This window comes from Porites lutea, chromosome 10 (assembly GCF_958299795.1).
Source record: "Porites lutea chromosome 10, jaPorLute2.1, whole genome shotgun sequence".
NCBI lineage: Eukaryota > Metazoa > Cnidaria > Anthozoa > Scleractinia > Poritidae > Porites > Porites lutea.
The window spans coordinates 15277080-15348157 of record NC_133210.1 but is presented as its reverse complement, the minus strand read 5'-3'; the positions used below and the strand labels follow the sequence as shown (position 1 = coordinate 15348157).

At 42.1% G+C, this 71078-nt stretch overlaps 6 protein-coding genes across 6 annotated transcripts in view; 5 read left to right on the top strand and 1 right to left on the bottom strand.

The window, feature by feature from the left end:
* Positions 1-423, top strand: part of LOC140950640 (renin receptor-like) — a 21875-nt gene extending 21452 nt beyond the window's left edge. Inside the window, exon 17 of the mRNA XM_073399882.1 lies at positions 1-423. This exon is cut by the window's left edge and continues 803 nt beyond it. The gene's annotated coding sequence lies outside the window, so the exon portion shown is untranslated.
* A 10006-nt stretch (positions 424-10429) lies between these two features.
* Positions 10430-23852, top strand: LOC140949776 (dual serine/threonine and tyrosine protein kinase-like). Its single transcript, XM_073398913.1, has 4 exons — positions 10430-11129; positions 18336-19879; positions 20403-20646; positions 21400-23852. The coding sequence occupies exons 1-4, from the start codon at positions 10479-10481 to the stop codon at positions 21802-21804; spliced, it is 2844 nt and encodes a 947-aa protein (XP_073255014.1). The 5' UTR covers positions 10430-10478; the 3' UTR covers positions 21805-23852.
* A 799-nt stretch (positions 23853-24651) lies between these two features.
* LOC140949778 (dual serine/threonine and tyrosine protein kinase-like) lies at positions 24652-46465 on the bottom strand. Its single transcript, XM_073398914.1, has 6 exons — positions 45941-46465; positions 39389-39732; positions 38513-38809; positions 34699-36125; positions 26017-26248; positions 24652-25479 (listed from the first exon to the last, which is right to left on the bottom strand). Exons 1-6 carry the CDS (start codon positions 45960-45962, stop codon positions 25018-25020), a joined length of 2784 nt encoding a protein of 927 aa, XP_073255015.1. The 5' UTR covers positions 45963-46465; the 3' UTR covers positions 24652-25017.
* LOC140950724 (uncharacterized) lies at positions 28359-29139 on the top strand. Its single transcript, XM_073399963.1, has one exon. The coding sequence runs from the start codon at positions 28453-28455 to the stop codon at positions 29137-29139; it is 687 nt and encodes a 228-aa protein (XP_073256064.1). The 5' UTR covers positions 28359-28452.
* A 319-nt stretch (positions 46466-46784) lies between the features above and the next one.
* LOC140950489 (dual serine/threonine and tyrosine protein kinase-like) lies at positions 46785-55139 on the top strand. Its single transcript, XM_073399725.1, has 5 exons — positions 46785-47372; positions 47919-48179; positions 50868-52372; positions 52788-53025; positions 53500-55139. The coding sequence occupies exons 1-5, from the start codon at positions 46848-46850 to the stop codon at positions 53893-53895; spliced, it is 2925 nt and encodes a 974-aa protein (XP_073255826.1). The 5' UTR covers positions 46785-46847; the 3' UTR covers positions 53896-55139.
* A 14997-nt stretch (positions 55140-70136) lies between these two features.
* Positions 70137-71078, top strand: part of LOC140949990 (dual serine/threonine and tyrosine protein kinase-like) — a 13865-nt gene continuing 12923 nt past the window's right edge. The window contains exon 1 of the mRNA XM_073399145.1: positions 70137-70847. Coding sequence (XP_073255246.1) covers positions 70161-70847 — 687 coding nt within the window. The 5' untranslated portion in view covers positions 70137-70160. The remainder of the gene's footprint in view (positions 70848-71078) is intronic.

Below are 71078 nucleotides of genomic sequence, written 5' to 3'. Positions count from 1 at the left end.
ACAGTCTGATCCAGTCTCCTCCCTCGCAGCCGTTTTTGTCTCGTCAACAGGAGCGTTGCGTGACGAGAGAAACACGGCTGGGAGGAAGACTACCTGAAACGCAGCTGGCGATAGAAAAACAGTTCTTAACTATAAGTTTGATCAATGGTTTTACCTTAATGGCCGTCTGTTAAAATTAATTTAACAGTAGAGCAGTTAAAAATGGAAACAATTCAATAGCGATTTCTTGTAAACATTCCTACCCTTATGTGGTGTGTGTTGTAGCTTGCGAACGCGGACATATTTCAGGTTCCGCTTCTCCGGCTTTTCGGAAAGAGACGAGCGAAACCCGGAACTGAAATAAGTCAGCGCTCGTAGGCTCTCTGGTTCCAGTATTGAAATTGTAAACAAACTCAACGGAATTAAAATCATTTTTTTGTTTGATATTTTGAAATATTAGCATTTTTTTAGTCTTAATTGTAAACATTTCCTTTCCCTGCAACACAGCATTCAGTGAGAGTCGAGATGCAGAAGAAGGTCCCGTCTCGCGCCTTCAGTCACGCGCGTGGTCATTTGCGTGTCTCGGGCGTTTTGCTCGACGGAACAAGAAAAAAGAGAGACTGCTCTTAGTCTACAAGAAAGGGTGAACTAGTTCGTTATCTCTTGCTTAACAACAATAAAATTTTGGGCTGTATGTCACTTTTTTAGATATAACGGCACTTTTAACATTGAATATCACTCTGAACTCAAAAGGAAAGGGTTAATTTTGACTCCACTACACAACATCAACAGACAAAACGTAATGGCATATAAGTTTATTTTGGGACGGCTTGGCGAGAACCAACCCTACAAAGTACGTAGAGTGACAAAGTATTGGGCGAAATGACAAATGAAAGCTCCTAGAGCCCAAGAAACTGAAAGCCTTTTTTCTAGGTCATCATCGGTACACGTCCTTGGCTAGAACGGACTTCCAGCGGCCGAGCCACTGAAGCACACTGTCACCAACCGCATTAAAAGCAGCGGAAGTGGCCCCTCTCGAACGCAAGGAATAAAAAACCAAAAGTGGAAGGGTCAACCCCGAAACTTCTCAGGTCCTTGCGAAAAACCTCCCTTATTGTGGTATAGCTGATAGGCTCGTGCTGGGAAACTAACTTAAAGGAGCTGTTCCCGCGAGACATGGGCCTAAAAATGAGATCCCTGGAGCTAAAGGGATAAAAAAATGGGCAAGGTACAAGCAGGGCCAAACATTTCCGAAAAAATCACTCCGATTCATCGCCCTTACAAAGTTGGTCGTTCTTGCTTTTGAGAACCTTAATGATCATGAAACCCTCATGAAAATATAATTCCCCCTAATTATGGAGACCTCATCAAACCAAAAATCCTTTTGGAAGCACACCTGACCCCTTCAATAATCGGGTTATCCGTGGGAGAGGGGATACCCGCCATGGTATGAGCCCATTTACTACCGTAAACAGCCGAGTCTAAGACGCACGGGGAGTGTGACTCTTCAATGAGGTGTTGCAAATACAAGGCAACATGACAGGGATTGGCAGGACAGGCCCAGGAATGAAGCTTACTGGCAGCAAAACATTTTTACTTGCGAGAAGCACGAAGGTACACCACTGTCGTACTAACGGCCTTTGAGGAGAGAACCGTTGATTGCATTGTAGACTGTCTGTCAGCCTCAGTATTCAACCCTCTGGTGGGAAATTCTGGGGCCCGCGCTAGAAACCAGAGCGGAACATATCTGAAAAGTAATCGAGAATACAAGAAGAAAATGTGAGGAGCACGAAATAAAAAAGAATTTTTAAAAAAGCGAGCTTAAAACACCGGGAAAGGGAAGTGAGAGGAGAGAGGGCGGAAGTGGGGGGAGGGGGGGTCAAAAACCTAATGGGTCCAAACCTAAAGGTACGCATAACACGCGTGTAGAGGCACAGGTAATACTTTCCGTCAGGCGGCGTAGACCAGAAGCCCGCCAGGGACGAGGGAGGTCTGGGGCGCCGAAAATAAACTCGAAGCGCTATGACGCCAAAAAATAAAGGCCTGGATCTGAAAACGGAATTACGGGCCTTCCCTGGAACAAATAACTCCTGGAACTTAGGCAATGAAACCCAGTCGGCAACAAAACTATTCCAATGCAATCCATCTCTAGTAGAAACATTCCAGAAAATAGCTGACTTCCATAGGGGAGGAACAAGGGTTCCTGTGAGCGCGGCAGAGCCCAATGTGTCTGATGACTCTGACAATGAGGCAAACCTGTGGGCCAAGCCAGTTGTCGTCCTAACTCCAATTTAGAGCGAAGGCATAAACAGCTTAACAGCCTGGCTGAAAAAATCGAGAGTTAAGCCTAGGCAACTCGCCGTTGTAGCTACAGGCGAACCTATAAATAGTGTAAGGACCTAAGAGGTGATTTAGCCCTTGAAAAACGGAATCGTTGAGGCCGTAACCATCGAAGTCAACGAGTTTGCAGATACAGTCCGCACTGGCGTTCAGGTCCCAAGGGATCCACTTGACCTCGAACGAAATACAATGATGGGAGCAAATTTGAACAACAACTAGGGCTAAATCCCGGAGATCGCGTTTACTGCTGCCGTCGCGAAGAATGGATTAGACTTTATGGTTGTCAGAATACCAAAAAACCTTGGACTGATTATGTAAAGGGCCCCCGAAGGCTAGTAAGGCAAGAAAAACCGCTTTGAGTTCTCTCCAAGTCGATCTACGAACACTTTCCGACTAATTCTGATGAAAAATCAGCTCAGGTTCCGACTCCTCTTAAGCGCCGCAGGCTGAATAGGAAGCATCGGTGAAGCCGGAGCTTACTCTCACTGGAAGCGAACTGGAACCCCTCAATAAATTTTGCCGTTAAGAGGCTAACATTGTTCGACCAAAATTCAATTTCGTACAAAGAATCAACGGACAGGAAAACCTAGCTATCCCAGGAAACAGCTGAGTAAACAACTGAGAAAAGAAATCGGGCCATGATACACGAGACGGATCCCACGCAACTCGAGAGGGAAATACTTTGGCCGGCTACACACGGGACGCGTAGAACATGAACTATGGTGGAAGACTAATATGAAGACAAAGCCACCAGATCGTGAGACAATTGGGCAATGCGTTCATCCGTGGCTCTAATACTTCCATCGAGAGTGTTATGAACACGAAGCCACGAGAAAATTTGAACGGGCTCCCACAGGGACTTTTCCTTATTAGGAATTCGAACAAAGCGAGACTAAGGCAAATCGGCATGGACAGCCCGCAAACTGTAAATTTTGGCCTGAACGCGATAGGCTCCTCCTCCTATAGCTAGACCATAGTAAAGAAAAATGGCAATAGGGATACCTTGGCTTCTTTTTTTTTTTAATTTCTGAAGCGGTTTGAGGGAGGCTGACAAGAACCCAAAGGGAAGCGCGCAAAGTAGAAAATACCTAAAAATCCAGGTGCCGAGATCCCAGGTGAACGCAAGGAAATACCGGTGATCAGGGAAAATTACGATAACCGCACTAGAGATAAAATATAAATAAATAAAAACCCATCTCAAAAATTTAAGTGGCCATGGACAAGTCTTCGCACTTGAATTTCTGTTTGTAGAAAAAAGTGCAAACGTGCCTAAAATCCAGGATTAACCTTTGTTAGACGGAGCGGCGGGTCAAACAGAAAGCGGGTAAATGATATTGGAATGCAAAAAATTTCTGAAAGGAGGTTGAGACTGGGAAGCTCATTAACAGCTACGGACAAAAAGAACTGTAAACACGTGCAGAGGCATTGTAGGATTAGTAAAAAAAACATAAAAAGCTGGAAGAAGGGAATTTTGTAACTAAGACCAATAACATTCAAAATGAACAGAGAAACTAGCAAAGTATGCCAGAAACAGATCACTATGAAAAATATTCCCGAAACTGAAGGTAGAATAGAAATATCAACGGTACACTCAGAGCTCTAAACCGCGCCTAAAACTAGCGAGGTGAACGTCAAAAGAAACTGGTATAACATCGAGACAATCCTGATCCATATTACGCCTTGCCGCTTAAAAAATTCAGTACTAAATTAGAATAGACTGCACCTGATTGTTGTCCTTCATGAAGCCGTTTGGGATGTTTGGCTTGTCCATCGTCGGGTAACAGGAACGCTTTCCACAGGCAAAACAGGTCCCGACACTGGGTCGACGAGAAGGCGAAAAACAGGAACGTTTGACATAAGAAGCTGGGGTTGTATCTGTGACCTTGAAGTGGACGCCGGCGTTCCCACTGGCGAGGATCTGTTGTTGAGAGTTGAAAGAGTGGTCTTCTTTTTCTTACCGGCCTAGTACGCTACATGGCCCCAAAATTCTGCACTGTGGATCCTTTGAAACTGGTCTTCGTTGGCCTTCTTCTTGAACTTACGTGGTTCGTTATACTTTAGTTTCTTAATTTCTTTCATCTGCTGCTCGGCAAAATATTCGTTAGCGCGCTCGATTCGACCAACGGTTTCTGTTAACAAATCTTTAAACGAGTCCATTAACTGTTTGTTATTCTCCTATATGAGATCGGACAGTTCGTCTTTGCTGACGGACATAACGCAAGAAAGAGCCGATAAGAACGTTAAGAAAAACCAAAGAGAGGGTGGTTCGTAAGCCTAGATGACGTACACGTGATATACGCAGCCTTATATACCCCCGATATGGCTACCCATGGTGCACCCGGCCTAGTACTCAGGCCCTGTTGTATCTCGTGCCGTCAAAATATTTATTTCTGTCTTCTTCGCGGGCTCATTCGTCAGAAATAACATTGTTATGACATTGATCAGTAACTCCCAACTCTCTAGTCGTTTGGGTTTTCATGCAGCGCTGTTACAGTGATATGGGCATCCACGTTTCGGGCAGCCCCATTCAAAAACCCTAGTGATATGGGCATCCCCTTCTCATATTACTCTAGCGATTTGGATTAGGGTTAGGGTTACTAGGGATGCCCATATCACCATGCAGGGTTTAGCGAATCGGGATGCCCAAAACGCGGGGATGCCAATGTCACTATGACAGCGTCATGTCGCGTGCATTGAGGCTTGGCCCAATACACATGTGGCAGAAGTGAATTAACGTTCCCTTGTGTAACTTGCGGTTTTGATAGCGCCAGCGAGCGGCCAAGCCGCAAAGAGAATGGGACTTGGGTGTGCTTTTCGCTAAACGGTTCAAGATGATCTATGTATCTGGAACAAAGCTACCAAGAAATACCGGACAAACTCGGCTTTTCATATGAAAGATATGCAGATCTGTGAGGTTGACGGAATTTTTCGTTGGACAGTGATTTATCCGGTGCATAGCGTGAACATGTTCAACGTTTGGAAAATTGGAGCCAGAAGTTCTTAAAATAATCATGCTACTGTAAGATGATAAAAACTGACAGCGTTTGATATAGGGGATCAAACTACAACAGGTCAGCCAGTAAGAGAGTAAATTAAATAAGATGTTTTACGGATCATTTACGAGTTAATAATCATTATAGCGTGATATTGATTGAATTATTTCCTCGTATCCTGTGAAACCGGAGGTATGTCATCGATGGTGGTCTTATGTTCAGCAATTATTAGCTGAGGCTGGGTAAGTGATATGAAGAATAATACAGGTCTAAGGAGGTTTACCCCCTCCCTGAGGAAGCCCACCCCATGATCCACTGCACTGACTGATTGTCTTTGTCCAGTTGACAGCGAAGCGTTATCTACCTTTTAAACAACTGGTGCCAGGTCTTGGGCGGTCTGCTTAGACTACGAGTAGTCCCCATTTTTCCTCAGGGATAGTAGAGCGAGCGAAACGCGGGCGCGCGTGCATTTTTCTCTCTCCTCGCCGCGTGTCGCCTTTTCTCGCGTGGGGTGATTTTTACGCCCGCTCGCGTTTCGCTCACTCTACTATCCCTGAGGAAAAATGGGGGACTACTCGTAGTCTACGGTCTGCTAGTCTCAAACTATATTATGACCTATTATCAGCTTGACTGGCTGTGAATTGCTAATCTGGAATCTCCCTTTGTAGACAATCTACATAAAAGAAAAACACTGATCTCGAAAATTGCTTAGAGGATGAGGTGATAAGGACCACTTCACACATTCACACTCAACGTTTCTTAAAAGCAGCCATTATAAATTCGCTTATAATCTTGGTTTCATCAAAGACGGTCAAAATATTAAAAACCAATAATATCTGTCTTATGATCAGATTGTTATTACAAATTTGAATTTTTTTTCTTCACAGAAACAACCAGATTTGTGCAAATACGAAAACACAAACAAACATTAGTCATCGCTTTAATTTGCAATTCAATTTCTGTTCGATTCTGTTTTAGCTTGGGTCCTTGCGGGCATCTCTTAATTTACAAAGACGTTACGGTTCACGGTAGCATTCTTCAGATTCTTCATGGGCAATATATCACTGAGCGGACTACATATACTGTTATTCTTCTCAAGTGTGGCAGCAGGTAATGCCTTGAATTTACTTGTACAGAAATATCTGCGTAGAATCGGATATGTTTCGCGAATAAATCAATGCGAGCGGGCGAAGAATGATTCAGACAAATAGAAATTCAACTGAAGGTCATATAAATCAACAAGATTTAAGGTTCAAATTTAATAAGTTAATAAGCTCAAATCAGTACAACTGAGTCAAGTACTGTAAGTTGGTTATCTAGTGGTTTTAGAGAAGATATAGTTAACTCGTTTTATAAGGACGTGCCGAACGGCTAAACCGTAAGCGGAAAGTTTTCGCCTAGCTATAGAGCTATAGAGGGCGTCATGTGGGCACTCACTCTGTACAGGGGTCAGTGGAACAGTGAAACGGGTACGTGAATTGCTCTTTGAAAACCTTGGTCAAACCTCTTAAAACACGGAGCTAAAAGTTTCGTCCGTCTGTTTACCGGTAACCTTGAAATTCATTAGCCATTCAAAGACTGCAAAAATCCGACAAATATTACCATAATAGATACAGCAAACAACAGTAGAGTGACATGGTAGGCAAACTTGATTCACTATGAGGGAAACAGAAAAACGCCAGAAAAAAAGGCGGTAGTTTATCCAATAGAGGTTACCACTGAAGGTAGTCGCAATCGGAAAAAGTTAAAGCCGGGGAGTCTTGTGTTGGTAAAAACATATGGCTCTATGTTAATTCTTTTCTGATAGATCCTCGATTAAAAAATTCCTCTGGTGACGTACGGTCTTGCATGTTTTGAAATCCTGGCTCATTTTTTATGGATGTTGTCTTACCGGAGGATCCAGACTTTTCTCGGAGAAAAGTCTGGATCTTGGCTTGGATCATGGGTGAGAAACAACAACAAACTTAAATCCTTTGTTGCGATCCCTTGCGGGATTCGAGCGCGGCACCACCACTCGGTTGGAGACGAGTGCAACGGGCCGGCTTTTGACAATAATACTGCCCATAGTTACCCTCTTCTAACTACAGTGAAACCTCTATTAAGTGGACCCCAATTAAGCGGACACCCTCTATTAAGTGGACACTAAGCCTGGTCCCGAAACGAACGTCTGATATTTTCCTTTATAACGAACCCCTATTCAGCCGACACCTCTATTAAGCGGACGCGGACACTAAAATAAGGTGTACAGTATTTGGCTAATTTCTATCGTTAAAAACCCCTATTAAGCGGACACCGGACTGAATTGACAATAGTAGTATTGGATTACGTCCTTGAAATACGGACTGAAGTCAGTTAATACTTTTGCATTTACAAACAAATTAAAGTTGGTAATGAAAGGTAATGAATATTCTGGATAGCTTCTTTAACAACATGCAACTTTGTCACAGTACAGGGTAACCGTTGAATGTTGACCGTTAACAGACATTGCGCAACTTTTACAACCTCTATTAAGCGCACACCCAGGAAGGTCCCGAAGGTGTCCGCCTAAAAGAGGTTTCACTGTATGTACTACCAAAACAATAAGTGGACCGCGAATTTAGAGATAAGCGTAACTGTTGACTTCGGCGCCAGACGTTCAAGACTCGGGTTACGTGGCTTTGTTTGTCAAACCAAAAAGGTGAACTCGCGTGGTCACATTCTGAGGGTTTGATAGGTCAAAAGAAGGCCAAATCGGATAATGGTGTTCTCTAGCCTGTGTAGCTGGCGGGATTAGCAGGCGAGTGCAGTAGTATTTTGGCGGCCAGAGCCGCGTGAAGATTGGGAGCAAGTCAAATTGAAATCCCGCCAGCCCTAATTCTTGGGTAATTTGAATAGTCCGAAAACCAGGCGTACGGGAGTTTCTGATTGGCTGAGAGGTGGTAACACGTCAATCAAATGTAATGGTTATCCGGCTAGTTTCTCCCAATGGAAAGCTCGGAAATGAAATGAAATTGAGCAAACTAACAGGTTCCTGGACTTTCTAAAAGTCCTTTTAATTCAACAATTCAACAAAATAACCAGTTAAAGAATTAAATTAACTAGTAAATAAATGTTGTTTTTGTATCGTTTGCAGTTTATTCACTGCAATGCTATAGTTGTACCCTCGAGGATAACCCCGACGCACTCAAACACTGCCAGTTACCGAAATCTGGGCTTGGCAATAACACAGTCGTCAGCTGTTCATCGGGCGAAGATCGTTGCATTATCGTAAAAACATTTCGCAAGGACGGAACTGTGACCACCTTTAGGCGAAGTTGTTCTGCAGTTGGATCATGTTCAAACAAGTGTGCGTCCCCTGATCCAGAAGGAAAAGCTGTGTGCGACTCTTGCTGCGAAGACGACTTGTGTAACAAGGGAGAGGGACCAAAGGCGTCTGAAGTGTCAGGGACATCGAGGATCACAATAACCAGGGGCTTGTTCATGTCTGGGGGTTTCCTTGTGTGGTTCTTGTTGTAACGTAACCCTATGGCCATTAACGAATTTATATGCACCTATAGATTACAAATAGTCATTCTGCAATGTGATTCATTCACGTAAATTTCTAGGGAGGGACATGTCAATGATGCCAGCTAAAATTTATGTTGTAGCATAAATCTTATAGTCTACGAGTAGTCTTTTAAATCTGAAGAATCCCCGACAAATCTTACAAGAGACTTTACTTTCTCATGTAGTATGACCAAGGAGTTAAAATGACATGGATATTGGGTGGTCGCGTGCGGCATTTTTCTGCACGATTACTCTTATTCCAGCCTATTCCCTGGGCGTTCTCGGCTCGGTCAATCTTGGATTCTACCGTGAGCTGTGACGTCACCGAGAGATGCACGCTCGCTCTTTCTCAGACTTCGCGCGGATAACGGGGCAGGAGAGAACGCCTAGGGACTAAGCTGCTCTTACTCAGTTCCAGTCCAGAATTTGTAAACGCTGCGTCTTCTTAAACCCTTGCACAATTCTAGACCACTACAACGATTCAAACTTTTTATCGGGCCTTAAGCAAGTGCTATAACTGATAAGCCGGAGCAAGCAACTCCCTTGTGTCCATTCAATGGCGTTTTCAAAGCCCAGTTTATTAGTTTTAGAACGCCGTTTTCCCGCGAGTTTTGATTGTTATTCTTACAAATCGTGCAGGCATAGAAACGTAAAGTATTTCTGACTGCATGTACTTCTTCTTTTGGTGATTAATTTACTATGGATGCGAACGCATATGAAACGGTGTTTCCATTTTCGCGTGAAAAAGTGCTAAAAAATGATGCGAGAAATAACTTGATCTGTGAAAAAGCCGTTGCATAGGCTAAGTATGAGAATTGCACTCTCCGGGTTATGGGCTCCTGACTTCTGCAAGTTGCCTAATAACAGATCGACATATTTTACAAGCTTTAAAAGCTTTTATTTTATGTTAATTATATGATTTTCTCTTTTAGGTCTCAAATGCGATTTGTTTCATTTGTTTCATGTCATTTTGTCTGAAGCAGTTGCGCATTTGTAACGCAAAAATTAACCAGCTTAGAAAACCAGTCACTGATTATTAAAATTTCTTTTTACGGGTAAAATGATGTATCTGGTTACTTTGTCTGTCGTGTTGAGATTAAAGATAACCCTGACAGTTTTCCCTTACTGGCAACCGCCAAATTTCACCCGGCCAAAAAGTAAGCTGTCTGACAACGTGACCCGATGAAAACACTGCATGCGACCAAGCATCTCATGCTTTCTATAGAAGGAAATTGTAGCATTCGGTATCAGTTATTGAAGACAATTTGTTTGTTCTGTATTTGGATCCAGACAGCAACAAACTTGTACTTTCCTTGAACTTGTCACGACTAGATTGCGTGACGTGCCCAGAAGTAAATCACTTTATGACAATAGTAATACGCAATATACATTCAGACAATTGGCTACTCATTAAATATAAGTTAAATTATATTGTACTTCCCGACAAAAATGAAATTCGGGTGATAAGAAGGCAGATAAGGTTGCTTGAAGTAATTATACTTGCTCCATTCTTTCTTTTAATTGAAGTCCAGCCCCTGGTGCAGCATTTAATCGAAAGGGAAATTTCCCAGAAATCACGAGAAAACTGTTGATCGCAGGGGACGAAAGCACAGCTTCTTTGAACTTGAATGGTAGTCTGCGATGGCTGATCATCGCCTGCAGAAATCTCTTGAAGACGCCATCAATGAATTTAAGTGCTACAATGTTCGTACGAAATCGCTATTTAAGCGGACCTCGACTTGTTTTCAAGAGATCTTGGAAAATATGGACATCGGTTCGACTGAAGCAGAAGACTCAAACACATTGATTCCCTTTTCTCAACTGGACGAAGTAGAAAGAGAGCTAAGCAAAAGCCCTTCCGTATTTTTCATTGGCGAAAGAAACTGTGGAAAGAGCTCCATCATTAATGAGCTCCTTCAACAGAGTTCTTTACCCGTGCACGAAAATCCATGCACGGCAAGAATCGTTAGGATCAAATACTCCGATGAGCCATATGCCATTCTTTTCGGATCGGATGGCGTAGAAGTCGGCAGAAAGGCGCCAACAAGGGGAAGAATTCCTGAGGAACTTATAGTAGTCACTGATCAGGACCGAGAGAATGAAAATGCATTGGACGCGACCGTGGAGGTGGGACTGAAGCACGAACTCCTCCGAAGTGGAATCGAGCTGATTGACTCGCCTGGCAAGGGTGAGTCGGACGTGTTGGACACAGTTTTGAATGAATACCTGGAGAAAGGCAGTGTGCCCTTGTTTGTCTACGTTATTGACGGAAACGTACACCTGAGAAATTCGGTAAGTCTGAGCTGAATCTTCAAACATTACTCACAATATAAAGTAATATTCCTGTACTCAGCGGTACACTAAACTCTTCAAAGTACTCATTACAGTAAAAAGCTACGTACGTTTATATAGAGCAATAGAGTTTTGACTGCACCGCAAGAAAGGCCAACATGCATGCGTCAGTTTTAAATGGCCTCATGATGTATTGAATTTGGATAGGATTTGTGGTAATTTATTATCATAGATGCGTTTGGAAAGTGATATCTATCCCGGAAGTACCACCAGATCATCTTCAGAATGTACTTCCTTTTTGCTTGAAACCCGTTGTTTGTTTAGTTCACTTGACAACAACCAGCTAAGAAACAGACTTGTAAGGGAAAAAAAGAGGAAATTTATCAACATCTGTCGGGCGAGAGCTGATGCGTGTACAATGCGAAAAGCGTAAGGCCTGTTTCAAACGTCGTGCTCCTGCCGTGCTAAGCTGGCTCGACTGTAGTTCGACTGCAGCACGACACTAGCACGACGTGGTTTCATACGTCGAATTTAATTCAGTCGAATAGAACGGCTGTTGCCGAAAACAAAACACAAAAATAAAGAAAGGGTTTAGCAAACTTTTAAATGTATCAGTTCTAATGTATTTATAATTTATGAATGAGTTTGGCAGGGCAGTAGCGCGACGTTTGAAACCAAGTCGAGGTACTGCCGTGTAGCACGGCAAAGTTTCACGCTGAAGCTTACCGTGCTACACGGCAGTAGCACGACTTGGTTTCAAACGGCAGCACTAAAACACGGAATCCGGAATCCGGAAACGGAAACGGAATACGGAATCTGTGAAAGAAGGTTCCAAGCGATCGATTTGAAAAAAATAATATTAGCAATGACAATGAAATAAATAAACAGATAAAAAAAAGGCACAAATGAATAAATTAGCTGAGTACAGGAGAGGAGACTGCTGTGTCACTAGAGGAGTCGATTCCGGTGAAAAGACGCTTGATACCACTGTCGGCAATGAATGCAAATTTTCATGGGACAGTAAAGCGAGGAGAAAAACGTGACTGACAAAAACTAGTGCCTTAACAAAAGGGTAAGTTATATGGAGACAGATTTCGTTTGAATCGTCTGAGGCGTCGTTTACATAACTGAAAGGCGTCGCCGTCAAGTTTTTCTCAGTGTCTTTTCTGGGTTGTCTTCAACAGTGTTCAGTTTTATTTATCAAGAAAACTTACTCAAGAGAACCATGGCATTGTGGAGTCCACAGAGAAGAGAGAATTGTGCATGCATTTGCTTGATTCCGCAACCGATTACATCAAAATAATGCGCCATGTTTAATAAGCCTCTTCAACAAAAATACGGACGTCCACGTAAACTCAATTACCGGTACACCAGTATTCCATCAGTATTCAGCTTGGCGAAAAAGTTGAACTTATTGCTAAAACACCGGAACTGTGGTCACGTCACCGGTCGGTCATGTGTGGAGTATTCAGTTTGGGGACAATCACGTGGTGTGGTCTGAGGCTAACTTCGACTATTCTTGACAATTAGCTACAAAAGTAATATTTAACTGTATTATTCAACCCATGAACTCGTGAATAAAAATTACTCGTAAAATTACTTTCATCGGCCTTGCAGCGCAGTAACCCACACTACGGCAAACCTTATCAAGACACAATAACAAGAATATATTTAAGGGAACTGCCAAGAAAACTAAGACAAATTCTCTTTGGATTGTACTAAATTGTGTATTGTGAAATTCTTTAATTTTCTATCATCGATATTTGATTCCGTATTCTGTTTCCGTTTCCGTTTCCGTGATTCCGTTTCCGTTTCCGGATTCCGGATTCCATGTTTTAGTGCTGCCCGTTTCAAACGTCACGCTACTAACGTGCTAAAGTCGAATTTAATTCGATCAATTTAGTTCGGCACGGCAGTAGCACGACGTTTGAAACGGGCCTAACCTGTATAAATTTGTTGTTTTTGTCTTGCACTATTGCACATTCAAAAGCGTTATGCGTGAAAAAACATAATACGTATATTTAGCCAGGGCTAAAAGCGTAGCTTCAGTTAATAAATTTATAATTTAAATCAAACAATATATAGGCTTGTAATCCACAAATCAGTTAACTGGGGAGGTCCATATGACTTTTAACGGTGGGGCTGGGTGATTTTAGAGAAAAAATAACTTGCAAACTGGGCAAGAATAAACCAACCTCTAAAATCTTTCATCGAGTTAATAGTCTTATAAGTACACCCAATAAGAAGCAATCACCTTTGATCACAGTGGATTAGGCGAAGAAAACAAATTCAAATTCTTCCCAAGCAAAATGACCTATTTGCCCACCTACACCACCTTTATTTTTTAAGGGTATTTATGGGAAAGGGCCGAAATATACTTTTATGCTATATAAGCCGTTAAGACACGATAGTCCTCGGTGGCAGCCAATTTACACCTTATAACTTATAAAGAAAAGGCCAAAATGAAAAACCAGGCCGAATTTTTTTGTGTGGCTCGCTACAAGTTTACTTTGCAAATCTGGTGGCGCGTAAACCAGCTTTTTTACATCACCTCTGAGGTAATTCTAAACAGAACTATCAGGCGTTGTTTGGTTTATCACTCAGACATCGAATTCGAACAGAATTTATGATATTTCAGTTTGCCCTATTTCACTCATAATTCTGCAGTTTTGTACAGAATAATCTTACAAGACAAATTGCACTCATTCAATATTATTTAAGGACGATCGAAGCACGCGCTTCCCTTCCACAACAAATTATAAAATGACAACAACATATAGAGACTTCACCATTACGGACGGGACTGTTCAGTCAGGTCATTCTGCTGTTGTGTAGTATGCAGGGTAATGCTGGGCTTTGAGCGAAAACTTTCAAAAAAAATCTTATTTTAATTAAATTTCCAAAATCACCCGTCCACCCTTCCACTTCTGAATTTTGCCAAGCGCCAAACTTGTATTTTCCTTTGCATTTTACTTCTAAAACACCATATAAATGTTCATTTGATACGCGCAGCAGTTGAGTACTCCTGCATGCGATGTTTATGCTACAACTGAAACTGAACAACAACTGGCAAAGCGATAAGAAAGAGATCTTGACAAACAATCAAGACACAGAAATATAATTCAATGATACACTTCAAAGGACATTTTTATTCACGAAGACATGAATTGAGAGTGAAGTGTCTTTGAAAATCCGGTCATGAAATAAAGCCTTAAGCTCATTAAGTTTCAGTTTTAATCCGGCTTCGCAGTGTTTGCTATTTTTCAAGATGAACTCGAGGCAGGAATATCGCTCAAAGCTTTCTTTTACAACCAAAAGGATGACTAAACTTCAGAACGTTTTCTTTCACTGACTCGCGGTCAGAAAATGTCTAGACTTTTTAAGTTCTGTACTATGTCAGATCCCCGTCTCAAATCTTACAAATGTGCGTAAAGTGACGGCCGTATAAACAATGCTCGACTTCACGAAACCAGAAAAAAATAAACATCAAATGCAATATAATTACTCAAGCTTACCGGTCGAGATGCAGCTCGTGAAAGCCATCAAGTAAGGCCAGAATCGCTTAAGACTTTTTAACCCTCTTACGCATCCAGCAAGACGAAGTACTAAGAGAAGCTTATTTTTGAAAACGATGATTTCCGATTACTTTTTGGAAAGTGGCGCATTTCTCAACCAAAAACCAAAAAAACACCTGATTCTCTTCCCTCCCCACCCCCAGCCCCCCTCAAAGAGGGTACGGTACGGGCAGGCGTACGCTGATGTCACGACCAATATTTTCCGGATTAAATTTTCTTAGCTATGGCCATTTTAGCGGAGTTCCACGCTCACGCTCCCATCGCGCGGAGCCCCATAGCTAAGTAAATCTACCTGTCCTTCCACACCACAGGCATACCAATGTAAAACTAGTAATAGTTGACACTACAGCTGCCCCCGTTCTGTATATTGTCAGTCAATAGCATTCTTGCTGGTTGTGTAGCTCTTTGAAATATACCGATTCATAATGAAGATTTTGACACATATTCCATACAATAGGTGAGATAAATACAGGAAACGCAAGGTTCCATGCACAGTTTCAGCTCGATTTACACAGCTTTGATCAAAACATTCTCAGTTTCGAGAATAGTTTATTCTAAACCATAAGAAAAGATTTAATTAGAAGTTGAATTTTTCGCTATTTCTCTTTCCCTTTTTACATTCAGTTCATTTTATTTGCCGGAAAGTAAGCCTTAGAAATTAAAAGGACGTTTGATCGATTCACGCTAGCGCATTCTAGTCTTATTTGAAACTTTATAACGGAAGGACATCTGTGAGCAGGGAATAAGTCACAACAGAATTTGATTGTCGGCGAATTTCTGTAAATGTCCATCAATCTGCTAGTGATAAGCTAGCCCTTGTTCACTCGTCTTGCTTGTTTGGGGCTGAGTCTTATTCCGGTCAAAGAGAGAGAAAGAGTCTGGCAAGGTTTCCAATGTAAATCAAAGATTTGTGAACTCGTGTCTGACAAACTCTCCAAGTGTTTATATATACACAGTTAAACGCACCTTATAACCTCCCCTGCGCTTAACGAGTGTCTTTTGGTCCATAACTTTCAAAACAACTGCTCCACAGAATGTCACTGCGTAACGCAAAAGAGTATCGAAGTATGACTGCATGATAAATGTCACAAAATCTACCTGAGCGGTCCCTTCGGGATTTTCTGTCTTTACGTCATCCTAACCATTTCGTACTTGCGGGCGCAAACAATAGAAACGTCATCATTACCTACCGATTCCTCGCGGCCCCAGTTCGAGCAAATCGAGATTTTTTCTAGTATAATGACTGTATATTTGAACTGTAAGTACTGTCCTTAATATACGCGCGAGTTACTAGGGTACCTCCTCGGGATTTCGCCTCTGGGCGAAATGCCTGCGGGGGCAATAATTCCGGATCAGGTATGGGAACCCAAATGCAACTTGAGGTTATTTTGGCGGGAAATCGCATAGCCACCCGAGTCTTGTAAAGCAGAGACAACTATAGGGTCACACTAAAGGCGAAAACGGAAAGCGGAAATTGTTTCTGTATCCGTGTTGTCTGAAGTATTAAGCTTAGATTAATTGTCATGTCCACAAATTTGGAAATAGAGCAAGAGAAAGACAGAGAAAAAGAGAAAGTAGGTGGCAGGCCAGCGCAGCTAAACGAGAAAAAGGGTGACAGAGGTCTAGAGGGAGAGATGAATAACAAAGGAGACATTTTTTTGTTGGAAGAACAACATGATAATTATGTAGCGGCGGTGATAAGCAGCCACCAATGCAAAGTGAAAATGAGCGGCAGTGAAAAAAAAGTGAAAAAAAAAAGTACGACATTTCCTCCATAAAACGTGTAACTAAGACCCTGTTTACATGGAGTGGGGGACCCCGGTCTAGTGGGGTAAGTTTCTAGACCGGGGTCCCCCACTGCATGTAAACAGGCCCTAAGCAGTTTCATCTGGAAGTTTCACGTTGTGGTCGTGCAAAACGACGGCCTGGAAATGTACCAAAAAAGTGTGCTGCACGTGGAAAGTTGCTTTTTTGCTAATTAGACATATTGTTGTTTTTCACAGTATTCCGGCGTTGCCTTCGCCGCTTAGCATTACACGAGTTTATATTTGTTTTGAACAAACTATAGATATTATCGAGAGTTTCGCTTTTAGCCCTGGCTAAATCTATATATTATTGCAATATAAACTATGCGTTTAATTTCAAAAGCAATTTGGGTTACACTTACCCTATCATAGAGCAGTCTACGCAAAAACCTCGGCTGAGCAAATACAAATTGTCCAAAAACTTCGATTCGTCAGTTCTCTTAAAAGTGCGAAGCCACATGACGCTCCGTAATGGAGAAAACGGAGAAAAAGTACTCGAAGCAAAGAAGAGCATGCGGTGTGAGGTCTGTACCACCAGATGTTTGGCTTTGCGTCAGTGATGCGTACACAGGCTTCCCGCAGCTTACTCCCGGACATTCCCGAGTATGACACTTGTAATTTGGAGGCCAGAGCACTGGGATCGAGAATGGGAAACTCTACGATCTGGCTGCCTGGTCCTCACAGCGCATGTTATTCTATCCAAAACCCAAAATTTGTCTTCGAGGTCAAGCGTTTTCTACGGTGAATCAACTTTTCCGTCTTATCGGTCCCTAGCCTAAGACACTTTTAACCGAATTTATGAAAGACCAAAGCAAGGGAAACAATTTAAACCGTCCCGTGGCTCGCACCTATACGTACCCTGCGTCATTTATGGCACAGGCGCTCTTCTGGCGGTATCTCGCCCCATGTAAAAGAAAGCGGGTAAATTTTGCTTGTGGAACAGCTCGTGGAATCCGGAGTTCCACTTACCATTGGAATCCAGAATCCAAGTTCTACTGACAAAGACTGGAATACAGTAGCTAGAATCCGGAATCCACTGCGTGGAATTCAGAATCCAAAACCGCTTGGATTCCCTTACATGGGACGAGGTATCGAATACGAACTTTTAAATAAACTAAACGAGTTAGCTCAACTGTCCATAAAACACGGTGTCGAGGTCATCAAGTCCGTTGTTTTTTGTTTGGTTGTTAATTTGTCTTGTTTCTTTTCGTTGCTTATGTAAGGTAATCCAAGGCAGTCTTGGATTCTGGAATCCAGGCCGTTAATTCTGGATTCCAGATACTAAATTTTGGAATCTTTGTCAGTGCAAGGTGGATTCTGGATTCCGATTAATAGCGGGATATCCGGAATCCCGATAACCTTATATAGGGCGACTTTTCGGTTTAGTTTTACCCAATACATACCACAGAAAACCAAGAAAAAGATAGGATCCCGACTCGAATCCTGGTCGGCCACGGTGTTCTAAAGAAATTCCCTTTTGCCCGGCAAACGGCTTGGTCTTTGTGTGGCTCGGATGACCACCAAGTAATGGCGGTCCTTTTTCCAGTAGGAAACGCAAAAACAGTGGTCACAATTTGAAGGAAGAACTGCGATGGGTTGCTAACAAAATGGAGACACTTCCGTCTATGCTTTCGAATTCGTCGCTGATAATCTGTCCACAAACCGTAACTCAAAAAATTAATTAAAAATTATAGCTTTATGTATATTTTGTTTGAGTGAGTGGTGGAAGGAAGGAACGTTTTAAGGTGGATCAGAGAGGCCGCAGAAAAAGCCGCATGAAAGCGCTTTAAGTAATAACATTTTGTTTTTCATTTTTTTTATTTAAGGATAAAAAAACCCTCAGCTTCTTGAAAAACAAATTTCCTCAGTGTCTCATCATATTTGTATGCAACAAGGTAGACATCACTAAAGAAGCGCAAGAGTCTGACGAAGATTCCGATGACAGCGACGACAGCGATGACGAAGATTCCGATGACAGCGACGACAGCGATGACGAAGAAAGCAGACTTGACAAAGGAGAGGTAGTTTTCAGTCAGTTGAAAGAAGGTAACTTTCTCACGGAAAATTCATCGAAAACATGCTCTTTATATCACGCGATTTCCGCAAAGGCAGTGAGAAATGAAAGATTGAGTTCTCAAAAGTCAGAGGTAACCGAAAGGTTTAACCGATTTGCGTCGTGTTTGCAGCATCTTCTTGGGAACGTCATGAAGACACAGACCAGGCAGGTTGTTCAAAAACTTCTTGTTCTTCAAGAAAGCTTTGTAAACATAGTCCAGGTGCAGAGAACTGTCATCACAGAGAAAGCGTCTCTTTTGCCGCAAGTTGTTAAGAAAGGCAATGACATAGAAACGAAAATTTTCAAATCACTTTCACGGCTTACTTTCGCCTCAGATGCTGCCAAAGAAAGACTCGTGGATAGTATAGGACTTCTAAAAGCAGAATGTGTAAAAGACGCGGAAGTCTACAAACCAGTCAACGTCCGACATCTTAGAAATGACGCCCAAACGATGGTTAAAACAGACCTTCCTGATCTCTCGGCTGAACTCACTACACTACTCAGTACAAACGACATCGGTTTTCAGCGATTCCTGAGTGATATGAGAGGAGGCATTCTGGAAAAGATGTGTAATTCACTTGGGCGTTTTGTCGAAGCGACAATGAATGAAATGGTTAGTGACCTGACCGAGGATATAATTGCATTCAATGAAGAACTGGCCCATCCCATGGTCTCCCGCATTCTAGAAGAGAGCTATGACATTCAGTTCCTGGCAGTCAAAGCAGAAGCTGATGAACTCATTCAAAATGTTTTAAACGGACTGCTTGATTCCATTAAAGAGGCCGTTAGCATTGCTCTGAGACGAGAAATTTCTGAACCCCTCAGTGCAATAGATACGTCAAGTTACACCAACGAAGACGTTAACAAAAAGGAGACTCGTAAGGTCATCGTGTCATCTTTTCTTCAGACAATTGACGAGGAGCGAGTGGCAAAAGCAGTCCACGAGGCCTGTTGCAATCGTCTCACGAAAATGCACGAGCTGTTTAGCACAGCCGTGTCCTCGCTTTCCTCCTTGCAGAGAAATTTTGCGCACTGCCCGGTGGCATCTCGGCTTGAACGGTTTCGTGTCCGTTATACACCTGAGATACGCACTCTGGCTGTTGAAGGAATGGCTCTGCAGAACATGCATCATAGAGGGCCTGTAGAACTGGGCTCAATTATTGCCAAGACACGGAAGGGAGTCATTTATGATTGCATAAGTGAGCGCTGGTGCAAGGTTTCACCAAGTGGACAATGCGCAGTAAAGGTGCTAGAAAAACGAAGCTTGGACGAGGTTGTCTGGAAACAGACTGCTGTGGATTTAGTCAATATGATGTAAGTTATGCCTTTAAAGTGCGTTGTTACTCTGCATTGTCCTAGAGCTGGAAAGATTTACAAAGAGTTTGGTAATTTGATGTTATTGTGAAGGGGTAATTACTGTTAATTCAGTGGACGTTTGCGATTGTTGACAATCAATTGTCACGACCCGTAAATTACTCTCCTAGAATGATTAGAGTGTAATCCTCTCATTGCCATTTACTTTTACAAATTGCCACGTGATGCTCTAATTAAAATACATTATGTTGAGCACCTGAAAGGGGCTGTCCTAATGAGACACCAAAGTCTTATCAATAGCACAGTAGATACATAAAAAATTGTTAAATAACATAAGCTCGTTTAATGCCGAGGTCTGAGCTTAGAGTTGGTTCTACATGTACATATTCACCAGGCCCCGGTGAAAAGCTGGATAGCCCTATCCAGTACCAATCTATTGTATAGCGCTATCCACCTTTTGAACGACTGGGGGCAGATATTTTTGTTCTTTGGAAATCTTCCATTTCGTTCCTTGTTCCTGTAGGGACATGATTCAGAAACGCCACGGATCTCATCCAAACCTGTTACGCCTCTTTGGCTGGGTCTTCCCTCAGCCTGATGTGCTGCACGTGGTTATGGAGAAGGCAGAAAGAGGTCTGCTGTCCGCTCTCCAGAACGGATTACCACTCCCCATTAGGATGAACATTGCGGTGGATGTAGCTAAAGGTCTAAACGCCATCCATGAGATCAATTACATTTACGAGGACTTAAAGCCTGAAAACGTCTTGGTAAGATTAGAAGCTCTTGATCCCTAATAATGGTCAAAGTTCAAGGAAAACGTTTTGTTTTGTAAAATCCTCGATAGCAAAATAATAAGTTCCATGCAAAAGTTTTGCCACAATGGGTTTGAGTTAAATTAATAACACCATAGAAATTCGTCGGTAGACTCAAAAGCCAGAATAACGGAATATCTCGACTTAAGTCATTTTAGCTCGATTTTAGCAGAGAAATGAATAAGCTTTTCTTTGAGCTTGCATTAGGAGACGCATTCATAATAAGGTTTTAGTAGATATAGGACCAGACAGGAGCCTTTGAGAAGTCGTTCAGACGTGTTTGTGCGTTTCTGGATCGATTTGGAATTCGAAATATTGGTTTCTAAAGGGAGAGGGGCATCGGCGTACTGGGAGAAAAATCTCTCAGAACTAAAAAGAAGTTGCAATCTGGTCCAAAACGGTAGGACGGGAGCTGCTCTAACCACGTATAGCGCCACCCTTGGGACCCAAACGAGTCGGAGCGGACAGAGATGGGGAAGGGAAAAGGGCAGGAGGTGGGAGTTCTCATTGGGTGGGAAGCGGAAGGAATAGGGGGAAATTACTCAACGTTATGCTAAATATTTCATAATCAAAAAGGGGCTGAAGGGAGGAAGCCAAGGAAAAAGGAGTGAGAGGTTTGGACACCCTGTCCCTCCCCTACCCCGCCCCTCCAATCGACTGATGTTAGTGGTAATTAACGTATAACTTAAGGTTCTTTTATCTTTTTAGTTGATGTCTGATGGAACAGCCAAGATCAACCTCACCAAACCCGAATTCCCGTACGAGATGACTTCACTTGGCGCGCCATTCCATATCTCACCAGAAATGTACCAGCACCATGGTACAGGCCAGCTGAGTTACCCGTCGTACGACGTCTATGCTTTTGGAATGCTGTTATGGGTGCTTTGTGAGGGATCGGGAAAGACACGGCCACGCGTGTACCGGCACCTGGAAACTATCGAGGAGATGAAGGAAACAGTGGAGAAGGAAATCTTTCCAGAGAGGTTCCCAGGGATTACCGATGCATGCTGGGATTTGATGTGGAGTTGTTGGGATCAAAGAGAAACTATTCATATGGACAGTGTTGTCGAAATTATGGAAGGAATAAAGAGGAGATGTTGGGCAGAATCTTAGAAATTGCTTTAGAGCATTCAGACAGTCCATGCTTGAAACAAGGAAATGACGCCTGAAGTGTTCTCCGGTAAGATTCTCAGATGGTCTGACGTCGCATGCTGGAAGTGTAAGCCAGGGACTTCTGACCATTTGAGAATCGCTGGCCAGTTCTACACTCACGTGTAGATCACGTGTGATCCCTTTGTAAGAGTTCGGAACATAATCTACTTGTACTTCACTTTTTTGCTTTGATACCGTCAAACACCACTTTTTATTGTGGTGTCAGCATGGTGCGCCCTTGACACGTAAAAATTCGTGAGAAAAGATTTAGAATAATAGGCTAACGTCAGTTGCAGAGTGATAGACACAAATTTATTATCATCAACTAAGTCATCATAAAAGAAAGGGGCAGAAACTGACGAATCGAGCGCTAGCCCTTCATCACAGCAAATTAGCGGATTGCGGGTTGACTGTGATACATAAATCTAACGGCGCAGCTACAGTTCTCATGGTGGAACAGAAAACAAGCCTTTCATTTATTGTTAACTTTTCATTAGAAGCTTCGGTAATAATTCCACCGAGTTGAATACACTGCATAAAAATTCACAAATGTTTGGTTTGCTTTAACGAAGGCTAAGCGCTCGAAGGGTCTGTCAGGGTCCCCTTACGTACCCTGGAAATATGTGGCAAAATTGTTTCTTGTTTCTGTGATACTAAACGCTCGTAGGTTAATGTCATAATAGTTTTTACATTTTGAAGGATCGCGCTTTAGAAGCATTTTATTACTTTGCCTTTGTAGATGTGCTGAAAGCAACCATAGTTAGCTAAGAGTGTATACGCAAATGTTATAAACAAAATTTCCCAATGGGTCGGTTTCAAAACAGACGGCTTCGTTTAGTCTAGGCTTGCGCAATTTTTTAAAATTTTAGTGTGGGAAGAAAGAATTTATTCAATGAAGAGCTAATAACTGCAATTTAGTTCTTTTGTGGGCGCGTTTGGAAGCTTTAAACCAGAATTATAGCTATAATTGTTTGTATATATTTGAAACATTTAATTAATGTGCAACACTTACATACTTTATGCTTTTCAGAGACGTAACGGTTGTAATTTTGCTTAATCAATAGAAGCGCGCGAGATTGAGGGTTTTTTATTTTACCCCGTCTATTGTTTGTTTGTTTTCTTAATATTTGAAAACTGGTATCATTTACGTTTACAACTAGTTAAAAAATAGACTAATTTTGTAAACTAGAAAGAGAGATCATTTCTTTCATTTTTTTCTAGCGAGTTGATAAACAAATCTAGAAATGTGTCTTTATCAACCACAGCCTTTTTTTACAGTATTAAAAACGTAATTATTATATTTGTTCTATAAGAAGCAGATCCGCAATTGACAATATTTTGTGCCCGAGTGAGGCAAACATCCTCCAGCCAAAAGAGAAGATAATGGGACCATTATCCTATCTTACCAACCGGCCGTTACTAACAGTGGTTCGTGGTTTGTCATTGGCGAGCATGTCAAGGTAACGTTGCGATCTCCAGACCAATCAACTGTAGAAAAAAAGTGTGAATGACAATCCACTCAGGGGTAATGGCAGCCTCAATTGCTTCAGCTAAATCATTAAAGTGTATTACTGTATTAAATTGCAATGTGTTTACCCAAGGAGCACTTAAGAGTTCATAAGAACTCGTTGAATTGTGTCCGTGCGTTCCAGATCGAATTGGAATTTGGAAGTGTTGGTTTTTAAGGAGGGGGAAAACCGGAGTACCCGGAGAGAAACCTCTCGGAGCACGGGAAATAACCAACGACAAACTTAAACCACGCATGGCGTCGAGGCCAGGATTCGAACCCGGGCCACATTGGTGGGAGACGAGTGCTCTTACCACTGCGCCACCCTTGCTCCCCAAAGAATTTATCTTTGTTTTTTTAGTTCACCGTTTCGATGATCGTTGGTAGTTCGTTTGTCTAACACCCAAAGCTAATTTTATCATGACCAGTTTAATGTATTTCTTCGTTATGTTGTATAGTAATGTACTATTATAGTGTACTGAAATAAACATTCTAACATTGGGATTTTTTTGTCTCGGTATCACATGGCCTAGTCACTATCTTGCTCTTTAAAATTACTGTTTCATTCTAGTATATATATATATACATATATTTTTTCCTTTCCTTATAAAAAATGATGAACTTAATTTACAAATAGCATACCAGAAGGTATAGGGTGGATAATTAAAACGGAGTTTAGCCATTTTCAATTTTGCCCACTCTGATGATTAAAACTGTTTACTTTGAGAAATATCCAGAGTAGCTCAGGTTAAAAGTACACTTCTATCCTCTAACTCATATATATTCATGAGTCTGCAGGTTGCCTTAAACTGCAGCCCAAGCGATACTATATCGTTGAGATAATCGGTCTTTTATCTCTAGGAGTAGGTCTAAGTTGCTAGATAATACATGCATTTTATCATACATCACGATCCACCGCGGCCAAACATCTCAATACACTCAAATAAGTTCAAACACTGACACAGGTTCAAGAAAATTGGCAAGACAATCCACAAGTAAAGTAATAAACTTTGAAATATCTCCTGGTGAAACGATGTCTATCGACACGCGCTTGGCGTTCTACTTTAGTATCCAGTCTTTTTTGCCCACCTCTTAAATATTAGTGAGTTTACGCAACAGGACGGCACGAAGAAGAGGACGGCAAAACGCTTGTGTGTGACAAACGTGACATTGCTATTACTTGCGAGTTTTGTCGTGATCTTTACTTAACATTAATGTTTTCTGGTCTTGACAAAAAGACCAGTTTAATGGAAAATGAAGTTTGGCGAAATGTTATTTCAAACGAAATTATTGTCACGCTTGTCACACAAGGGTTGCCGTCTTCAATCCCCTCCCGTCCTGTTGCGTAAGTTCACTATTGACTGCGTACAACTCCAGCAACGAAAAATTTTAGCATGAAAAACAACTCTTATTTCTTTTAAACTACTGCACATTTCCGATTTACAAGTTAGATATGGGATATTGAACTGCATACCGTAAGAAATTCTATTGCATCACTTTTGCAGCGTTCTTTAGGTTATTTGTTTAAAAATGCGACAGCCAGGTTTTTCCTCTAATCGATCTCAGTAACAAAAGAGACAATTCTGGGAAAGGGTAACTGTTTCACAGCAGTTTGACTGCAAAACCAAATTCGTTTTCTTCCACCACCATGTTGGTTCAAAACCTTCTTAAAGTGTCGTCTCCATAGTTTCATAAGAAGAAAGCACGGAAGTGACCTTTACTTTGAAGTTTTCTAGCCATAAGGAAAGAGACTCGTCTTTCGGTAAATTAAACGTTGACTCTACAATGTGTAGCCCCTCGATCCTTCCTCCTGACTTCAAATCACCCTTTTCCAGCCTTCTTAAAATGTTCTTAGAGTCCCTTCCCTGTGCGATTGCTGCGTACACTTGTTTCACGTCACTCGTCTCAGCGTAGTCAGGCCTGCAGTATTTCTCCTCCAACAGTAGCCAGAGCAGCACTGCAAGACTGTACACACAGTGGTTTTCAAGGATGCACACTACCGCCGGATCAAACGTACGAAAACCAGGGTTGATGTCGGGCACGTGAAACGGAGCTTTTTCGTCTGGATACAAAATGGAATCGTCTCTCGGTTTGGAGACGTTTAGCTTGGCATTCAAGTTTTCGTCCAGCTGCCGTAAAACAAAAAGAAAGTTATGAAGCAGCCGCGCTTAACGCAGAGGTTGTACCAACGTATCTAACGTTGAGTTGTGTTAGATTTTTGGTCGTTAATATCGTCGCCGTCAAATATAAAGCTTTCTTACATCTACAGATAGTTTTGCACATTACGTCACGGCGGCCATATTGGTTTACCTTAAGAATGAAACGGCAGCCATGTTGACGCTCAAACAAAGAAAAATTAAAATTGGACACCTGACAATACTTGAAAAAGATGTAATAAAGACCAGTTTTAAAGACGCGCCAACAAGACTGTTCAGAGTCCGCGATTTTTCCGTGTAGATGTGGTCTCGGTCGCCGAATATCTACCTGATGGTGCCGAGCCAAAACTGGAAAACTCGAAAGAGTACAAATTTCCTTCCCCAGCCCTAGTCCTCATGGGCTAATTGGATTCTTCTCATATTGAGATCACCATAAAAAATCTTAGCGATAAGGAATAGCTAGGGAAAGAAAATAAGAAAGAAATCATTAGGATTTCAAAAAATATCTACCAGGATATTTGAAATCCTCAAATCCACGTGGTGAAGGCCTCTGTTCCAGCAATTTTCAAAAGCATCCGTTATCTGTTGAACCATTCTGAGACCGTCCTTAAATTGAAGGTGACCTCTGTTCAGACGATCATACAGGTCTATGCGCATTCGTGGTAGCAGCACGGTGATCCGCTTGTGTTTATCCAATAGCAACGAAACGGGCTTCAAAACTGTGCACAGGTCGTTTTCAATCCTAAGGATCAAAAGCAAGTATTGAAGATACCGTTAAAAAGTAAACCCCTCCGTTTATAATCCTTGTAAGAGACAGAAAATAAACGTTATATGGTGTGGCCTTCGGTGACCGCACACAAAATATCGCGGGCGCTCTTTCCCACGAAAAGCACATGTTTTGTTATGGAGTTATACTGTCGTTTCGTTAGGACAAGTTTTCCTTTCCATTAAGAAGGCCCAATAACTTGTAAGTATGCAGTATTTTCGGTTATTCGGTCAATATCATCTTTGTAATAGTCGCGTTGTTGTTATTTCAGCGAATCTTGCTCTTTCACGTGCAATTTGTGAATGGAATGAATACAAGTTATGTGCAGATTAGAAACGAACTAGCAAGTGAACAACTGATTAAAGTACAGTTTCAAGTAGCTATGAGTGGACGCTACATCATTCGAAGTTATTGATTTCAAGCAGTACTGTGGTTAAAGGAACGGAATGACTGGCAAGAATTCGAAGGGCAAGAAATCGAAAAGTGGTGCTAAGAAAGGTGGACACGAGCAAGCAGCGACTCACGTGACTCCACAGAAGGAAAATGTTCCCGATTCGGCGCCAACAGAGAAATCGCCTCAGCGCATGTTCCAAGGTGATGAGAATGGTGGATTAGAGCAAGTAGGGCCATCATTAACAAGTGGAAACGTGGAATTTGGTTTCTATGGCGAGGATCCGGTAGAACAAGGCAGTAGTTCCAGGCCTGTTAGATTAAGGGAGCCGAACAAAAGAATAGATGAATTGGAAGTTCGAGTCGAGAAAGCGGTTCATGCGAAGCGTCAGCGAAACTGGTATCTTGGAGAACTGCGGAAACGGCGAAATTGTGTACAAGAATTGATTTTAAGCCCTAGCACACAGATAAGTGGAGTGGAAGCCGAGATTTACAGGTATGAAGAAGCATTTCGTAACTTTGTTGTCAGTCATGATAATTACTTCAGCTTTGAAGATGATGAAGAGAAAAAACAATTTATTATTGACAGTTATCAGAATGAACGAGAAATGAAATTACAGTTAGAAATCCTCATAAATCAGTGGAGGAAAAAGGGAGTAGGTACCCCTCCTTCTGAATCTGGATTGAGCCATGGGTCTGACAAGAGCGAGAGAAGTTGTGTGTCAAATAGAAGCAGTGTTAAAGAGAAGAGAAGGGTGGCAGTAGAAGCTAAATTGGAAGTGCACACCCTAAAGGAAAAGCAGGAACTAGAACGCAAATTAGAAGAAGTAGAAAAAAGTAAAGCAGAGTTAAACAGGAAATTAGAGCTGTTGAGTGCTGAAACTAAGATGGAGCAGGGGGAAATTGACTTATTGCTGGAGCGCGGCAAAGAGAATGAAGCGAAGGATGGGATGAATGATTACTTAAAAGAGCATAGTGCCAATTATCCTCCTGCGAAGGGGCATTTGTCACAGCCTGTTACGGGTGGTGCCACACCCTCTTCAGAATCCCAGCCAGTTGTTGACAATGGAAAAATGCAAACATCTTCAGCACAAGATATTGCCCAAACTTCACTTTCATCATTGGTGACTGCGAGTTACGTAACATCAGGGTCAGTGGTCACGACTTCTGGTCCAAACGTAGGAAGAGTTGCAATTCACAAGACGAGTTCTAGTAGTTTAACTACCCAGGCTCCAATTAATTGTACTAAGTTCAGCACGCCTATCAGTTATGTACCTCGTTTTAATTTGCCAAGGGCAACATCCACAGCTGTTGCGGCATCACCAATGTCGATGCACCAATCACCAGGAATGCCTACATTGTCTTTTAGTCCACGAACTGTAGGTTTAGATGCATCAGCAACCGAGTTCTATCCTGCCGACACTCCTCAGCAATCCACATCAACGTACATTTATTCAGCCCCTCCTTTTGAGCAGCGAGCTAGTCCGCAGTCACGCATGCAACCTGATCCTTGAGTGGCAGTTGCCGAAGCAATCAAGCAAGGGCCATCCTTACCGAAAGTAGAGTTGATGAAATTCAGTGGAGACCCTTTGGAGTATGTGGAGTTCGTTACGAACTTAAGAGACAATATTGAGAACCAGGTGTCTGATGAGTCTCAAAGACTGACACGCCTTTAAGCTCAGTGCTCAGGCAAAGCTAAAGAAGCAATTAGGAGTTGTGTTAATTTGACAGTGGGTGAAAGGTACACAGAAGCCTGGAGAACTCTTAGCGAGAACTTTGGCCAGCCTCACATGATAGTAGAAGCCCACATGAAGAAACTGAGAGAAATTCAAGTGCGGAAAGCAGATGCGACGACTCTCATGGAGTTTGTAAGGCGACTGGAAGATGCTAGGAGGGTCCTGACCAGTATGGGTCACAACTACGTGAGTCGGTTAGACAACGAAGATGTCATAATCTCGTTGATGCGAAAGCTCCCTGATGAGGGCCTGAAAAGGAAGTGGGTGGATAAAGCAGGAGATCTCATCAACCGAAAAGGTCGAGCGGACTTTGCGGACTTTGTTGAATTTGTTCGAAGAGTTGCAGATCGTATAAACAATAGATACGGGCAAGAATTAGGGTCCTCTTCTCATGGTAACCGAGAAAAAAAGGAACCAAACAAGATAAAGGATCCGCCTCCCAACTTTACTACCCTTGCGACTCAAACTGACCAGAACTGCCTAAGCCAGAAAACATCACCAAGGCCCCCTTGGAAGTGTGCTCAGTGTTCCGGACCTCACAATGTTTGGAGGTGCCGAAAGTTCAGAAGTGCCTCATTGAATGACCATTTAAAGACTGTTCGTCAACGTGGACTGTGTAAGCTTTGTCTTGACCAAGGACATACTGCGAAACAATGTGGTAGGGGATTCACCTGCCGAATATCAGGTTGCGGCAAGGATCACCACTACCTGCTACATTTCCCGTCGGAGAGCGTTTATTAAAAAGAACCCTAGAAATCCCAGCAGTAATGCGGTGGAAGGTTCAGCGAACAGTAGCAATGTGCAAGCGCCCAACACGAAGGATAGCAGCCCTTCGATGGCAAGTGCAAGGGAACAGGATCTGGTGACGGTTGCTGCGCTCGAAGCGGGCAGACCCAGAGTATGCTTTAAGGTAGTTCCAGTCAAGATTAGATGTCCGGGAGGCACTAGAGAGATCATAACACACGCTTTCGTAGACAGCGGTTCAGACGCCTCGCTCTGTCTAGATAGTTTGGCGCGTGAAATAGGTGTAACGGATATGAAGCCAATCAGCTATACTATGACCACCACCAACTGTGCGGACGGGGAGCTAAGACATGGTCATGAAGTCCAGTTAGAAATTGAATCGTTAGAAGGAGATGCAAAGTTCCGACTCGAAAACGTCTTGACTACAAGCAATCTTCCCGTTTCAGCACGACAAATGGCCACAAACGAAGATATTAAGCGTTGGCCTCATCTTTGTGACGTTAGCTTACCCGAAACAGGAGATAAGAAAGTGACAATTTTGATAGGAAACGATCGCCCAGACCTGATTGACAAGCAGTTAGATCGGAAAGAAGGAGACCAAGGCGAACCTGTTGCGGTGAGGACGCCCCTTGGGTGGACAGTCCACGGCCCGATTGGAGAAACCGTTAAGGACCGTGTTCACATAAACTTTACTCGCACCGGCCAAGATAGCTTAAGCGTTCAGCTAGAGCGCATGTATGATGAGGAATTTGTTGAAGCTGATGCCAATGCTGAGGAAGGCATGTCTGTTGAGGACCGTAAAGCACAGGAACTTATGGATCAGTCAGCGACCTTAGTGAACGGACACTATCAGCTTGAGCTTCCTTTTCGCCAAGAGAAGCCTGACCTTCCTGAGAGTCTGTCGACGGCCACAAGCAGGTTAAGTTGGCTAGAGAGAAAGATGCGGAAGGATCCAGTTTTCCACCGAAAGTACAGTAGCGTAATGGACAAGTACCTGACCGAGGGAGCATCACGACGGGTACCTGATGACAGAGTCCCAAAGCCGCTATGGTACCTTCCTCATCACGCGGTGTGGCATCCTAGAAAACCCGAAGAACCGCGGGTAGTGTTTGATTGTGCCTCAAGGAGTGGTGGAACGTCTTTGAATGAGCAACTTTTGAGAGGCCCTGAAAACACCAGCACCCTGATAGGAGTGATCCTGAGATTCCGGGTAGTTGACGTTGCAGTTACGGCAGATATTAAGAGAATGTTTCACCAGGTCTTCGTAGCACCAGAAGATCGTGGAGCGTTGTGTTATTTATGGTGGCCGAATGGTGACCTGTCAAAGGGACCGAAGACTTACCAAATGCTCGTGCACATTTTTGGAGCAAAGTCCTCGCCGAGCGTAGCAGGATACGTCCTGAGAAAGACGGCCAAGGATAATGAGAAAGACTTCTCCCAAGAGGCAGTTGACGCCGTGCTTAAGGATTTCTACGTAGATGACTTGCTTAAATCCTTTGCTGATTCAGAACGCGCAGTACAAGTCAGTAAGCAGCTCCAGGAGTTACTTGCGAGAGGAGGCTTTGAATTGACAAAATGGATTTCCAATTCTCGCAGCGTGTTGTCAGCGTTCCCGGTGGAGGAAAGAGCACCCACCATTAAGAGTTTAGATTTGAAATCAGAAAGTTTGCCTATAGATAGAGCACTAGGAATCCACTGGAATGTTGAACATGACACCATTGACTTTGTTGTGAATGACAAGGAGCGTCCAGAGAATCGGAAAGGTGTCTTATCATCTATTGCAACGGTGTATGACCCGCTCGGATTCGCTAGCCCCCTACTCTTACCTGGAAGAGAAATGAATCAGGAATTGTGCAAACTAAAGTTGGATTGGAATGAGAAGCTCCCAAGAGAATTGTGTGAACGTTGGAAGAGTTGGAGAGAAGGGCTTATGAGCTTGCAAGGATTCAGTATTCCTCGATGTTTTAAGCCAAAGGACTTCGGTGAAGTGAAACATGTAGAGCTTCATCATTTCGCCGACGCATCCCAAGAGCATGGTTATGGGACAGCCTCTTATTTACGTCTTGTTAACAGTCAGGGGCAAATTCATTGCTGTTTCGTAAAGGGGAAGTCTCGCGTGAAACCCTTGAAAAGTGCTGTAACAGTACCAAAGCTGGAGTTGACAGCGGCTACTCTAGCAACGAAAGTCAACAAGGTCATAACGAGAGAGTTAGAAGGAAGACTGAAGATTAACAGTGTGACTTACTGGACTGACTCTATGATAGTTCTCAAGTACATTGCCAATGAAGTACGAAGATTTGTAACCTTCGTCGCAAACCGGGTAGCTGTCATACGTCAACAATCAGATCCACGGCAGTGGCGGCATGTACGATCAGAGCTCAATCCCGCGGATTATGCTTCCCGAGGGATCAAGGCCTCAGAGACTGGAAAACTGGAAAGGTGGCGCCGTGGTCCAGAATTCTTGTGGAGAGAAGTTGAAGATTGGCCCCCGCAGCCTCCAGAGGAATTGGGAGACCTCCTAGATACAGACGAAGGAGTGAAAAAGGAGAAAGTCACTGTTGGAGCACCCACAGTTCATGCGGATTTCTGGAGCATTTTGTTCTAACGATATTCGTCGTGGGATCGACTGAGAAGAATAGTTGGGTGGTTATGTAGAGCCTTCAACAGACCGATGCAGTCCCAGTGCCAGAACGACAAAGATAGAAGTGTGAAGTATAGTCCTAAAACCTTATCGATCCATGACGTGGACAAAGCGGAGAAGAAAATTGTGAAGTTCGTCCAGGAACAGTTATTTGCTGATGAGAAAAGTGAAACAGTAATCAAAGGCAGACTAGCCAGACTTAAGCCATTCGAAGATGAAGGAATCATACGTGTCGGCGGAAGATTGAATCACTCGAGTTTGCCATATGATGCCAAGCACCCGATGATACTGCCAGCAAAGCACCCCGTGTCTGAGTTGATAATTCGCCACTATCATCACTTGAATGGACACGTAGGAACCTATCAAGTTCTGGCCGAAATTAGGCAGCGCTATTGGATCGTGAGTGCAGTTTCCACGATAAAGCAAGTTCTTGGCAAGTGCCATGTGTGCAAACGTTAGAACGCCAAGTTAGGAGAACAAGTGACAGCACCACTTCCAGTTGTTAGAGTGTCTTCGGACAGTCACAGGCTCGTATATCCATTTGCTGCAGTTGGGTTGGATTACTTCGGGCCCCTCTACGTGAAGATAGGACCTAACACAAGATCAAGGAGAGACCCTTCTCTGAACAAACGTTACGGCTGCATCTTCACTTGCTTAAGATATCGAGCAGTTCACATAGAGTTAGTTAACAACCTCTCCACCGACAGTTTTATCAATGCCGTTTTGCGCTTCGTTGGTAGAAGAGGCTCCCCAGGTATTATCTATAGTGACAACGGTACTAATTTTAGAGGGGCTGAATTGGACGTCGTCAACACTTTAAAGGTGTGGGATCAGGAGAAGATTCAGTTGAAGTTGACCAGGAGAGGAATTGAGTGGAAATTTAACCCACCCGCGGCCAGTCACCAAGGCGGCGTATGGGAGAGACTTATACGGTCTATCAGAAGGATCCTTCATTCTATGGTGGGAGAACGCCTCGTAGACGAAGAAACCCTGAGAACATTCCTCATTGAAGTAGAGAAGATTTTGAATGACAGGCCAATCACGCCGGTCTCTGATGATCCAAAGGATTTGGAAGCACTGACGCCGAACCATATCCTTCTGTTGCGCCGAAACCCGTCTTCGTCCCCAGATTTATTCGAGGAGTCAGATTGATTCAAAGCCAGATGGAAGCACGTTCATCTTCTCGCAAATGAATTTTGGCAGAGGTGGACAAGGGAATATCTGCCAACGCTCCAAGAACGCCAGAAGTGGTTACAACCTAAGCCAAACTTTATAGTAGGAGATTTAGTGTTGCTTGCAGACAAGAATTTGCCCCGGGGTCAGTGGCCAAAGGGCTTGGTCGAGCAAACCTTTCCTGATAGCGAAGGCATGGTACGCCAAGTTGTCGTCAGAACAGCGGACGGAGCGTACCGCAGAGATGTCCGGAAGCTCTGTCTATTGGAAGAACAGTTATTAGGTGGCTTGGAACAGCAGCCAAAACCTCTTTGAAGCTACCAGTTCATGTGTGTAGGAAGGGCACCGAGAAGTGTCTGAACTGTTCCGAAAGGTTAAGATAACTGAGGGACCTTTTGAGGAACTTTGTACTGATCGGATAGTTTCGACTAGTTTTTTGTACGCTCAGTACTAGTTTGTGCTAAAGTAGAAAGACTCCTCAGTCGTCTTTCGGGGGGGAGCGTGTAAGAGACAGAAAATAAACGTTATATGGTGTGGCCTTCGGTGACCGCACACAAAATATCGTGGGCGCTCTTTCCCACGAAAAGCACATGTTTTGTTATGGAGTTATACTGTCGTTTCGTTAGGACAAGTTTTCCTTTCCATTAAGAAGGCCTAATAACTTGTAAGTATGCAGTATTTTTGGTTATTCGGTCAATATCATCTTTGTAATAGCCGCGTTGTTGTTATTTCAGCGAATCTTTCTCTTTCACGTGCAATTTGTGAATGGAATGAATACAAGTTATGTGCAGATTAGAAACGAACTAGCAAGTGAACAACTGATTAAAGTACAGTTTCAAGTAGCTATGAGTGGACGCTACAATCCTCTTCAAATGAATGCTAGGTAATCTAACCCGCCAGGTTAGTGACGTCTGCGAAACAGCGCTGTTATCCTTGTTCTGGGCCCCAACGGACGAATTAGCGGAAATGTGTTTCGAATTACTCCCCCAAAATGACTGGCAAATCAACAATGGCATTTTTTTTAAAAAATTCCATTGTTAAAACATACCAATCGTGGTGCGTACTCAAATCCGAGTACACAGGTCGGGGACCAGAGCAAGGATTTCAGCGTCTGTTTCTCAGACGGACTTGACCAGAAGTTTAGTCCATCTGTGGCGCAGCAGGCTAAATCAATGCCTCCCAAATTCTAAAAGCAAAATAGAAAAATCTTCCGCAGTATAAGCACCCACCGAATGAAAGCCCGCCCGGGCCTTTGAGAAAGAAGACCCGAAGGCTTATTTTCGGAATTTTACATTATTTTACACCAGCAGGAAATGCTGTGAAAGCCCATGTATGTTTGATGTTGGATTAATTGAACAAATCTTCGCGCTCTTTTTTTGAGGGGAGTCACCTCATAATTCGTCTGATTTGCATATAGAGTTCACCCTAGGTGGCCACTTGACTTTTCTGAGTATCCATCCACCTTAGGCTCACTAAGAGTGACCAAGATTAAGAACTCAAAAGTTTGATTTCATCCACTGGGTTAACTGCCCACTATATAGAACTGACGTTTTGAGCGCTACTGGGCCTTAGTATAACCAGAATTCTGTCTTTCTCTCTTTCCCTCTCTCCTCCCGCCCCCACTCTCTCTCTCTTTCTCTCTCTTATTGGCGCTACATCACAATCTAAGAAACTAACTTTCTTTCCCAAGATGAAGGACTAACTGATTAGTGATTAACTAAATGATTCAATGCAATTCTGACCTTCTAGAAGAACGTGTCAAGCCAAACAAATACTCTTCTTTCGTTGACTTTTTGTGGCAGGTAAGCTGTTTGGCCACAAGACGCTCGTTGGACTGTACTTCATAGACGTTGCCTCTGTGTCCTTTCCTTCCCAGTTGATTACTCAAGGCTACTCTCTGGGGAACTGGTGATAACAGGGTTTGATAGAGTGCTGCTGTGCTACTCATTAAGCTTGCAAAATGTGGTGCCCTTGCTATCGCAAACTTCTTCTGAACATCAGTCTGCTCGGCTGCAGCCGCGCACATTATTTCCATGTGGTGAAGATTTACTTGAAAAAGTTTGTGACCATTTTCGAGATCACCTGATATTTTACAGCATATTCTGTTAGCTATTGCATCGGTATCAACGCTATCTAACACTTCCTTAGCGACGCTTCGCTTCCATTCTTGGTCTAGTTTTGTCCTCCTTCCTGTGAAAGCTGACCACACATCGCTTACTACCTTGAAGGCTTCATCCCTTATTCTGATTCCTGTTCTCATCAAAGCATAATCAAAATGCTGTATCATGTCTTCTTGATGGAAATGCTGAAGAAAGCTGTATTCAAGCTGTCTCTTTACCAAATTAGCAAGACGGTCATCCTGTTTTACCACTTCGCAGAAAGATTCTTCCAGAGACGTACGAATTTTTTTCGTGATTGCATTTACTGTCTCTCTCACTTTAGTCATGGAAATGTCCATGACTTTAAACAGCACCAGGTCTTTGATTTGTCTTCGACACTGTTCGACAACTTCATTTCGACGGACAACATCCCCTATTTTAATAGGGTCAAACTGCATGTCATATGCGTCTGTTTCGATTTTGCTTCTTTTCACACTGATAGCCGTACTGATAATATTGGCAAAATGAGATTTGTTCTTTCTTATGTACGACCGAATTTTCTCTACATACTCTTGCTCCCTAAATTCCAAGAAATGGAACAACTCCTTTTGGACGGGTTTTTGGAAATCGCAAGTCAGGAACAAATCGAAAACTCTGTCTTGGATCTGGGAGAGAAGCTCTGTGGCAGACTTCAAATGCGAATTTACTCCAACGGCAGCGAACTTAAGCAGTTTGGATTTGAGAATTTCAAACTGTTCGGTGAATTGGTTTGTTTCTTTCTTAAGACGAGCACTCCTTACTTCCTTAGACGACAACCCGTGAAAAAACGCACAGTCCTCCCAAGCTACGTCTTCAGGAACCATTTGGCACTTGGCTAGAGCTTGAAAAACAACATCCTCTTTTCCTTTTTCTTTCACACTTGGCTTATCGTCTTCTGAGTCGGATTCGCCTTCTGATTCGGAGCCCCGGTCAAATTCTAGTGCTCTTTGGTCTTTCTCCACCTTGTTGCAAACGAAGAATATGGGCAAGTTGCCAACTTTTTCCTTCAAGTGGAGCAGAAAGCCTCTTTCCTTCAGCACAAAGGAAAAAATGGATTGGTCAATTCACCAGCCATTTTGTGTTATGTTCATTCCCGTGGGAGAAGAGGTAGTTAGAAAATTTGGGTGGGTGGGTTTCTACTGGGACCCAGGACCAAAAAAAACATTTAATTTGCTACCTCATCTCAGGTTTAAGAGATATATTGCATACTCCGTTTTAGACCAGAACTTGAGTGAAGAGGACCTGTCGATCAGCGAGTTTTCCTCACTTTACTACAATAGGGCCTTTTAAACGAGCAAAAATGAGACGCATCTTACATAGGACGCGACCTAAATAAGACTCAAACTATCCCGAATAAACGGCACATTTCGTTTGAAATTTAGCTAAGGCGCGTCTTATCTGAGAACAGCCCCAAACACCCATTCTTCGATAAGATGCGTCTTTGCTAAGTCGCCTCTTAATGTGCCGTTTATAGTTTGCGTCTTATTTAGGACGCGTCGAATGAAAGATGCGTCTTATTTTCCCTCGTATAAATGGCCCTAATGTCTGTTATACTTTGGCACATAGTTATACTGACCTGGCCCCGGTTGTTCAAACTTTGTATAGCGCTATTCGCCGGATAAAAGAGATACGCCCCATTCAGTGACCCCATCTCACAGGAAAAAGGTGCAAAATATACAGAAGGTAAAAAATGCCAACCATCCCACAGCAAATAGACTGTGTCATTGGAGGGTCCAGGCCTCCAGCCGCCCGGCGCTAAGTGAGAACTGTAAAGCGTGACGAAGGAGAGATTAGGGAGCTTAAGCAAAGACGGCGGCGACGTTAAAGAGAACGTAAAAAAATCAGAAGGTTTAGATTGACAAAACAACAACGTTGCACGTTCATCATTCTTTTATGTACATTTCTTTGCCGTCGCTGCACGACTTTGAGGTGAAAATGCCTAATTTCACGTTTTGTGGAGGACTTGAACACAAGACAACGACTTTGTTTTCGTTTCCTGCACTTCGAGACAGTCTTTAAGGATTCAACTCTAGAAAAAAAATTGCAACATTTGACGCACTAAACCAAATGGAATAAGCGCGATAAAGATTGAGGCAGCGCGAATTCACTTTTTAAGTGACGTTTTCGTAGCCGTCGCCGTTGTTGTTGGTTAAGCTCCCTATTATGGAACTGCTGCACTGATGGATCCTGATGCTGATGAGTTGTTTGTTCCCATGATCACAGTTGCTCTGACAGTTGCCAAAACCCTCTCCCTTGATCGATAAAGAGGATAGATAAGCGGCTAAGCATTAGGTGCGGTCAAACTAGCGATTTTACCCATGAGCAAATTGCTGTTGCCCATGGGGAAGCAATTCGGTGTCTAACCGATTTCCCGAAGGTGAAATTACCTCCGGGAAATTTCCATGGAGACGGCAAAAAGAACAAAAGAATTACCCATGACAGTTCCTGAGGTAAGTTCTATGGGTTAAATAAAACCCAAAGCGGCTCAACCTTACAAATCACGAGAAAGTGAAATGTATCAGGTGGTAAAATCATGTGTTGTTTACGTGCTATGTTCGTCTTGACGCAAAATCCTACGCAAAGTTCGAACATTCAGCAGGATTTTGAGCACTGCCGTGAATGTTTTTCAGGATTTTACGTTAAACATATTCAAAAGTATCTTGAAACACTCGCGAGTTTTCTTTATAAAATCAATGTTTTTTTTATAAGAATTCCTTTCTTAAAGTCGTTGCAACACTTTAGTAAACCCGTACTTTACTTCTGAGCGAGAATTTAGCGAAGAATTAGCTTTTCTTTTTCTTCCTTTTCAGTCTCAAAATCAAGGGCTGAACCGCTCGTGTGATCAAGCGTAATTGATGTGGCAGTTTTATTAAAAGGGTAAAAATGGTCGAAACCGTTTACGATTTATGTCAGCCTTTCAATGTTTACAACGGCGTTTCCCACGAAACCGGGTCCAAGTTTTTTCTTCCCCTTGGGCAATTTGTCGCTGTGTGGCCTCAAACATGACAGTGATCAAAATGCAGAGCCCAACCCAAGCTATTTCCCCATGGGGAGCCTTAGGGAAGACGACTAGTGTGACCGCACCTATAAAGGCAGGAGGTAAGGTAAGGGTAAAGGCTCTCCCGAGCCAAATTCCTAAACAGAACTTATCCCGGTTGCCTTTGCATGAAGCATACCTAGGAGTTTTGCTATTCCCCCCCCCCCCCCCCTTGATTCTAGTCCATCGCAGGGTTACCCTCCAGCAGTATGTCGCCGGTGGAGGCGTCTACGGCCTAGCGTTTAACACCGGATTTAGAGGTCCGGAGTTTAAGCCTCGCCCGTCGCGTTTTTTTTTTTTTCTTAGCAAGGAACCTTATTCCACTTTGTCTCTTCAACCAGGTGTAAAATCCCTGGGAGGCTCTCCTTATTTCACACTAACCTGTAATCTTAAAGATGAGTTGCCATCTATAACATAAATGATGACCTGCAAGACTCCCTGAATGCACTCGTTAACGATTTTGTCCAAAGACTCGTTTTCACTCATTCCGGGTGCATCAATAACTTCCAGATGGCCGCTCTGTAGGAGCGGGTTGTTTAGCCCCACTTCTACCACAGAGTTGATCCATGATGGGTCGCCTCTCTTGATCTCGTCCAGCTCAATCGCCTCTTTAGGGAGCTTCTTCTTACTGAAGGGAGTCTTCTGGATTCCTTCCGAAGGTTGAGAGCTATTCAACACCTGAGGTATCAAACGGTAAATACAAGGGAGAAAACCGAACGTAAAACAGGCGAACAAAGACAATAAACATATATATAGATTTAGCCACGGCTAAAAGCGAAGCTCTCGAGGGAACTTAAACGAAATGTCTTTCTGAAGTAAAGTTTCTGAGCCTGCGATCAATTGAATGTCATGACTGGTCAGCGGAGAACTAAAAAAACACGCCACCTCAGTGAGTTGTACACCTGAGCCCGCAATACAGTCATGTGACATTAGTCAGCGGATAGCCTATGTTTACAGCTGTCAATTGATCATAACATGGACAGATGTCGAATATCAAGTTAAAATTTTTTTACACCCGCTAACGGCGGAAGATTTTGTCAAAATTAAAAATTCTTGGATGCATAGTTAACCACATTGTCTTACCCATGGTGCGCCGCTGCGAGATACAAATACTAATTATAAATTAAGGGTGTTTCTGGGTGTTGCAGAAACTATTGCTGGTTCCCTTTTGTTTTAAGGTTTGGGTGTTCAAAGAAATGGAATTAAAAACTTTCAGCCGGCTACCGTGCTTTGCTTCAAGAATTTTGTTAACTGTACCTGGTAGTAATTCTCCTCACTATACTTTAGACGAACTATGCGAGACGTACAGGGAACTTCAGAAGTTGGCATGAACGAACCACCAAGAAGTTCATTCACAAAAGAACTCTTGCCACTGTTGGTTTGACCCACCACTAACAGAGTGGATTTCTTGGCGGAATACGACGACAGACGCTGTTTTTCTGCGTCAGTAATCAGGTCTGTTTTTATGCTCTCACTAAGTTGCTGCCTCATCAGGTCAATAAAACCTTGTGTGCCCTGCGAGCACTGCTCAAAGAAGGTTATAAGCGAGGTCAAGTCCCTGAACTGGTCTTCAAACGAAGACGATGTGTCCAGGCTGGAGACTGCAATGAAAAAAATTCACCCTTTTTTACTACCCTTTCAGTTAGATACGAAATGAGTGGATTAAAAGACTGAAAAGACGTTTGAATTAACCCAGGAAGGCTTCACCCGAACGCACTCAAACCTTTGTGATCTAAATCAAAGCTAGAATGGCTTGCCATCCAGCGAGCCGATGCAGGTTCTGCAAAGGGCTGAGATGAAGTTTTCAGATACAAACATTATTTCCTGATTGGTAGCCTGAGAAAACAACTGACATTTTGCGAGGCCACCAGGGCTTTTCCCGAGAAATGATGTCTGAGAAACGAGCGCAGATATTCCATTCTGATGACGCGTCACTACACAGATCTGGGTAGTGATACAGATGGGATTAAAATTAGCTTCAACCAATCAGAAGCACTACCCAGATCTGGCAAGTACTTTTGATTGAATGAAGCAAATTTCCCATGCAGCACGACCAATCAGTGGCACTACACAGTGTCTAGGTAGTGACCTCATCAGTATGGAATCTCAGACGTCATTTCGCGGAGAAACCAGTGGTGGCTTTGCGAAATGTCGGCTGTTTTCGCAGGCTACCCCATTGGTCTTAACCCTTTAAGCCCTAAGAGTGATTAGCATCAAATTTCTCCTTGTAATATCAATGCTTTGTAAAACAGAGTGGTCATGAGAATTACTGACATGATCACACAAGATGAATTTGCTTGATATTTTATCAACTTCTCCCCACTACTTCTGTAGGAAATGAATAGGGGCAACAATCGAGAATTCAATTTCTGATCTTAGGGTTTAAAGGGTTAAAGAATGTGGCGGTAGTAAAAATGAAGATGTGGTTAGGCAGAGTCTCACTGTGTCCAGGAGCTACAAACAGAGACATTCAGCCACGAATGTTCTCTCCTTTCCTTCTTTTTGCACGTTATATGAGGGGGACGTAAGGGGGGGGGGGGGGGGATACGAATACCGCAATACCGCATCAAAATTTAACCAAATACCGAAACCGCAGTTACAAATGGGAAAAAGTTGACGTTGTCAATACTACAAATCCTCCTTTCAAAAAGAAATAATACTTTTATGTCAGTGTTTCCAAATCAAGGTGCGTCGATGTCAAGCGTACGATAAACATAAGATCATCGCACTCATTTATCTTTGTTCATTGCATGTATACGTTTTCTCAAATGATATAACAGGAGCTTTCTAGTATTACTTTCACACTGTACTTTATATAATACTGACCTGGATCATAAACGGACGGAAAACAGTTGACTCTTATGAGGTTGTTTCAGATTCACAATTAACTCGGTTCTGTGTTGAGGGTTTCAAAACGTCGACCCGGGCTGCCTTTTGGATTCGAAGGGCACACAGTACACACTAGCCTGCGTAGCATGGCGGTTTTGGTTGGGCGCGCTAAATAATAAAGGGGGCGCGGGCGAGGAGATTGGGGCAGGAGCTGCTTCGCCGCTCACAGTGGTGCTGCCGACAAAACCGTGTAAAACTGCCATGCCCGGGGTGGGGGCGGGGGGGTACTTGGGTTAATATTTGGTTGGTATGTGCCGCTGGCATCTCAGAGCCCCTACCCCATTACGGTCTATTCTGAGGCCAATTATAGACCCCATCTTAGTCACTTTTGAACAAATATTTAATTTTCGCGATCCCAACTTCGTTACTTTCTATTTTTATGAATTGACTTTGTTTTAGATTGAATGAAGAACACTTTACTTTTCATCTACAATACAAACATTCTGGTACCTTTGCTAACCGTAAATATGAAGAACTGTCTTACCCAAAAAAAGCAGAAAATGTGTGACCCCATTCTAGTAACTCTCTGAAAATGCGACCCCATTATAGTCAATCCAGTCGTGAAAATGCGACCCCATCCAGCGGCACATCCTCATTAGCCTCTTATCAGGAAGTACCCCCCCCCCCCCCACCATCCCCGGGCCGCTATGCTACGTAGGGTAAGCACACACGAATACTAGTACATTCTATATTCCTGCATGCACAACAAGAAGGACAAGTACTAGTTTTTAGACCACACTATCTTCATAGATTATCTTTTGACACTACGCAATTTATAACGATCTCACTGACCTCGCTATGTGCTGGAATATCTGACTGATCACTTAGTTGACCCTCTGGATCGCTCTCTATTGTTTGGCGACTGGCACGAAAGTGGTTATAAGATTGGTATAAAGGAGGTTAACAAGCTGACTATTCCCACAAGGTCCATGAAGTCATAAATAATGCGACATGTTTACGTATCATTGGATAAAAAAGTTTTAACTGAAATTAGAAGCCATACGATTTGTCTGCACTGTTTGCGCAATACAATCCCCGACTGTGCACACAGGTCACGCAGGCTAGCCAGGGAGACCTCTTAGGATTTGTATCCTCTTGTCATGAAAAAGAAGCAGATCACTGCGACTCAACGATTTTTTCACCGACTACCGCGACGTAAAAATTAAACTTACCGCAAACCGCTTGGACTCTGAAAACCGCAATACCGTACTTTGAAATAAAAATTACCGCAACACCGCACCAAAAATAACCCAATACCGCAATACCGCAAACCATTCGTCTAAAGTTGTCTTTTCCCACTGCACTATTAGCCTCCAAATTTAACATTTCGATTTGCTTAACTCGGCACTAACTTCAAAGAATGGTGTTCTGGGCACAAAATTTCCTTCAGTAGGGATATCACCCCTAATATCAAAAAAACTTACATGATTATATAATATTAATTTTTCGTAGCCTGACCAACATTGTAGATTTAAAAATAACGGACAAACTACTCATGTAGAGAGCTTTTTTGCCCAAAAACCCACACATCTATAGAGATGAGAAACTGTGTTGTAAAACCCACGTTCCTAGAGTGCTTCCTGAATTGCTAGCCTACTATTAAAGTGATCTCTCTTATCTTGTTGCTTGCACAAAGTCTGGGGAATGATGATATCACAGCTCACAGTAGAGTCCAGGTTTGACTGGGGGGAAACAGCGGAGAATGCCTAGGGATTGCTTTCAAAGGTAACTCAGCAATGCTACAATAGACACCACACTAAAGTTTTCATTCAAATGCCTTCCTAAGTAAGAGTTAAAGAAGGATGAAGGGCAGCCTTGTCTACAGATCTCACCACAGGGTTACCAGGCTTCCTTCAAGACCAGTCAAGTAGAAATCTGAGACATTTTTTTTGTTCAGCCACTGACCAAATAATCAATAAATGACGCAATTACACAAATCCTATGGTTTTTCTAAATATGAACCTGAGTACCCTATGATCCTGAATAAAATCTACCACAGTTGCTCATTGCACATAGCTTTACTAGTGAGTTTAAACGCTTGGAGAGAAAATAAATTACTTTTATTCTAAGAGAGCCTGACCATTTTGTACATTCAGTGGCATGGCCAGGATTTTTCGAGAGGTACACACAATTTTCACAATCCACCTGCCCACCTCCCTGGAAAGTCCCTGATGTTGAAAATTTTTCACTTTTTTTTGTTCTTATAGATTTGCATAACTGCTGCCCATGAGAGTAAGGGGCCTAACGGGGCTTAACACAAAATAATAATCTAATAATAATAATAAAATAATAATAAATAATAATAAAATAATCATCTTATATTTATTTGCTTTTCTTACTATTCAATTTTTTAAACCAGCCTAGACCTTTTCAGGTATGCACATGCATACCGTGCATACAGGTAGCTATGCCCCTAGGGTTCTGTCATATTAAAATAATATCATATGGGAGATTACAAAGGTTAACCACAAAGGACTTTACGAGGTATTTATATAGATCCTACATTCTTCAGCATATTCGTTTGTGGTCCTTTGCAGTCCTTTGTGGTTAATGTTTGTACTTCATGTATTTGGGGCTGTAGATCTATCATAGATCCTGATATGCTGCAATTTTTGCACAGTTCTGGCCATGTTTTTGAGGTTGGTTTTGGTCAATTCCTTATTTTTCTTTGCAAGACATCGACTTGCCCTGCAGAAGACACGTGATATGGCATGATTGTGTGGGTGTTAGGAGTTCTGGGTTAGCAATAGCGAGGCCCTGCCAGGGGGGGGGGGGGGGGGGGTCCCATGTCGCCCGTCTGAATTTTAAAACGCCTTGTGTTGGTGTTTATAAATGCTTGTTGCTTATTGTTGGCTTTGCCGTCACTGTTGCAGTTTGGCCGAGGGAGGTTGTCTCTTGTCGCGATTTCATTTTACACGCTGTTGCTACTGTTTGGGCCATGCCACTTGTCGAAATTTACCCTGGCAGGGCCTCAGTAGCAGATCCATGGAGAGGGTCTGGGGGGTCCAGATGCACCCCTATCAGACCTGACGCTTGTTTGAGACTAAAATTCTTAAATCGACAGGATCGTATATCACTTTTTAACTGGCTGTTTTTTTTTAATGAAATGTGTGTTGCATTTTGCCACTAAACTAAATTCCAGGGATAGTGAAACCCTCCAGAAAAGTTCACAGATTGAGAAACTCATAGTCATCTCTGCCTTCTCAGCGACTGGTGGAATGGGGTGTGGGGAAAAAGTAATTTGGCACAAAAAAGTTGAACAGTCCTTTCCGAACCAAAGTTTGGACCCCCCAATCAAAAATTCCTGGATCCGCCCCTGGTTAGGGCTAAAATCAGAGTGTGTGAATATTTTTCAACAGAACTTTCTCTGGTTGTTACGCCATACTGATAAGCTACAATAGTAGCAAAACAGCTGTCTATGGTTACAATCCTGCTCTGCTTTGAGTTCTTTCGGTGTCGTGTTGATGTCTTGTAAAGTAAATTCTCATGTAGTACAGTCAGCATTGCAGTATTCTGCTTGCAGAATTTAAAATGTCTATCAGGGAGATTAGGCATGATTTCCAAGAATAAGGTAAAATAATCAACAACTGGACAACAATTGTCCAGTGCTAGGAAAAATTATTATTATTCATTCAAAATATTTCTCTGTTTCTGATTGGTTATAACCACACGCATAATTCACCATAACCAAAGACTGTTGACCAAAATGACATCAAAAGTGCGGCCGGGTTGCAGGTTATTGAACCATTAACTGAGAAAACCTGGGGACGAGGTTCAGTTGTTGTGATCAAGTGAGAACAAAATGGCTGAACAGTCAGCGGAATTTACTCGTTTCACAGCAAAATATCGTCTATAAACAAGGCAGGGAATTCTTCATATCCTATTCACCGTCATTCAATAATATTGCTAAAAGTTTAGAGTACATAGTCTGGGACAGGGTAACGATTTGGTTGTTCATAGTCTGGAATAGGGTTGCAAAATGCAGCTGAATAAGTAACGATATAGGCTGGACTAGCATACTGATATACTAGTGGAAGCTTAATATATAACAAACCTCTTTATAACGAAGTCCTAAAATAAAAGACAATGTTCTTTTCCCCATTAATAGTGAAATATACAGAAAATATCCTCCTTTGAGCAAACATACTTTGCCAGTCCCTTGGCCCTTCATTATATTGAGGTTTCACTGTAGACTAGACTCAGGCTAATGTTGGCATAGTTACAGGGTCCCTATGGCACACACCCACCTAAAATTTTAGTGATTGACTCTAGAACCAAAGCCTTGCCCAGTGTTCAGCATTTATATGCACAATAATGCATTCCAATGAAAAGGAGGGTACGCTCTACATTAATGCACAATTAACATACAACATGTAAATACATTATTTACTGTGACACCATACAGTATTTGAACCTGAATCATAGTCCAATATTCTACCATTAAAAACCATTTGTAGTAAATACTTGTTATGCGATCAGAATAAATAAGTTTCTTAATCGTATTCGAAAAAGAAATTGAATGACCATAATTTAGTCCACGCAAGGTTCCAACTGACAAGCCGATAGAAAGCATGTTAGAAAAGCTTTAGTGTTTCCGCAAGTTATTTGTTGAAGTAACACTTAATCCTCATAGATAAGACAATCTACGCGAAGCAACAGGTTACTTAGGAACATTTTTCATAACAATGGCATCTCTTTCTATCCCACGCCATTAAATTAGTATTTCGTTGGTATAAAAACAAAACAGAAAACCTGTAATAACTACTCAAAAACCATTTTACGAAATAGACAACCCGATATATTGCTAAGAACATACGGAAGGGGCGATGCTGTGACTATTCTAAGAAAAAAGGCTATTTGCAATAGAACATCTTAGATATTTATAAGTCTAGATCGATCGTGCACGGAAATGGAACCCACCTTCTTGAGAATCTTGCGCCATGTTGATCAAACCTTGACAAGTGTTGGCAGCAATCTGCCCAGAAATATTTCCTACCGTAGCTTGAGGGGATTATTGTGCATACGAGTCTCCGAAGCACGTTTCCATACACAGTTTTTGAATAGTAATGTCGATTCCCGGAAAAATGAAACCGAAAACCAATGTTGCGTGACCGACAGAGAAAAACTGCAGACCTAACGTGGGCTCGTCACGCAATTAAATCCGCCAAGATTGCTTGAAAGCAATATCAAGGTGTTTATAGTTTCAAAAGAATCTGTGACCGAGTGAAACAGGAAAATAGGCTTTATCAACTGAGTTAACGCTGTTAATCAGCCACCGCAAAAATATTTGAAAGCTAACGTTTCGAACACTAGCCCCTTCCCGAGAACAATGGAGCTTATTAACATAGATTTCAATCTTCCGGCATGAACTTATACAGTAAACTAATTATTTATCAGTAATTTCTAACATAAAATATCACATGCCCCCCTTGAAAACCATGTTGATGGCTCTATTTATCTTTGAAGAAGTATTGTCGAATAATATGGAACACTAACACTGCCCTCGACCTACGGCCGGTCGAGACATCATTTTTAAGGAAGTAGAACGAGCTAGCTTAATATTAGGTAAATTATAGCATTGTCTCACATCCTTAAATGACTATTATCAAAAATGAATAATAAATGAATAAGATAAAATGCCCAATGTTCGCGCAAGAAAGAGAACCAGTTTCCTGTGATCTCCATTCAAGAGTCCATCCACTAGTACAACATTTCCTTGAAGTGCAGCATGAATCATCCTGTGTTTCGGGGAATCGAAAGGGCTTATGCAAATGACTTCCGCCAGTGCTAAAGATCAGAAGCGTCCTTCACATTTTCGCTTTTCGTCATGCCGCTTAAAGATGTTTTCGAAGATTTCAAAAAAAGCAAGGCCACTATACAAAAAATACACTGCGATACAATCGAGTATTTTAATCAACTCGTTGAAAAGCTGTCTGGACCGCGCGATGCAGAATTAAAAGTGGAGTTCATGACTCAAGCGACGTCTCCACCAAACTCGCCCGGAGCTGGATCAGGAGATGTAGCGGAAGCAACGGCTTTAATCAGCGATGTTCACTTTTGTTCATCTCCAACGGTGGCACTCGGTGACATCCAATGCGACTTCGACAACGCTCTGGCTGAACTCTTGTACACCACCAAGGAAAGAAAGGAAGTTGAGTCGCTTTTCACCGAGGAGCCAGCTCTGATTTTTGTCGGTCAGACAAACTGCGGTAAGAGCTCCATCATCAACGAGCTCCTTGGATGCAAGTCACTTCCTACCTCGCAACAACCGAGCACCGCAAGGATTGTGCGAGTCCGCTACGCCAACGAACCATTCTGTCGTCTCACTACCAAGGATGGAAAAATATTAGAGGTATGGTTCATATTTATAAACACACCCCAATACACAAAACATTTAACAAATTAACAAGTTTTGTTATCGCTTCTCTTCAAAATGTTTTAACATTTTTTTAATATATTTTAGTGGGTAATCTCAAGTGTACCTCCCCCCCGCCTCCCGCCTACCTTGGGATTGAAAGGCGGGGGGGTGAGATATATTTGGAAAGTTCCTGTTCTGGAGGTATACCTGGGCGAGACAAAACAAATTAAAATAACTTCTCGTCATTCTCGTGAAGTACGCCATGATTTCGCCAGACCAAATGGAGAAGACTCCCAGGACTGTTAATTTTTGAGGATTTATTTGTAGCAGACTGGTTAGAGAAGAATACCCTCTCAGTATTGAATCTATATTCGAAAATCCCCCACCCTCCCTCACCCGACGACCGCCAAGGAACGCGTGACGAAGGGGAGAGGAACTCGTGATGAAGGAAGGAAAGCGTGACGAACCTCTAAGAATGTCTTCAGTGGAAGAATGGTTGTCTCGATGGAGGTAGTTTATATTTATAGTTCTATTTTGCAGAACATAAACCTGAAAGGCAAGAACAAAATTCCACGGAAGAAGATCGAGCTGAGCAGGAAGGACCGGGAGGACTCATCCAAGGTAGAGGGTATCATCGAGACCGGGCTGAACATCGAGTTCTTACAGTCTGGTGTCAGCGTCATTGACTCCCCTGGGAGGAACGAAAATGAAGCTCTGGATAATCTTGTCAAAGAGAAACTGGAAAACCCTCTGGCTTTTGTGATTTACGTGGTCGATGGACATAACTTGTTTACGAAGCAGGTAGGAAGTCATGACGTTGTATAGGAACTTGTGACATGTGACTGACACGCATGTCGTTAGCCTGCACCACAGACTAAACATCTGGCTGGGTTGGGTTGTTCAAAGCAGGGTTAAGATAACCCAGGGTTACTGCAAAATTTCAATCAATTCAGATCTGAAAGCTTAAAAAGAAAATTCAGTTTTATTCTTTTTGTCCACAATTTGATGATTTGATGGTCTAAAAAGAATCGAGAACATTATTCTGAAAAAATGCTTTTGAACAAAAGAAAAAGAAACATTTTAACCCAGGGTCAGCGCTAATCGGCCTTCGAACGACTGGAATACAGCACCGAAGACCTTAGTCTAGGCGCTCACCTCTGTACCAGGATTTGAGTATGCGCTATGATTGGCCTGTTAAAAAAGACATTGTCGATTTTCGAATTAGGTTGAAGAGAAATTCGAAACACATTTCAAGTAATTCGTTGACTCCGCCAAGGGCCCAGAACAAGGATATCGGCACTGATTCGAAGACGTAAGTAACTGGGATTAAATTACGACTGCAGCACAGCCATGCACAGGTTAGCATATCGTTTCAAGACAAATTGAAAAAGGTTTGTTTTTAGCGTGCAGACTGCTCTTATCTCTACCGTTTCCTTGAAGAAAGACAAATTGATGTATCTCCACTGAAACCATAGCCTGACGTGCCACCGACGAAACTAACTCTGGTTACCGTCTTTATTCGAATAAGCGCCCAACCTCGAATTAGCGCCCACCTCGAATAAGCGCCCATCCTAAGGGCAGGAAAATTTAATAAGCGCCCAGCCCCGAATAAGCGCCCACCTCGAATTAGCGCCCACTCTCAAGGTCCAAAAACTTAATAAGCGCCCAGGGCGGTTAATCGAATAAATACGGTAAGTCCGTCTGCGAAACAGCGCCGAAATACTTGTCTGGGCCCCCAACTGTGTACCAGTAGGCGCCATGATTGGCCTGTTTAATGCAATTGTCAATTTGCCAGTCAAGATAAAAGGAATTTCGAAACACGTTTCCGGTAATTCATCGAGTCCGTTGAGGGCCACCAGAACAAGAATCTCAAGGCGTTTATAAGGCCTGGGTCAAAGATGTGTTTTGAGCATATGAATAATTGGCAATATCTCTCGCTAGGAGACCTAGAACAAAATGAGCTTTTCTCCAAAAGTAAATCTGGAGGTTTTCTTGTGCTTTAGACTTTAGTTACTGTCACGTGACATGCCACGTGACCAAAAATTGAAAATGAAGGAAATTGGTGGCGAATTTACTTTGTTTCGAAAAACAAATTGGTATTTCTGAAAGAGGATAAACATACCAAACTTTCTACGTTTGGAATGAATGTACGCGAAGTTTAAAATTAAAGTTTTAAATAATTCAAGGTTAAATTTGGGCATTTAAAATGATGTTTTCCCTCATAGTTTTTTATTGAAGTGCAATGGACGATCATTCGAAACGTGAAGTGTTAGAAATGTCTAATATGAATTAGAAAAGTGTTTTTTCCCGATTTCTTTTCTTAAAACCGGCCACCAATTGGTCAATAATTTACGATTTTTAGCAAAATAGTCACGTGACATATCACGTGACTTATTAACGCAATGTTTATGGTTGAAAATGTTAAGGACGATGAGTTCTTTATGTGTGCCAAATTTTGATTCAGCGCCATCATCTATGCCAAAGTTATAGCCAATAATTCATTTTCCGCAAGTAAACGCCTTAGTCCCAAGCCTTAAACTACTTGAGATATCGGCGTTGCTTCGCAGATGTTACTTACCGAGGTTAATTAAATTACCTCTGCGACGCGGGCTACTGAACTGGCATTAGTCAGAGTAAAATGTTGTTATCAGAACTTGATAACTTAGATTCATTTTTAGACTGATTATGCGTATAGACAATAGATTTTGTTTAGTTAGCCATTCACCACCCACTGACACAATCCGCACTCATTCACTCACTATAAACATTACATTCCATGTTAACTCGCAATGAAATCTTTAGCTATTTTCTTAGGGATTCCGAGGGCAAGCTACAATTGTAGCTACTCCACCGCCCTCGTACCAATTACGTCAAAAGCGGATTTAGTTGTAGACGTTCGGTGTTGTGGAGTAGTTTATCTGTGGAACTATGCCAAGAGCGAACTCTTTCCTCCTCTGAAATCCGGCTGTAGTAATTTCTATTAGAAATAGACGATAACCATTTTGCACGGCATTCATGGAAAGTAGGCACCTTGCATTTTTATTATTAACATTACCACTGTTAGTCTCGTTTGAAGAAGTAGAACGCTAGATCACGGAGGGTCGTGGGTTCGAATCTATACTTGGGCTGGGATTTTTTTCCGAGTTTCATTTGATGCAAAAAATGTATTATTTACCATTGTTATTACTGTTCTTAGAATTGTTATTAGCTTTAATTTAATAAATTAATTTTTTAACCCTTGTTGCCTAATAATTATTTTACTGTAGAAAAATTACGTTATTCAATACAATTTAATTCAATACAATGCAATAAAATACAGTACAATGCAATACCGACAATACAATACCCACACTCACTCACTCACTTACTTACGTACTCTTTTACTTTCATTACTCACTCAATCACTCACTCACTAAGCTACTTAGTTACTTACTCACCTACTTCCTGTTTTACGTACTTAATTGCTAAGACGTCGTGTTTCATTTGTAGGACAGGGAAGTGTTAAGTGACATGACATCTAGAAGACCTGATTTGCAAATTTTCTTTGTGGTGAGTAAGCTGGAGCCTGAAGATCGTGCAGAGTCTTCAGACGAGGACGAAGAGCCAGGTCACAGTGCTTCTGCACGTCCTTTAGAACAAGAAGCCAAAGCACAGGAAAGAAAAAAAGCACGTGTGTACCAGCGCCTTGTTCAGCACGGCTATTTCTCAGAAGAGAGTAGCCCGATAAGGTGTATGAATGAAAACGACCGATTCCACGGCCTCTCTGCCTGGAGGCTTCAGAGGTACCATGAGATGAAGAAGAACAACCCAAACGCGCCAACCGGTGAGTTTAAAGGATACATCGACGCCTTCGAAAGGTTTCAAAACAGCTTGAAGAAGTTTGCGGAGGAGTCGTTGCGTGAAAGAGTTGAGAAGGTATGCCAAGTTCTTATCCGTGTCCTGTCAAGGTGTTTGGACTTTTTCATCCAGAAGGCCAATTTGCTGAAAAAGGGACAGAAGTTGATGATGAAGACCCTAGACACTCTCCTTAGCGAGGAACAGGAAGTCCACAACAACATCACAGCGAGTCTGGAGAAGAGATCTATTGAAATTAAGGAGTTGTTATCTGAAGTTTTCAATGAAGCTCGAGAGGGAATTCTTCAGGAAGCAGAAAAATTTGAGTACGCTCTGACGGAATACCAAATTCCACGTGATGGTTTTGTCTCTGAGAAAGCCGCCGTGGCACACTGTAAAGACCAGCTACAAAGAATGGTGGTCAACAAGCTACAAGGAGAAATCAAAGAAAAGTTAAACATGATGTTTTGCTCAAGAGACGTGTTCGTGGCCCAAATTAAAGAACGCATCGAAGGAATTGAAGAAGAGATAGCCTCAGGAGAAGAATTCCCATCAGCAGCTCTAGCCTTAGGTAGAAGTCTTCTGTCTTCGTATGAGGCTGAGATCTCCTGTGCAAAGCGAGGAGGAGTGTTGGCTCGATTTATTAAATCACTTGCCACATGGATGTATGACGTTGCGTGTTCACCAATTGAGACTATCATCAACACCGTAAAGGGCAAGGTCCGCGTAGGATCCCCTGAGTGGAAGAAGAGTGTTGCTGCAGGCGTTCTCGAGAAAGTGGATTCAACCAAGATGTCTGAGGAAATCATCAGGAGCTTAACCCATCACTTTACGACGTGCCATGATGAGTTTGTTGCAGAAATAAAGAAAGTTCAAGGCCTGTTTCATCGGGGAGAGACCATCAAAGACGAACAGAGGGAAAAGATTCTCGAATTTGCTCCAAACCTTGCCCTCTTAGAGATGCGGGCATATGGTGTCATGGATAAGTTCAAGTTTGGTTCACCCAGTACCGGTGATCTCATTGGCGATGGTGCTCAAGGAAGTGTGTTCGCTTGCAATAACATAAAGACACCTGAGGGAAAGCCTTGTGTAGTAAAGGTGGTAAAAGTTGCTAGAGAAGAAGTACTTAAGGATTTGACCCTGGAATTGCACAACACCAGGTAAGACAAATTTGATCATATCTTTTAATGTTAAAATGCGTAATAAAAGCAATATTATTACGCTTTTCTGCACACGCTGTGCGCGTCTAAATGGCGCGGACCTCATCTTTCCTCATCGATCTTTTCTCTGTATTTTCTGGTTGGAGGCCACTTTAGCTGTCCCCGCAAAAAAAAATTTTCAGGGACTTTCTCTTTGCAGGTAACTGATATCAACTTTTTGCCTCGCATTTGAGTTCACTTCATCTCTATGTCATGGGCATTATAATTTTCCTCTCATTTTTTTCCGTCCACGCGTTGTATCAGTGAGAAAAAACTACGTAAGATTCTCCTGATGATAAAAGAAGTGAAAGCTACACAAGATGACGTTGTGCTTTTCAGATACGCCTGTCTTGAAACACCTCTGACTAATTCGCAGGTCTTTGCGACATCAGAACATTCTGCCCATAATTTGCAGCATCGCGGAAGTCAGTCCAGCTCGTGGTTTTTCTGTATCAATTGTCTCGGAACGAATGGTGTGTGATCTCCAAGTAGGTCTGCCCACCATCTCATCTTTGAGGGATAGACTTCAAATTGCTCTTGACGTCGCCAAAGCCTTACAGTATCTGCACGCAGAAGACATGATCCATCGAGATGTCAAAGTGCAGAATGTTTTGGTGAGTGGAGCAATAAAATATTTAAAAAAGCAGATACAGTAGGATTATATACCACTCTGAGATTTCCCTGTAATGACCGAATTGACGTGGTTAATAAACTATTTAGTATATGTCCTGTTTGGTGCTATTCTTAAAAAGAATACAAATAAAAATCTCGTTCTCGCTGCGACTCTCTCCGTCGCTCAAAGAAGTATCGGTATACACGTATTTTTCTTTCAGTTTATGAAAAGATAGTTATATTTTTTTGTCGGTATTTTTTGTTGTTTTTGCGGTCGCGCTCGTAGCGTTTACTCACAACTCAAAACAGCCGCCGAGCCCAGAAAAAATTTTCATAATGCCCGGTCATTGCAAGAAAATCTTGCCCGCTCAGCAGCCTATCCAAAGCGCGCGTACTATTGTACTTAGCCCTATAAAGAAAGTGGAATAATTCAGGGTTGTAGGACTAACTACCTGTTCATTTTGCTCTTCTTTCAGTTGGATAATTCCAACAGGGCAAAGTTGACAGACATGGGCCTCTGCAAGCCGGAAGGTCTCGCTTCTAACTCGCTTGTAGGGACACCTATAAATATGGCACCAGAGATGATCAAACAACAGTACGACAAAACCGTCGACGTTTATGCGTTCGGCATGTTGTTATGGAGAGTGTGCGAAGGGAAAGGCAACCAACCGAAAAACGTGCACAAACATTTTCTCCCTTTGGTGATGCTCATGTTAAACGCCGTCGAAAACAAGACGCCGGAGAGGCTGGATATATTTCCTCAGAATTGTTGGGAACTTATGGAGCGTTGCTGGGCAAGTGATCCCGAAAAACGTCCCTCGATGGATGCCGTGGTAAAAGACCTGGAAGAGATCCTTCGAGATCCGAATTGATGGTCTAACAACAGATTCAGTCTTTGTGGAGTTTTAATCCATTTCTGAATCTTCTCCAGGTAGACTACCGGCCACAAGTAGTGACTCCAAAACAAGGCCGGTTGTATCAAGATAGTTTAGCATGTTTTTTTTTTTTTTTTTAATTTTAATTTTAACTAAAACATGTTCAGCGTTATTATCGATTCAGTATCCAACTCTAATATCTCAGCATTGAAAACTGTAACCACAAAGAAATTTCTAAGAAATTATCCGCTTCAAATTTACAAATCTCATGAACAAACGCACTTCTTGTATATATTTAACCAATAGATAACCACGGTCCAAGTTAACCTCGTTCTCACTCAACTAAAAAGGCCTTGGGAACAAGTTTTAATCTAGGTTAGACTGGGCTTTTGTCTGATGAATGCTTATAAAGGCCGAGGGTCCTCAAGGTGTAAGAAAGATAAGTAAGTAAGAGTCACATTACTGCGTTAGACGCTAGGAGAACGCAACTCCTAATCTTGGGATCCAGACCCGTTTCTTAAAGAAGAGTTCGGAATTAGAAGGAAGATTATAAGACCTTGATTTTTGCCTCCTTCACCTCTGCAGTTAAGTTTGTTCGTGGAAGTGTTGTTCCAAAAAAACTCTGAACTGTTTAATTTTTTAATTTCGCGAAGACTGAATACAAGCTAGACTGGGGCTTATATCCGGGAACCTTACAACCGGAAATTTTTTTTTTTTGTTTACATGGGCCTATTACTAGAGGGGGCCGTATAAGAGGAAGTTTACGGTAATAGTGTTAAAATGATGGTAGTATCCACCTAAAGTTGGTGAAGCACTAAGTGCTTCACTGCAAGGTTGGTTTTCATTAGGAAACATGTATATTGGATTATACGAATTACAACGAATTATGTTATGTAAGAGTGTGAGAACAAAAAACTAAAACTGCTAAAACGTCATTATAGATAATCTGCTCTTTTTTAAAAGGCGATCAGAATTTCGTTTTATTGGTGTTCGTTGTTGTTTGTTTGCTTTTTTTATGTTAGTGCTACATTGCACTATATCTCTGAGCAGCTATGGTAAAATCCATCCCTGATTACTTCCGCTTTGCTCTTGGAAAACATGCATGCTGACACTCCGAATGATCGCTCAGGGCAAGATCCAATATTTCATTATAACAAGTTATTAAATTGCGCCCCAGCAGAAGGAGGCATCCTCGTAGCTTGTGCGTATATAATAAAGGATGGATAGTACTTATGGTTAAAGTATGCAGTTTGTAGTATACCAGAAAAAATCTCGTTGAGCAGGGGCCACACGTTTAGTAATGATGACGTTTCAGCCCTAAACGCCCGCAAGTATGAAGTTCCTCAGTGTTCTTTCAACTGCAAGACCGGTTCGAAAACTTAAATACAATTTTTCGTCGGCCGCTACATTTCAATAAGTGCTTGTGTGACTCTTTAAGTGTAGCTAAATGTTAGAAACAGATTCTGTTTTCACTGTGGGGAAACTCGTCCCTATCGGTTAGTTTCATTATCGTGGCAGTTTACTGACAACTTCTGCATTACACAGCCTTCTGCTTTGACGGTTAAGTTTTCATTTCCAACGCGCTAGCTTAAGGCTTCTAAATTAAACCTCTGAAAACACCCACGCATTCGGCAGTACGTAATCTCTCACAGACAGAGAAAGCGGTCTTCATTGAGCGTTGCTAGAAATCATGTTTGATCCGTTGCCAGCATTCGTTTCTCCTCGCGGTACACTTCCCTCTTCAGTCGAAATGAAGAGCTTGCTTCTTTGCAAACAAGTGTATATACAACTCAAGCAGTGGCACGCTGTTGTGACCGTCTTCTCACCTATTCCACCGGTCTGCTGAACGGGAGTTCGTGGGTTCAAACCCTTTGGCCGGACCAACACTCAGGGCTGACACTTAAAATAATATATAGATTTAGCCAAGGCTAAAAGCGAAGCTCACTTTAATAAATTAATAATTTAAATAAAACAATAAACATTAATCAGTTAACTTTAAGGTAGATTCATGAGACTTTTGAGGGAAAGTGATTCCTTAGAGAAGAATAATTTGACAGTCCAAGAGTGAAACAAATTTTACATCGAGTTAATAGTCTCATATATACACCGAAAAATAGCAATCTTCTTCGATCACAGTAGATTAGGCCAAGAAAACAAATTCTTCCCAAACAAAAGAAGTTAAGCCCAGTCACCCAACTACGTATACACTGCCTTTATTTTATAAGGTTAATTCATAGTTTCTCCAACCACTCCGTTGGAGATCGTAGAGACTGTGGAGATAATTGGATATCTCCGAAACATAATTTTAAGCAACACACGAGAGTCGTCAGTTGCAGGCCTAGGGGCCCTGTTGCAGCCAATTTACACGTTGCATTCCTCTGTCTAAATGGAAGGCCAAAAGAGAAAAAAAAATCAGGCCGGTCTTTTTGTGTTTCGAAAAAGATTTGTGTTCTACAGGTTTACTCTACAAGTAACTCTTGGCGACAAATCTGGTGGTGTGTAAACCAATATTTTAAATATACCTTTTATCAGCGTTTTTATACATAGAATCTGATGAAAACAGTGCTATGCGCGCCTGTGTGCCCGTTTTTGATCATACAGACCTCGTTTTTCCTGGCCCTATTTAAACCTATAATTCTGCAGTTTTCACAATTTTGCAAGAGAAATTGCGCTCATTCAATATCCAGGACGATTGAAGCGCACGCTTCCTTTGAGCAAAAAATTATAGAATTGACCACATTATAAAACGTTTTCATTAAGACAATTTTCCAATAATACCGGGACTGTTTAGTCGGAAAAATCTGTTCCTATGTGATATGTAGGGTAATAATAATGGGCTTTTAGTAAGAACGATCAAAAAATTGTCAAGCACCAAATTTGCAGTCCGAGCTGTCGGAGCTGTTTGAATGAACATTTAAGCTTCAACTTGATAGAGAACTTACTATGTTTAGGTTTTATTTCCCTTTATTTATGGTTTTGTTATGTGATATTTACGCGCAGCATTATGAGTACTCCTGCGTGCGATGTTTTGTTATATGTTCGACTGAAAACAACCTGCGCAGCGATTAAATTGAGAAAGAGACTGTTAACAATCAGTAAAATAAATATAACTCGGTGAAACATGTACAGAGACAACAATTTTCATTCACGACGATAAGTTTTTAGAGTAAGTGTCTCTGAAAATCATGAGCATAAGCTCATAAACTTCAAAAACCTTGCGGATTTAAGCCGGCTTCCCGGTGTTTACTTCAAGATTAACCGCGAGGCAATAATATCGCTCAGAGCTTTCTTTTTACAGCCAAAAGCATAACTCAATACATCGCATTCATCGCAACGGTTTCTTTGAATTTGTGGTCAGAAAATGTTAAGACTTTTTAAAAATCTGTAAGGTTATGTCAAATCTGATGCTATTGTAGATCATTGTCTTGTGCATAAACTAGGCGCAGAAACTACGCTCGACTTTAGGAAACCAGAAAAAAAAAATACATCAAATGCAATAATAACTCAGGCTTACCAGTCAAGATGCTCCTGAAGGCCATCAGAATCGCTTGAGACTTTTTTGAACCTTCTTTATAATTCGCATCAAGCAAGGGGAAGTGAGTAAAAGCGATCCATCCGAAATCGGATTTCCGATGACTTTGACAAGCGGCGCATTTCTCAACCAAAAACCCAATAAACAAACTGAGCCATGAATAACTTAAGAATCGTGCTAGCATCTGTATTTCATTTTGTGCATCCAGTAGAAAAAGACAGTTAAAAGCTTCACAACGTTTATACAAAAAACTCTGTCAGCTTCAGCTTTCAAAGTAAACAAGTTTCAAGATGCTGCATAAATTTTCCTCATGAACTCACCTGTCAACTTTTGACCAATCAGAACATAAAAATTGGACGTAGAGCGTGACCAACGCGTTACCATGGTCAGAGAGGTCAAAAGCAACTTCCCTGTCTGTAAAAGCTGGCTGAGTTCTCGCGTCCGAGGTTAGTTTGAAATTAAAAGTTTTAATAGTGCGACTCATAAACACAACTTCCTATTTCCTATGCGTTAAAAAAATTGAACTTGAGCCTGGATCATTTGAAAAGTAGTAACTTGTCAGCGGATAACTTCAAAAAAACTCGAACTAAGTGGGCTGATACCTGAGCCCGCGATACGGTCAGGTGATGATGGTCAGCGGATGCTGTAGTTTGACAGCTGTCAATTGAACTTCATTAGAATGGCGAATTTTCAAATACGTACTGTTGACTGCGAGTGTTAGTCTGCGGGGTTGTAATGGAGGATTAATGGGGCGAAATGTCGTGTATTTGAGCCCACGTTGTTAGTGATCTGATAGTGGTCTTCACCTGGCCCATTTTGACAGCTGTCAATTGACCTTAATTTGGCTAGTGCGTATAACTTTAAACTGACAGCCCTGGCCGGTGAAGCGAAGTTTCATTTCATTTTCATTTTTATGTTGGTGTGACATATTACATCAGCTTATATGTAGGGAAAACGACTGATCTTTCATCTGAGCCCGCGAGATGGTCATGTGATTACTGTCAGCGGATGTCTGGTTTTGACAGCTAACAATTCATCCTCATACGAGAAAGCTTACAAAGTGTCAATTTCTCCAAGATGTGACATTTGACATCAGCTTACATGAAGTGTGTGTACGGGTGGGCGTACGCTACGTCATAACCCAATTTTCTCGGATGGATAGTTTACCACATTTTCTTACCCATGGTGCTCCGCAAGCGCGCGCTTCGCGCGCGCGAGAGCTCCGCTAAAAATGAGAAGAAAGTGCTGCCTCTGTAATGACATCTGCAAACGGTTAGATTTTTCAGTCTTTTCGGATAAGGACGAAAAACCGTAGGTCCCATCTCACAGCAGTTTCACTTATCTTGTTCTTGTGGGACGGAAAAGAACCCAGACCTCGGTGTTGTCGCCACCTTTCCTGGGTTGGGTGGGTTACATTCAAACTTAACCCCGCGTGAACTTCAACTACTGTCTTTCAGTTAGAGCATAACGGGAGAAGCTTAGCGCATGAACACATTACGGTGAATCAAGAGAGAGCAATGGGACAGGTCCCACTAATAGAAACCGACAGTGAGGTCATTACAGGGAAATTTCAGACCGAGGCCTTGATGTATTGAGCGAAGGATATATATGGCCTTTTCATTATGGACCTGATACCTGCGATGAACTAAAACCAACAACTGGCCAGGGGATAACTTTAAGGAACGGTAGGTACTTCATATATGAAAGACTGCACTATAAGAATCTATATATCGGTACACTATACGAATCATATATGAAGTATCTACCTAAGGAACACGGCACCTCAATGAATTGTACCCTTGAGCCCGCAATACAGTCAGGTGACAGTGGTCACCGTACGCCCTTTCTGACAGCTGTCAATTGACCGTAACATACATGTCCGTAAGGATGTCCACTATCAAATTAAACACAGATTGTATATCTTTTGGAAACCTAGCTAGTACTGCCCGCTCATTACAAGAAAACAGCCAATCAGAGCGCGCGTACCATTGTAGCCATATCATAAAATTGTGTGATAACAAGATCACCGCAAGTTTGTTAGTGAGCCGATGACAATTATATTTAAAAAAAAGCTATCGCGTAAACCGTGAAAAGAGATCATCAATGGAAAAAAGATAATTTTTGCTTTGAAACACTGCCAACAGTAAAAACGTGATAACTTGCTCAACAGAAAACTGTAAGTTATTAATAGCTCACCAATCTTACTCGGAAACTCAGGAAAAATGTCCTCGAGAAGCAACGCAACTCCACCTAAAGTGTGACTATTCAAATGAAATTTATTGAGCAGTACTTTCCTGTGGTGCCTGTAAATTTTATTATGCCGTACAAGGTGATTATAATTTTAGAGTCTGTGGATGAAATCCTAAAGTTTGCCCATTCAAATGAAAGCTACTGAGCAGCACTCTCTTGTGACACTGTTTATTATGCTGAACAAGGTGGTTCTGTAGTTTGAGTGTATGCGTGAAATCGTGTGGTCTGACCATTGAAATAAAAGGTACTGAGCAGTACTTTCCTTTGGTACTGTTCATTATGTTGTACAAAGTGGTTCTTGCTTTTGAGTGTGGATGAGACGATCAAGTGTGACCATTGAAATGAAAGTAACCGAGGAGTACTTTCCTGTGGTAGTGCTTATTATGCTTTACCAGGTAGTTCTAAATTTCGAAGCTGTAGATGAAATCCGTAAATGTGACCATATAAATTAAAGCTACTGAGCTGTAAATTCCTGTGGTGATGTTTATTCTATGAAAGGGGGATGTTAACATAACTTTATGGTGAATGAAACCTTGAAGTGTAACAAACTAATCAGTGGTTAGCTACTCCTGTACGAAATGAGCTGGCTCCTTCTGGTTCGTCTCGTATTTTAGTTGGCGCTCATTGTATTTTTTTGCGTAGATAACCTGTGGTAGAGGGCACAGGTCAAGGCGTGCAGCCGTCGGTGCTTCAGAAGGAGTGGTAAGCACACATTAAGCTATACGGACAACTCTAAAAGACAGGGATCAGTTTGAGATCATAGGAAACTGTCCACCTACCCGTCCCTTAATACAACGTTAACATGTTTTCTCACCTAAGACAAATGTTGGGTTAGAGAAGGGTCGGGTGGCGGTCACCCTTCTAAAACGAACGTTTGAGGTGGTCTTTTTCAACCGTCTCCCCTGGGTCTTGCCTTTAAAACATGAGAGGGGCTTGTAATAGTTAGTTGTCTCAACTTAGCGAGCGAACAAATGCACTATTCACCATTTTCACAAAGACCATAATGCACCTTGCTTACCCCCCAAAATTTTGCATAACCATTGTCTTCGATTTCTCTTGGAACGGCTGTAACACCCAAGGCCGAGTTGTTCAAAGCTGGGTTAAGATAACCCAGGGTTAGTGCGAGATTTGAATTCATATTTGAAAGCTTAAAAAGCATTTCAGGTTTAATTCTTTTTGTCTACAAGTTGATGATTGGAAGCTCTAAAAATAAACAGAAAATTATCCGAGAAAGTACTTTTGAACATAAGAAAAAGGATACCGGGGTTAAATTTAACCCCGGGTTAAGCGCTAATCGGCCTTTGAACAACAGGAGTAAATTGGTAAGAATAGTTATGCAAAATTTTGGGAGGTAAACAAGGTGCATTATGGTCTATGTGAAAATGGCGAATGGATAAAGTCATGTGCTCTTTTATTTCCCTTAATTAAACCTCAGCACTGGCGTTCATATTGAGAGTCTTCTAGTTCTTATTTATATATTTACCGTAAAATTCCGAAAATAAGCCCCTCCATGTATAAGCCCCTCCAAATATAAGCCTCCCAGAATCGTAACGCAAAAAACCTTCCGTTAAATCGCCCCTCCGAATATAAGCCCCCCGAGTTGCTTGTACTTGGAATTCGCCCTCGAATACAAAGTAAGACAAAGCAAAAATGGTAAATTTGCTTCCCACTACAAGCTAGCCCAATCGATTTTGAAACGCAAATTTCCCTCCGTACATAAGCCCCTCAAAAAGGGCCTTTGAAAAATATGAGCCCCGGGGCTTACTTTCGGAATTTTACGGTATTTCTTTATTTATTATAATAATATTTACTTTTTTATTTTTTTATCTCAAGACTGCAAACAGTAGTGTCGACTTGAGCAAGGTAAACCTGGCACCAGTTTACTCGGCAGACTATCCCGTAATATTCAACATCTGTCTGTGGCTTTTGGTGGTGTTAGCCCTGGCTCTTTACGTCATTAGTCTGGTCATGTGGTACCTGGATCCCGGTCGTGACAGCATTATTTATCGCATGACGAGTCAGAAAATTAAGACTGATTGACTAGCGGGCTTCAATCGAAGAACGACTTACAATTATAGGATTAAGACTGATTGACGTACTTGTAAAGAATTGTACCAAAGCTTGCGCCTTGGTTTTCTTATTCTGTTCGTTTTTGTCAATTTGTAATACAGCTTAAAAGAATGTGCCATAAATTGTTGCTTTCTTAAGAGCGTGCGTAAAAAATATAAAGAATACCAAATCCGCACACTAGCTCTCGGTGGTTGGTTAGCTAAGGCTCACCGAGTCATTTCCTGAAAAGCAGTCTGATCCAGTCTCCTCTCTCGCAGCCGTTTTTGTCTCGTCAACAGGAGCGTTGCGTGACGAGAGAAACACGGCTGGGAGGAAGACTACCTGAAACGCAGCTGGCGATAGAAAGACATTTCTTAACTGTAAGTTTGATCAATGGTTTTACCTTAATGGCCGTCTGTTAAAATTAATTTAACAGTAGAGCAGTTAAAAATGGAAATAATTCAATAGCGATTTCTTGTCTTGGGTATTGAATTTTAAATTCTGCTCTGTTCTTAGTGAAGTAAACATCCCTACCCTTATGTGATGTGTGTTGTAGCTTGCGAACGCGGACATATTTCAGGTTGCCGCTTCTCCCACTTTTCGGAAAGAGACGAGCGACACCCGGAACTGAAATAAGTCAGCGCTCGTAGGCTCTCTGGTTCCAGTATTGAAATTGTAATCAAACTCCACGGAATTAAAATCATTTTTTTGTTTGATATTTTGAAAAGTTATAGCATTTTTTTGAGCCTTAATTGTAAACATTTCCTTTCCCTGCAACACAACATTCAGTGAGAGTCAAGATGCAGAAGAAGGTCCCGTCTCGCGCCTTCAGTCATGCGCGTGGTCATTTGCGTATCTCGGGCGTTTTGACCGACGGACCAAGAAAAAAGAGAGAGACTGCTCTTAGTCTACAAGAAAGGGTGAACTAGTCCGTTATCTCTTGCTTGATAACAATAAAATTTTGGACTGTATATCACTTTTTGAGATTTAAGGCACTTTCAACATTGAATATCACTCTGAACTCAAAAGGAAAGGGTTATGACATTGATCAGTAAGTCCCAACTCTCTAGTCGTTTGGGTTTTCATGCAGCGCTGTTACAGTGATATGGGCATCCACGTTTCGGGCAGCCCCATTCCAAAACCCTAGTGATACGGCCATCCCCTTCTCTTATTACTCTAGCGATTTGGATTAGGGTTAGGGTTACAAGGGATGCCCATATCACCAGGGTTTAGGGAATCGGGATGCCCAAAACGCAGGGATGTCGCTATGACAGCGTCATGTTGCTTGTATTGAGGCTTGGCCCAATACACATGCGGCAGAAGTGAGTTAACGTTCCCTTGTGTAACTGGCGGTTTTGAAAGCGCCAGCGAGCGGCCAAGCCGCAAAGAGAATGGGACGTGGGTGTGCTTTTCGATAAACTGTTCAAGATGAACTATGTATCTGGAACAAAGCTACCAAAGAAATACCGGACAAACTCGGCTTTCATATGATGTTAAGAATAATGCAGATCTGGGAGGTTGACGGAATTTTTCGTTGGATAGTGATTTATCCGGTGCATAGCGTGAACATGTTTGGGAAATCGGAGCCAGAAGTTCTTAAAATAATCATGCTACTGTAAGATGATAAAAACTGACAGAGTTTGATGCAGGGGATCAAACTACAACAAGTCAGCCAGTAAGAGAGTAAATTAAATAAGATATTTTACGGATCATTTACGAGTTAATAATCATTATAGCGTGATATTGATTGAATTATTTCCTCGTATCCTGTGAAACCGGAGGTATGTCATCGATGGTGGTCTTATGTTCAGCAATTATTAGCTGAGGCTGGGTATGATATAAAGAATAATACAGGTCTAAGGAGGTTTCACCCGTCCCTGAGGAAGCCCATCCCATGATCCACTGCACTCACTGATTTTCTTTGTCCAGTTGACAGCGAAGCGTTATCTACCTTTTAAACAACTGGTGCCAGGTCTTGTGCGGTCTGCTAGTCTCAAACTATTTTATGACCTATTATCAGTTTGACTGGCTGTGAATTGCTAATCTGGAATCTTCTTTGTAGACAATCTACATAAAAGAAAAACATTGATCTCGAAAATTGCTTAGAGGATGAGGTGATAAGGACCACTTCACACATTCACACTCAACGTTTCTTAAAAGCAGTCATTATAAATTCGCTTATAATCTCGGTCTCATCAAAGACGGTCAAAATATCAAAAACCAATAATATCTGTCTTATGATCAGATTGCTATTACAACTTTGAATTTTTTTTCTTGACAGAAACCACCAGATTTGTGCAAATACGAAAACACGAACAAACATTAGTCATCGCTTTAATTTGCAATTCAATTTCTGTTCGATTCTGTTTTAGCTTGGGTCCTTGCGGGCATCTCTTAATTTACAAAGACGTTACGGTTCACGGTAGCATTCTTCAGATTCTTCATGGGCAATATATCACTAAGCGGACTACATGTACTGTTATTCTTCTCATGTGTGACAGCAGGTAATGCCTTGAATTTACTTGTAAAGAAATATCTGCGTAGAATCGGATATGTTTCGCGAATAAATCAATGCGAGCGGGCGAAGAATGGTTCAGACAAACAGAAATTCAACTGAAGGTCATAAAAATCGACAAGATTTAAGGTTCAAATTTAATAAGTTAATAAGCTCAAATCAGTACAACTGAGTCAAGTACTGTAAGTTGGTTATCTAGTGGTTTTAGAGAAGATATGGTTAACTCGTTTTATAAGGACGTGCCGAATGGCTAAAACGTAAGCGGAAAGTTTTCGCCTAGCTATAGAGCTATAGAGGGCGTCATGTGGGCACTCACTCTGTACAGGGGTCAGTGGAACAGTGAAACGGGTACGTGAATTGCTCTTTGAAAACCTTGGTCGAACCTCTTAAAACACGGAGCTAAAAGTTTCGTCCGTCTGCTTACCGGTAACCTTGAAATTCATTAGCCATTCAAAGACTGCAAAAACCCGACAAATATTACCATAATAGATACAGCAAACAACAGTAGAGTGACATGGTAGGCAAACTTCATTCACTATGAGAGAAACAGAAAAACGCCAGAAAAAAAGGCGGTAGCTTATCCAATAGAGGTTACCACTGAAGGTAGTCGCAATCGGAAAAAGTTAAAGCCGGGGAGTCTTGTGTTGCTAAAAACATATGGCTCTATGTTAATTATTTTCTGATAGATCCTCGATTAAAAAATTCCTCTGGTGACTTACGGTCTTGCATGTTTTGAAATCCTGGCTCATTTTTTATGGATGTTGCCTTACCGGAGGATCCAGACTTTTCTCCTCGAGGAGAAAAGTCTCGAACTTGGCTTGGATCATGGGTGAGAAACAACAACAAACTTAAATCCTTTGTTGCGATCCCCTGCGGGATTCGAGCCCGGCACCACCACTCGGTTGGGGACGAGTGCAACGGGCCGGCTTTTGGGAAGACAATAATACTACCCATAGTTACCCTCTACTAACTACAGCGAAACCTCTATTAAGTGGACCCCAATTAAGCGGACACCCTCTATTAAGTGGACACTAAGCCGGGTCCTGAAATGAGCGTCTGATATTTCCCTTTATAACGAACCCCTATTCAGCCGACACCTCTATTAAGCGGACGCGGACACTAAATAAGGTGTACAGTATTTGGCTAATTTCTATCGTTAAAAACCTCTATCAAGCGGACACCGGACTGAATTGACAATAGTGGTATTGGATTACGTCCTTGAAATACGGACTGAAGTCAGTTAATACTTTCGCATTTACCACAGGCAGCCCAAGCGCACTATTTGTGGGTTCGGGCTTCAGAGGTCATTTGGTCGGAATATACTAGAATTATTAGTGTATTATCTGATGCCAAATAAATGCAAAAAGTCTTAAAGATATGAAGTCTTCTTGTTTGTCTATCTGTACTAGTAGCCTTTAAGATAACGAAAATCGATATTTCTTGCATTATTACATGTGATTCGGGCCCTTATTGTTCGAATTTTATCACATGTATTCGAATCTACAACGCTAAAAAAAAAAAAAAATCACGATCACGCGAAATATTAATTCAAAAAGCTCCCTTACCTTTAGTTCATAGCCACTCTGTGTCCTACGGTCGGTTTAAACGCCGTTCAGTCGACTTTCTTTCCATCGAATACTGAACACTATAAAAGAAGGGAAGGCTGGAGACCTTCCAACCGACCCTCGCCGCTCGAAGGCCAATAAATTCCAAACAAAGCGACCGATCTCCCTAAAATTGCCACCAGCCAGACCGAAGAGTGTATACCTACCCGTTCGACGAGCGCCAGGTTCTAAATTCGGCTGCATGAGCTCGTGGAGCGCTGCATTTCGCATCGATTCTTGCCAGCTTCGCTTCGCCATGATGCGCAATCTGAACTGTTATCCTACGAGATTTGAATCTTGGAGCTTGGCGACCGCGTCAGATCGACAAAACGTCACTCTCGCGGGGGAGGGTCGTCACTTTTGCCCTATCGCAAACCGACACCGTCCGGGAGCCGGTGTGTTTAATTCGGCCGGAAACAGCTCACGCGTGTATGACACATAAAACCCAAAAACGTCCCCAACTGTCTTTTCTCCGATTTGAGATTTAAGTCTTGCCAATAACGGTTGCAAAATCAGTTCGTGGCAGTCAGTTGTCTGGATCAGTAGTTCTGTTCAAGTTCGATATTTTCTTTCGTATTTTAACAACAGTTCATTTCAGAGCTACCCTAAAATTTCTTTTTCTTCTTCACGTAGCTTGTTTGTTAGTAAAAATCACGTGTATTTCGGTTCCTGTGGCGATCGCGTGTGTCTAGCGTTTGAAGAAAGTCTGTTGATAACGATGTGATCAAAGTAGCCAGACAATAGGAGGATTTTCCTCCGAAGAAGAAAAGAAAATCTTTTGGCTGTTGAGAAGAGTGGAAAATATGGTAAGTGAAACAAATTCTAATAATTATGTTGGTGTCGGTTTGCGATAGGGCAAAAGTGACGACCCTCCCCCGCGAGAGTGACGTTTTGTCGATCTGACGCGGTCGCCAAGCTCCAAGATTCAAATCTCGTAGGATAACAGTTCAGATTGCGCATCATGGCGAAGCGAAGCTGGCTAGAATCGATGCGAAATGCAGCGCTCCACGAGCTCATGCAGCCGAATTTAGAACCTGGCGCTCGTCGAACGGGTAGGTATACACTCTTCGGTCTGGCTGGTGGCAATTTTAGGGAGATCGGTCGCTTTGTTTGGAATTTATTGGCCTTCGAGCGGCGAGGGTCGGTTGGAAGGTCTCCAGCCTTCCCTTCTTTTATAGTGTTCAGTATTCGATGGAAAGAAAGTCGACTAAACGGCGTTTAAACCGACCGTAGGACACAGAGTGGCTATGAACTAAAGGTAAGGGAGCTTTTTGAATTAATATTTCGCGTGATCATGGTTTTTTTTTTTTTTTTAGCGTTGTAGATTCGAATACATGTGATAAAATTCGAACAATAAGGGCCCGAATCACATGTAATAATGCAAGAAATATCGATTTTCGTTATCTTAAAGGCTACTAGTACAGATAGACAAACAAGAAGACTTCATATCTTTAAGACTTTTTGCATTTATTTGGCATCAGATAATACACTTATAATTCTAGTATATTCCGACCAAATGACCTCTGAAGCCCGAACCCACAAATAGTGCGCTTGGGCTGCCTGTGGTAGACCGCGAATTCAGAGATAAGCGTAACAGTTGACTTCTGCGCCAGACGTTCAAGACTCGGGTTACGTGGCTTTGTTTGTCAAACCAAAAAGGTGAACTCACGTGGTCATATTCTGAGCCTTTGATAAGTCAAAAGAAGGCCAAATCGGATAATGGTGTTCTCTAGCCTGCGTAGCTGGCGGGATTAGCAGGCAAGTGCCGTAGTATTTTGGCGGCCAGAGCCGCGTGAAGATTGGGAGCAAGTCAAATTGAAATCCCGCCAGTCCTAATTCTTGGGTAATTTGAATAGTCTGAAAACCAGGCGTACGGGAGTTTCTGATTGGCTGAGAGCTGGTAACACGTCAATCAAATGTAATGGTAATCCAGCTAGTTTCTCCCAATGGAAAGCTCGGAAATGAAATGAAATTGAGCAAACTAACAGGTTCCTAGACTTTCTAAAAGTCCTTTCAATTCAACAATACAACAAAATAACCAGTTAAAGAATTACATTAACTGAGTAAAATGTTCTTTTTGTATCGTTTGCAGTTTATTCACTGCAATGCTATAGTTGTACCCTCGAGGATAACCCTAATGCACTCAAACACTGCGAGTTACCGAAATCTGGGCTTGGCAATAACACAGTCGTCAACTGTTCATCGGACGAAGATCGTTGCATCATCGTAAAAACATTTCGCAAAGACGGAACTGTGACCACCTTTAGGCGAAGTTGTTCTGCAGTTGCATCATGTTCAAACAAGTGTGCGTCCCCTGATCCAGACGGAACAGCTGTGTGCGACTCCTGCTGCGAAGACGACTTGTGTAACAAGGGAGAGGGACCAAAGGCGTCTGCACTGTCAGGGACATCGAGGCTTACAATAACCAGGGGCTTGTTCATGTCTGGGGGTTTTCTTGTGTGGTTCTTGTTGTAACGTAACCCTATGGCCATTAACGAATTTATATGTACCTATAATAGACGACTTCGTAGAAGAATGATTCTAGGACATAAAGACAATTACAAATAGTCATTCTGCATTGTGATTCATTCACGTAAATTTCTAGAGAGGGACATGTCAATGATACCAGCTGAAATTTATGTTGTACCATAAATCTTATAGTCTACGAGTAGTCTTTTAAATCTAAAGAATCCGCTACAAATCTTACAACCTTACAACAGACTTTACTTTCTCATGTAGTATGACCAAGGAGTTAAAATGACATGGATATTGGGTGGTCGCGTGCGGCATTTTTCTGCACGATTACTCTTTCTCCAGTCTAGTCCCTAGGCGTTCTCGGCTCGGTCAATCCTGGATTCTACCGTGAGCAGTGACGTCACCGAGAGATACACGCCCGCTCTTTCTCAGACTTCGCGCGGACAACGGGGCAGGAGAGAACGCCTAGGGACTAGGCTGCTCTTACTCAGTTGCAGTCCAGAATTTGTAAACGCTGCGTCTTCTTAAACCCTTGCACAATTCTAGACCATAAAATTATTTCATAAAAATTATATTTTGGACTACAACGATTCAAACTTTTTATCGGGCCTTAAGCAAGTGCTATAACTGATAACCCGGAGCGAGCAACTCCCTTGTGTCCATTCAGTGGCGTTTTCAAAGCCCAGTTTATTACTTTTAGAACGCCGTTTTCCAGCGAGTTTTGATTGTAATTCTTACAAATCGTACAGGCATAAAAACGTAAAGTATTTCTGACTGCATGTACTTCTTCTTTTGGTAAGTAATTTACTATGGATGCGACGGCATATGAAACGGTGTTTCCATTTTCACGTGAAAAAGTGCTAAAAAATGATGCTAGAAATAACTTGATCTGTGAAAAAACCGTTGCATAGGCTAAGTATGAGAATTGCACTCTCCGGGTTATTGGGCTCGTGACTTCCGCAAGTTGCCTAATGACAGATCGACATATTTTACAAGCTTTAAAAGCTTTTATTTTATGTTAATTATAGGTTTTTCTCTTAGAGGTCTCAAATGCGATTTCTTTCATTTGTTTCATGTCATTTGTCTGTAGCAGTTGTGCATTTGCAGTTGTGCATTTGCAACGCAAAAATAAACCAGCTTAGAAACGGCCAGTCATTGATTATTAAAATTTCTTTTACGGGTAAAATGATGTATCTGGTTACTTTGTCTGTCGTGTCGAGATTAAAAATACCCCTTGCAGTTTTTCCCTCACTGGCAACCGCCAAATTTCACCCGGCCAAAAAGTATGAGGAAGTTCATTGCTGTCTGACAACATGACCCAATGAAAACACTGTAGGCGACGCAACCTCGTTCCCAGGGTTCTCTCCTACCCGCCCTACGGAGCGAGAGAGAGAGAGAACCCTGGGAACGAGGTTGTATGCGACCAAGCATCTCGTGTTTTAATTTATATAAAAGGAAACTGTAGCATTTGGTATCAGTTATTGAAGACAGTTTGTTTTTTCTGTATCTGGATCCAGACAGCAACAAACTTGTACTTCCTTGAACTTGTCACAACTAGATTGCGTGACGTGCCTAGAAGTAAATCACTTATTTATACAATAGTAATACGGAATATACATTCAGACAAATGGCTACTCGTTAAATTATATTGTACTTCCCGACAGAAATGAAATTCGGGTGAAAAGAAGGCAGGAAAGGTTGCTTGGAGTAATAATACTTGCTCCATTCTTTCTTTTAATTGAAGTCCAGTCCCTGGTGCAGCATTTAATCAAAAAGAAGTTATTCCGAGGGAAATTTCCCAGAAATCACGAGGAAACTGTTGATCGCGGAGGAACGAATGCACAGCTTCTTTGAACTTGAATGGTATTCTGCAATGGCTGATCATCGCCTACAGAAGTCTCTTGAAGACGCCATCAGTGAATATAAGTGCTATAATGATCGTACGACATCGCTATTTCGGCGGACCTCGACTTGTTTTCAAGAGATCTTGGAAAGTATGGACATCGGTTCGACTGAAGCAGGAGACTCAAACACATTGATTCCCTTTTCTCAACTGGACGAAGTAGAAAGAGAGCTAAGCAAAAGCCCTTCCGTATTTTTCATTGGCGAAAGAAACTGTGGAAAAAGCTCCATTATTAATGAGCTCCTTCGACAGAGTTATTTACCCGTGCACGAAAATCCATGCACGGCAAGAATCGTTAAGATCAAATACTCTGATGAACCATATGCCGTTCTTCTCCGATCGGATGGCGTAGAAGTCGGCAGAAAGGCGCCAACAAGGGGAAGAATTCCTGAGGAACTTATAGTAGTCACTGATCAGGACCGAGAGAATGAAAATGCATTGGACGCGACTGTGGAGGTGGGACTGAAGCACGAACTCCTCCAAAGTGGAATCGAGCTGATTGACTCGCCTGGCAAGGGTGAGTCGGACGTGTTGGACACAGTTTTGAATGAATACCTGGAGAAAGGCAGTGTGCCCTTGTTTGTCTACGTTATTGACGGAAACGTACACCTGAGAAATTCGGTAAGTCTGAGCTGAATCTTCAAACATTACTCACAATATAAAGTAATATTCCTGTACTCGGCGGTACACTAAACTCTTCACAGTACTCATTACAGTAAAAAGCTACGTACGTTTATATAGAGCAATAGAGTATTGACTGCACCGCAAGAAAGGCCAACATACATGCGTCAGTTTTAAATGGTCTCATGATGTTTTGAACTTGGATAGGATTTGTGGTAATTTATTATCATA

What these genes read in the sequence shown, in the direction of transcription:
- LOC140949776 (XM_073398913.1), top strand. Translation starts at nt 10,479, where the DNA reads ATGGCTGATCATCGCCTGCAGAAATCTCTTGAAGACGCCATCAATGAA. An exon ending in ACGTACACCTGAGAAATTCG is followed by an intron (nt 11,130 to 18,335) that starts GTAAGTCTGAGC and finishes TTTTTATTTAAG; the next exon opens with GATAAAAAAACCCTCAGCTT. An exon ending in TAAAGCCTGAAAACGTCTTG is followed by an intron (nt 20,647 to 21,399) that starts GTAAGATTAGAA and finishes TTATCTTTTTAG; the next exon opens with TTGATGTCTGATGGAACAGC.
- LOC140950724 (XM_073399963.1), top strand. Translation starts at nt 28,453, where the DNA reads ATGATAGTAGAAGCCCACATGAAGAAACTGAGAGAAATTCAAGTGCGG.
- LOC140949778 (XM_073398914.1), bottom strand. Translation starts at nt 45,962, where the DNA reads ATGGCGCAAGATTCTCAAGAAG. An exon ending in GTGAGGAGAATTACTACCAG is followed by an intron (nt 38,810 to 39,388) that starts GTACAGTTAACA and finishes TTGATACCTCAG; the next exon opens with GTGTTGAATAGCTCTCAACC. An exon ending in ACTCATCTTTAAGATTACAG is followed by an intron (nt 36,126 to 38,512) that starts GTTAGTGTGAAA and finishes TTTGTGCTGAAG; the next exon opens with GAAAGAGGCTTTCTGCTCCA.
- LOC140950489 (XM_073399725.1), top strand. Translation starts at nt 46,848, where the DNA reads ATGCCGCTTAAAGATGTTTTCGAAGATTTCAAAAAAAGCAAGGCCACT. An exon ending in ATAACTTGTTTACGAAGCAG is followed by an intron (nt 48,180 to 50,867) that starts GTAGGAAGTCAT and finishes TTTCATTTGTAG; the next exon opens with GACAGGGAAGTGTTAAGTGA. An exon ending in TCAAAGTGCAGAATGTTTTG is followed by an intron (nt 53,026 to 53,499) that starts GTGAGTGGAGCA and finishes CTCTTCTTTCAG; the next exon opens with TTGGATAATTCCAACAGGGC.